Genomic DNA, 72,089 nt, shown 5'->3' with positions numbered 1-72,089 from the left:
TTAGTCCCTCTCACAGCACTGGCAGCTGATGATACTCTCTTCACTTGCACATTACTTACTCTTGATCCATATGAAATTTTTTCACGGCTTAATGCCTGTACTTGTGTTTGAGTTTTGCATTTGAAGGAACAAGAAGATGCCTCCTCCTCGTCATTGTCATCAAGGGTTCCACATGGTTGACATGATGAATCCCTATCGGCAAGAAAAGACATTCTTCTGGTAGAGGATTCATTACAATACTGCACATTATTTTTATCTTCATTAACAAGAGTTATGAGCTTCTCCTTGCTTGAGTTGCTTCTCAAGAGAACAACATCATTTTCATGAGAGGGGATAAATGACTTTGCTTTCTCCAAAGAGGAAGTGAACACAACTTGCTGTCCCTCAACCTCAGGCCTGTAATCAACAGCATCAAGCAAATTACCACAACTTCTGCAATAAGCATGTCCCATCAAAGACTTACCTGTGCTGTCATCATAACCACATTGATATTTCACATCTAATGGCCTAGTTCCTACCCTTTCTGTCACAATGCTATAATTAATGGAAGTGGAAGATGGAAGAGAACATTTGGCTCTGCTTGTGGCCTGCAATCCAGGTTCCAGGATCTTAGTAGCTGCTCCTATAAGCCTAGAGCGCCGAGATGCGCTCTTTCTAGAAGCTATTCTAGGACTCTTCAAAGGAGAAACAAGTTTGTGTTGACGGTGATCGTTATACTTTCTAGCTCGTGACAAAACTTTCTTAATTTGCAATGCCTCAGATCCAAACCTCGTCACTACTATCCTTCTCTCATGCTTTCCCGTTTTCTGAATCTTCCGAGGTCTTGATGAATCATGCTTTTTTGAATTTGCAAAAACTATTTCCAAATCCACCTCTTCATTATTAGGTTCATCACCGCAAGAATCAGAAAATGAAAATTCCAAGGACTTATCTTGCTGTAAAGGTGGCATAGATTCTAGACCCATCAACCTTGCAACCAGACCCGGAACTGTCTTTTCATGCTTCTGTTCTGCCTCCACACCACCATTCCCACCTTTTTTGGCACTCGGGAAACCTCCATTGTTCTCACTAGCAATCTACAATTGAAAAACAATCACAATAAGTCCAAAGAAACAATTTTCAAGCTCAACTTCAAAGAAAACTGAATAACTAAGGGTCTTACTAACTAGTGCCCGAAGGGGCACTGGTTAAGAAATCAACTAATCAGTAAGTTTTCGTTAGAAATCATATTGGGATGCATTAAAAATCATGAAAGTATATTTTACACTTTTAGAGTATTTCTGTTTTTTATTCACTAACTAGTACCGTACTTGTTAGCATTTTCCAATAACTAAAAAGCATTACTCGAGTCCAAAACCAACAACACAACACAACTAGCACAGTCTTACCAAGTGAAGCTTAGAATTTGGCATTTTCTCATCTCCTTTAAACGTGTTTGAAGAAGCTTCTTTTGCATGAGCTGATACAATCAACAAACAAAACCAAACACTTTCATCAGTTTTCCACACACAAGCAATAACTGTCAAATGTGTTACGTTACATGAGAAAACTAACCAGGAGGCAAAAGTTTCTTTGAGAAGAACCTCTTCTTAGTGAGTCTTTTGTTCCAACCAAAGAACTGAAAGAAAATACCAATGCAACCACCAAGACTTTGATTCTTCTTCTTCTCCGTCAACACCAAACAAGAAGAACCCTTTCCACTAGTATCATTCATTTCTACAACACTCACCAACAAAGTAACACTCCAAAAACAAAGTAAAAAAAAAAGATAAACTTTTCACTCCAAACTGAAGCACCCAAAATGTATCTCCATTTATCCAAACCTCATTTTTTTTAAAATCGCATTTTTCAACCTCGCTCCAAATTCAAAACTTTTGGAGCCTCAGCAACATAGAGACAAAAACACACTCCTACAAAAACGACACCCACAAAAGACACAGCATGATCATTGAACAAACACGCAATGGCATGGAGGGTGGAGCAGAAAACGACACTTGAGCTGGAAAAACGACACGCGGGAAAGAGAAGAAGGAGGGAAGAGACAAGAGGAAGGAAACAAGTGAGAGTGTGCACAAAAAGGTGCTGCAAAAGAACGCTACTTTGCATGAAACGACGTGGTTTTCGACAGCTGAAAACAATCAGAAACAGAGCTTTTTCTTGTCTCTCTCTGTGCAGTGCCAGAGATAGAGGCTGGTTGAGAGAAGCGAGTGCCACAGCGCGTGGATAAGACGAAAAAGACACCCACGCGCATGGATCCACACAATCTAGCATCCTGCAGTCAAAACTACAGCAAAAAAGTCAACGACATATATTAAAACAAAGTTAGTATTCCCTCCCATTTTCTTTTTACGGATTTATTAGAATTGAGAATAAATATCCAAACAACTTTGCCATATTTTCTTAAGAAAATTTTATTATTTTATAAGTATTAAATAAAAATATATTTATTTAAGATTTTTATTTAGTAATCATAAATATTTTATAAATTTTACACGTAGGAGGATTAATTATTTATATTAAAAAAATCATTTTTAACAGAAAATATAATATGATAAATTATTTTTTAATAAAAATATAAAACTGTTAGATCGTTAAACTCTTAATAAAATTGTTCTTTATGTTAAATAAATAATTTATTTATTTTTTAACATATATTTAATAACATATAACATGTTTTTTGAAAAATTATAATATTAAATATTATCAATGAATTATATTTTTTAATTAAATTTTACTATTTATAGGTTCTTATTGCACATTATTAATTACACATTGGTAAAATTTATAACTAATTTATACAAATAATAAAAAATATTGTTATATTCATATATTAGTAATATATTTTTAAAATATTTAAAAGAGTTTGCTCAATCGAGTCAACTCTAATTTTTCTAATAAAATATAAGGCTTAGGTACCTTAAATTTTGAGTTTAAATTAAATTTAAATATTTTTAACTTAATAAGTTTGATATAGATTAAACCTGAAAAAAAAAAACTTTCACCTTTATAAGTGCCATTTTTATGAGTATGAATTAAATTTGAATTTTTTTAAATTAATCTTATAAAATTTATTATTTAAATAGGCCGAGTAGCTCATTTTACTATATTTATATTTATATAAATAAAAATTTAGTATCTTGTTAACATAAATCATATAATAAATAAAAGTATAAAAACAGTAGATAATTCATCTAAAAATTATATATTTGTTTCTTATAATTAAAATAAAAAGAGTTAATAATTATTTCTTATGCTCTCTCTGTCATACTAAATACCATCTAAATATTTTTTACTTGTTTTAAATTATTTGTCATTTTTAAATTTTTTAATAATATCATTTTTTATTCAAGATAATTATTTTTAACTAACTATGATATTCTCTCTATTTCTTTTGTTTTATTGTTTTAAGTTTTAAGTTTTGTTGTTTTAGATTTTCAATATTTTGGGTGTATAAGTGTATTTGAAAAAATTAGTGAATAAGTTAATTTAAAAATCAGTTGATTAAATTAAATATGTTTGATAAAATTAGCTATTGACTTGGTCGATAAATAAAAATTAAAAAATATAGACGTCATTAATTTTTATAAAAATTTTGGAATTTAGTAATTACATATTTTTGAATAATTATAAAAATTATTTTATTCTTATTTTAAAATATTTTTATTGAATAAAATGAGATAATATATATTACAATTATTTTAATAAACTTATGCCGTACAAAATAAAATTTAACGATTTAATTATATTTTAATAATGTGAAAAAAGTAAAAATAATAACGTTTTAAGAATTAAATGAATCAAATAAAAAATTAAAAAATAATAAAGACAAAAGTAAAAATATGACTTTTAATTAATAGTTAAAAAAATAGCATTTAAAAAATGTTAGTTAGAACAAGTTTTAAAAAAATTAATAAATACATATTTCAAATACCTTATTAAATAATGCTATTTTTACCAAGCAGATCTTAGGGGAGTCCCTTATTTGAAATAGTTTTTTTTTCTTTGCTTCCTTCTATCAAGAAAATAAAAAAATAAAGTTTTAGTTATTAAATTACCTCAACAAACATACTCTTATTTAGTTGTTGTCACCTTTACCTTATTTAATGATCATCAATGAATTTTAATTCAATTAAGCACTTCATATTTTTAATCTTTTTATTTTCTTTTAACATTTACTTTTAACCAATTTTAAGGGTGTGTTTTAAAAATTTAATGGATAAATTAGTTGAAAAGCTAGCTAAAAGTTGAAGATGAAAGCTAAGAAAAGGTGTTGATTATACTGAAAGTACTTGATACAATTAGCTATTAAATTAACTGATAAATATAAAGTGATAATAGAGATATCGTTAATTTATAGTTTAAATTTAAAATTTATTAATTATTTATTTTTAAATAATTATAAAATTTTAATTTTACTCTTATTTGAAAATCTATTGAATGAATGAGAAAATGCACATGAATTTGTATTATTGTTTTGATATTTTTATATTTATAAAGAATAGTTTTTAATTATTTAGTTATATTGTCCTAAAATTTAATGACATAAATAGTTTTTAAAAGTTTAACGTGAAAAAATAGATTTTAAAAATTGAAGGAATAATAAGAATTATTATTTAAAAAATTGCTTTTAGCAAGTAGTTAAAAAGTAGCATTTTAAAAAATGCTAATAACTATATTTTAGGTATCTTACAAAAGCATAACTATATTTTAGTCACCCTGTAGTATTGAAGATGGTATAAATAATTTAGATATAATTTGAGCTCACAGAAATAGTGATTAAATTCAGTAAAATTTTAATTTTTAATGCTATTTGCAGGTTTTGTAGACCTAACCTGCATTAAGTTTGATTAGATCAAACTAAAAAAGTTTAAATTTAATTTAAAATAAAAATGTTTTAAAATTTATCATGCAAATTCATGCTAATCCATTTGGAAATGCCCATTTTAGTAGCTATAAGCTCAAGTATTGAACTTGTCATTCTTATCTTATTTAAACTTAGTCTCTCTTAAGTTGTGTGTGTGTGTTTTGATTAAGTTACTTTACATTCAGAAGATAAATTTATGTGGGAAACAATTTTTGTGTAGAGGTTTTGCAAAGTATTATTTATCAATTAAAATTAAAACTTTATCACAGTAATATAAAATATAAATATTTTATTAAAATTAAAATTTAATTTTAATTAATAAATAGCATTAGCACCTGAATTTTATTATTATTATTTTATTCTGAGCTAAGTTTTGTCCATTGTGAACTACACTCTCTTTTTTATTAGGACTTTGGTAAATAAGTCCATATTTAAGCCCAACAAATTCCTTCCCAGGCTAATAAACGGGCCCAATAAGTAAATCTCTCTCTGTCGTCCACCTCGAGGCCCCAAGAGGCAAGAACTAGGCCCAATACAACTAAACAAGCATAAGATCATGTTCCTATGTACCTCATATTACTTCCTCCCCAATTTGAAATAAATCCATGCCTACAAGCCCAATTTGACAAAAAAAAAAAAAACATTCAACACATGCATAGAAGCTCATGGGTGTACGATTTACTCATCTTTTATATTATAAATAAAAGACTATTATTTGAAAAATAAAACATTAAGTAAAATTACTCTCTCTTGTAATCAAGTATGTGTGATTAAAATTGAAAAATAATAATGAGTAAATTTCATTTATTTCCCACTCTAATAATTTTATACACCTCTTTATTAATTTAATTTTAAATTTTAGAAATTAAAGTTATTTTTTAACTTTCTCTTTATTACTTTATATAAATATTTAGATTTTTCTTGAATATATTTTTTATATTTATAAAATTTTTCTTATTGTCTTATATAATTTTTTAATTTTTTTATAAATATTTATATTTATATAACTTCCTTATTAACTTTTCGTATAAATATTTATGTTTATGTTTATGTCTGTAAAATTTATATACATAATCTATTATTTTAAATAATTTATTTATAATACTCCTAGTCAAAAGTTTAAGTAATTACACATTTTTAGTTTCATATAAAACATATGTTTTCTCTATTAAAATTTTAGAGTTCATCACTTTTATATATACATATTTTTTAATTCTATATTATTCTCAAATACTATATCTCATACTTCTTTCCTTAATTGATTATAATAAATTTATTTTAATATTAAGATATACATTACTCTTCTCTAGCTAGTTATCACATTATCATATATAAAATATGTGTACTTTTTAACCTATCTTTTTCAAAACAATATATCTGTAAATTATACTTTTGTCGTGATATATATCATATAGTGTATTATACTTGATTAATTTTATAATCATACAAAATTTTTTATAATATTTCATATTTATAAAATTTTATTTTTAATTATTAAATTATATGTATATTTATTTAAAAATAAAATACATGCATTTTGCACATACTATCAAACTAATTAATTTATATTGACATGATCTTATCCTCCTATATATTTATATCATAATAAAAAAAATAGTTAATTAGTGACTGAATTTAGTAACCACATAAATCGGTCCGAAATATTTCCTAGTCTATTGTTAGCATAATAATAATAACAATAATAATAAAAGTCAGTATATAGTATCACGTGAGATTATTTGACAAATCAATAGCGCGGCTTAAGAAAATGTCGAATATTACCATTTTCTTTAATTATTTATTATTAATACTATAAATTTGTTTATTTAAGATCAGAGGTAAATAATTGACAAGAGCAATAAATTCAACGTTACTAGTATTTTAGTCAAGATACGGTTTTAAGGTCACCATTGAAAACTATATATAAAACACTCACCTACATAAGATTTTTAATAAAATTTGCAATATAATAATAACTATTAAATACCAACGCGAAAGGTTGAAATAATTCACTTTTCAGCAAGTGTTATTATTTATCAATATTTTTTTATATAAAATATTTATATAATTTAAATAATTTGAGTAAAAAAATATATTAATTAAAGGTAATTTAGTAAGTTTAATAATATCTTTTAATAAAACAGTTAAATTTTTAGTCTTTATAAATAAAAAGAAAGATAATATTTTAATGTTTTGAGATAATAGGTACTTTATATGTTTTAAAAAATATAATAATAATTACATAATGTAATTAGTGGGGTGTTTAATTTTGTTGAATAAATTGGATATTGATATTCTAACTCCTAAGTTGCTTTTTAAAGTCCCTCCAATTGAAAGAGTTTCAAAGTCCAATTCCCATCATCATAAAGTACATAGCACACCAGAAAACCACGTGGTTGACCAATAATTCTTCTACAATGTTAACGCCCATGGCATCACATGCTATTACAAAACAATTTTTTAAAACTTTTGTTGACTTTAAATATCTTAAAATGATAATAATATTTTATAAAAAAATATAATAATTTTTAATAACTCTTAAGTATTCAAACTCAACTTTAAAAAATGAAATTATTTTGTTTAAAATATATTTACTAAACTATATTGAATATTTTTTAATTATAAAACCAATGGTTGGGTTATTGGTAATCAAAATCAGCCTTCCCCAACTACCATGTTTTCCTTTTCATCTTCACAATAACTTTTTTCCTTCTACAATTAGTAGTATTTGTTAACCCGTTCACTAGTAATCAATACTTTGGTAAGAAAGTGTGTGCATTATTATTTGACTATGGATATAAAATTCAGTGTACCCTTTAAATTTAATTTTTTTTCCCTTCTTTTGACAATTGACTACGAATGATTCAAATCTGTTTATGACTATTGACTTCTAAAATGGCCAAAAGATCCCTCAATTAAGTTGAAGACTACCCATTGGAGTAATTCGGTAGAGTAGAAGAAAATAGAAGAAAGATAAATTTTATAATTTGAAAAAATTTGTTATTTGAAATATTGGAAAAAAATAAATGCAAGATGAAAAATTTACTAACAAAAAGTAAAATGAAAAATGAAATAATGTATTTATAAAAAGTATTGAATTGAAATTTAAATTTACTTCAATTTATACGAAAAATTGAGGTAAAAGAAGTAAAAATGTAAGAGATTTATTTTCACTTAAATGAATCTAGATTTGTTAAAAAAAAATTAGATCATTTAATTTTTGTGTGAATTAAAGTAAATCTATTTTTGATTGAATTGTAAAAATAAATTATAAAAAATGTTAACATACATTTTAGTATTTAATAAATTTATGTGAGATTCATTAAATAAAAATAAAAATAGATAGAACTTGTTAAATGAAGAGTGTAGTCTAGTAGAATTCTTATCATTTAACAAGTGTCATGTGAAAATCCTTCTAATACGTTAATAAGAGTATAAAAAATTGTTGCTTGTATTTCTGAATGAGTAAAAGTTTTTTTTTTTTACTTTTTTTCTGGGTAAACAAACAGTAAAATCTTTGAACTATTAGCACTTTCATTTTTTTTCTTTTTTTTTCTCTGTTTTATTTTTATATCCATTTTACACCTAAAAATGAATGTCAATATCTTACACAGTGCAGGTGACCCACGTCAAGCAATTGTTTGAGAGTCAGAATCAGCTGACAACAGATAACGTAATTATTGACTCAATCGCTGAAAGTTTATCCAAAAAGATGTACGAAAACCATCTTTTTTTCAAGCACATGATATTTTATCTTTTATTATGTGAACATAAGGAAATGTATTAAATATGAATTTTCTTTCCTCATAATATATATATAAAATTATTTAATCTGTATTTCTTTTCTTATTTTTAAGAGAAATTATTGTGTAATCTGTATTTATCACGTGTCCATACAACCTCAGCTAATCATCACACAATTCATGGCCAAAATTTTTAATTCAAATATTTAAAATTTAACCACATTTTTTAATTGAACCATGTAATAATTTTTCTAGAGGAACAACAGAGATTAAACCTTCCAATATTTCTCATAGATAGGCTTTTGTATAAAGTTGACAACTACGTGAAGAAGCAATAATGCTAATGTGATGGATTCAGTAAAAGCTTGCTCAAAGTTGAACAATTTCTTGTAGTTAACGTGCAGTGTTCATTTCAAAGAGTAAAATTACGAGTATTAATTGTGATTGAAATTTTAACATCAGAATATATACAAATTGAGAAATTTTATGAATTTGAAGTTTACCCAAGACCATCATTTAATGAAGTACGACCATACTAAAACATCTTTTCGTAGGCTTTTGAGACATCAATTTCAACCTTCAATTTTACCATTCATCGCCTTCAAAGAGGCCAAAATTGCATCAAAAAATTAAAGGGGCAGTGGAAAAAATTCCATTTCAGACGCCGTATCAATTTGGCAATCTTTGAAGAGAAGGATATGGTTCTTGAAAAATCAGGGGTCACTGATCATAATCATAGTCATGTGGTGTTCAAGTCGATCACCCCAAAAAAATAAGCAATCACTAACCAAAGAGAGGGAAACAAATCAACGAAAAAGTAATATTCAGCCCATTAATGGACTCAGTATAATTATCTAATGTGTTCTGTTCAATATCAATATTCAATTGGTTCTGTTCAAATATATGTCAGGAAACATTTTTATTAACAATAATCAAGGCATCAAGCCATGGAAGACAATAACAACCAAAAGCAGAAGAGAAACACGTTAAGTTCTTCTCACTTACAAATGTACAATCAACTTCAAGTTTAATCTCTTGTTCATGCAGAAGAATTGAAGAGAACCAAAAGAAAAAGAAGAGAGAGAGAGAGAGAGAGGGACATAAAGTAAAATCGATGTATTTACACCTTGTGTGACCAAAGAACAAAGGCAGAGGGAGAAAAAAACACAAGCAAGGGACAGCCATGAAAGCAACATTTTCTTGACATTTTGTGCCCCCAAATCATGTGCCTGAATTATATCATTGCTTGTCCATCCCATTCACACAAATAACTTTTTTAATTTTTTTTTTATCACTTTTTCTTCTTGAAGCAAACCAGTAAATTTAACTTTCAAAACTTCAACCTATAGCCTACACCAAATTTTCCTAATCACATGCTTTAGGGAAGTACACAAAAAGATAAGACCCCACTCAATTTCAAAATAGTAAAACTGAAAATACACCACCCGCGTTTAACTTTGTAAATTACTTCTTCTTGCTCTTATCTCTATTGTTGGAGAAGATTGAACCCAAACCAAAAAGGTTTGCAGAAGGAACATTGAGCACTGGACTAACTCGAATACTATTAGCATAAGACCCATGACTCCTCTTGAGTGGAGGCTTTTGATGATTGTTTGAACCAAAGGATTGAGAAGACCTTGTGATGGAAGAGCGTTTCTGTGAATTTTGCTTGACATTAGGACCTTCCTTTGAAAGTGGCACCCTCTTAACACTTGGTGTAGTAGAACCAGTTGAATTGCTCCTAGATAGAAGAGGCAAAGGGCACAAGCTCCTTCCATATCCACTTCCACAACTACTACTTCTCTTAAAGCGCCAAAATGACTTCGAACTTTGCTTCTCATCAACTTCATCATTCAAGTCCTTGTTATCTTTGAGGCTCTCTTTCTTGGTGCTTTTGCTGGTGGTGGAAGAAGCATTGTCACAAATAGTAGATGAGGGTGGTATTGGTAATGAAGGTTGAGTTTTTGGCTTCAAAGGAGCAATATTGTTCTTCTTCTTCTTGATTTCAGTGGGAAGGATGACACCATCTGAGAAAAGTTCATCTGCTGAAGAAGACTCAAGTTCTAAGCTTTCATGAACACAGAAATCAAAATCAATGCTTGAATTCAAGCCTGATGAGTTTGATCTCAAAGGGTGTTTCTCAACTGGTATAACATCTGATTGAGAGAAGTCATGTGAGAATGAAATCCTTGGACTCATCATGGAAACCACACAATTTTCTGAGGAAAGCTCAACAACCATGTCATTCAATTAAACCTTTTGATGAATCTAGAACAAAAATATAACAAAAAATCACTCACACCCAGAATTCTAAAATGGTAAGCTTCATAAAAACAAAAAATAAAAGAGTGTTTTTTTGGATTAGAAGAACAGAACAATAGAGAGCTTTAATGGGGTGTCAAAGTTCAAAAAGTTAGAAGCAAAATAGAAGAAGTCAATTTAGCTTGTTTATTCAAAGCCAACCCAAGACTGCTACAAAAGAAGAGTCTTTTGTGTGTGTGAGTTCAAAAAATTGAACAGCGTGAAAAGAAGGTTTGAATTGTGAAGAAATAAAATCAAAGTATGCAACTTTGTTTATTTTCAATGGTGCAATCAATCCAAAGTGGGTGATGTGAGAAAGAATATGACATCTGGGTTTGGGAGAAATACAAGATTGAGACTTTGGAAACAAAAATTTTGAGTGGTTTTGGAGAGAGATTCAGAGACTGGTTTTGGTGGAGAGGGTGGCAGGGAGAAGAAGAAAGATCTTGAGGCTGATTCACCAGTCAGCACCTCAAATCCTACGGTAGTTAAGAACCATTTTGAAAAATCAAATTAACTCCAAACAATATATTTAAATGAAATAAATCATTTGTAACTTTTTTTTATATAATTGTTTAGTCAACGTTTTCATCTCATTGAATGTTTTAAATAATATTTTATAGGTTTCATTAATAAGGGTCACAAAAATATTATTTAAAAAATTACTAAAAATATAATATTTTTAATGTGTATTCAGAACCTATAATAAAAATATTCATAATTAGTAATTTTTACTAAAAATCGTGACATTTAATATTATCTGTGTATTAAATTTTATGATATTTAATGATTTTATTTTAAAAATATTTTTATTGTGTATATATTAAAAATTTAATTATTTTTCTAATATAATAAGCCACAATTAAATAACTATTTAAATTAAAATTTTAAAATATATTGAAAATCATAAAAATAATTTTTAATCAATATCCTTAAACAGCTGGTCGGTATCTTTTATATTTTATTTGTGTCTTTGAAAAATATTCCTTTCTTATTTCTCCCCATTTAAAAAGAGCCATTATTTAATAATTTGAAAACGGTAACTTTTCCACTTCTTTGATTAGTTTCTCTTTTATTAAAGAGGAAAGCACAAGCATACGAGACAATCATGTATTTATATTTGGAAAGGACTTTTTCTTGGAATTTTTAGAGTGCATGATTCTCTTATATATATATATATATATATAAGAAATTTTGGTGGGTCATTTTTTTTATTTGGAAGTATTTATATAAATATAATATTCAGTGACTCAATATTATATTTTTTATTTGTTAATTGCGAAATTACTTTTCATGATAGAAAGGAAAAAGAAAGGCATTTTTTAAATGAATATAAAAGAAAGTATAATAGAATGTTATGTAAAAGAAATTAAAACTCTTTGTATCACTAATATTGTGCTTACCTATATTTCACCATTATACATGAGAAAAAAAATAAAATCCTAAACTTGATCTGATAGAGTTTTTTTTTTAAAATAAAGATTTAGCAAGGCAAAAATTTATCGGTGTGAATTTTAGTATGATGTCTAATTGAGAAACTAAATTGACATTTGGTTAATGACAGAAATTAAATTAGTATCAACTTTTTACAACAATAATTTAATGTCAATTTATGTGTTTAGCAGTCTAAATTTATATGAACACCAATTTTAATATATATCTTTTAAAGACTAAAATAAGTTTTTAACTCTTAATAAAATTACATACAATTTATTAATGTTGCTTGTAAGGTTATTTTTTATTGAAAAATCAATGTATTAAAATAATTGTTATCATTTACTTTATTTGTTTTATAAGATTTGTCACATTCTTTAAATTTGGAATTAAGACTAATCCTTAATGAAGCTATTAAATTATCTTTCATCCGCAATGCCTTCTATTTCTTTTGAACTAACATTGTTAAGGTTTTATTACGTAGGTTCAAAGCATAGCATTAAAAATATCTATACTGTTTATCACTTAAGCCACCCATCAAGTGTACATATATCAATACTGTTTTTTCCCCTCTAAAATTGCTATTAAATCTTTTTACACAGTGTTCACCCCTAGATTGTCACATTTTATTTATGAGTTTTTTATCCTTTTTTTTTATTATCATTTTCTTATTTTATTATAATCTATAAATACTAATTTTAGGAAATTTATCTTTTATTCATAAATTTTTGTAACATCTCCTATAATTTATATTTTGTACAGTAAATAAACTACTATTTAATAAGAATGGACGCAAAGTGGAAAGACCACACTCTTTTTTTTTATTATCAAAACTTCAATTTTGAACAGTGGTTAACTCTTCAATTGCCCAATCCTTGCAATTTGGTGGGATATTCTGTTCAATATCGTTTTGACGATCTTTAATGTGTTGTGTTATGAAAAGTGATTTTGAGACATTTTCTTCTTGTTTGTACGACACTTTTTTTTATGTACTTTCTCAAATTCTTAACTTTAGTATTTTGGTTTTGGGTATGTATAAGGAATCATATTTTATGATAAATTGAAATATTTTAATTCCTTTTTGGAGAAAGATAACGTTGCTTGGTGCATGAATCCAATAATAGAAATCAATTGTAAAGTAAAAGACTCTAACTTGCCACATAGCAATCCCATACCATCTTTTAAATGCTACACAAAGGGGAGAAAGGTAAAGACATGTAGCATAGCAAATGATTTGGTCATAATACAAATAATTGTTTGCAAAAGTTTTTTAATTATTGGAAATAATAAGAACACGTATTTTATCATGTTTTACTTGACCTGAAAAAAGACAAGAAACTGTATATGTCTCGGTGCTCAAGATCTTTGTTTCATGATTCTTTGCTTATTATTGCATGTCATTTACTCATATATCTTTGTTAAACCTAAACATACACATTCTTAAAATGGTACTTACTACTTTTGTTTTCATAGGTAGTCACAGTATTTTGATTCTAAAGCCTATAATCAAACGACCAACGTGCAAAAGTACAATAGAACATATAAAATTACTATGCCAGAAATGAGCTTTTAGCATGTAACTATATATTTAGATAGCAGTTTTCTATTAACCGCTCTTAGATCTATAATTCTGAGAGCGGTTCTTTATTAACCGATCTCTAAAGTCACACATTAGAGAGCGATTAACCTCTTTCTAATCTCATTCTTGGAGAACGGTTAATAAAGAACCGCTCTCTAATGTTATTAAAGTCACTTATGAATGAAATATTTTCAGTGCATTTCTTCTTCTTAGTTAACAAAGCTGGTCTCTTTTACTGTAAGTTTTTTTTCTCTGTTATCTTCATCTTCTCTGTTAGCCTGCTCTCTCCGTCTTCTCTCATTAACAAATTGATTTTTTTTCCACATCTGTAGGTACCTCTTCATTCTCTGTTAGTATGCTTTCTTCATCTTTTCTATGCTAACAAATTAGTTTTTTTTCATATCTGTAGGTACTTTTTCATTCTGTTTTTCTTTCTTCTTCTCTTTGTTAACGGTGGATCATCCATTCTTTCTTTCTTTCTCTCTCTATTAATGTTAAAAATCATTCTATTAATTTGTTCTCTTTTTTCTCTGCTTACTTATGTTTGGTTTATGCAGATGTGGATTGTTTGGTCAACACCAAATGTATAAACTCAAGATTCAATTTTGATTTGTAATAAAAATGAAGAAAACTCACAAAGAAATCAATTTCAAAATTTGATTTAAAAGTAATAATAAATTAATTTTAATTTTGCAATAGAAAACTCAAAAAAGAAATCAATTTCAAATTTCAGATTCGCGGTCTATATCTATACTTTAGAGAACGGTTCCACGCAGAACTGCTATCCAATCTTAACATTTGAGAGTAGTTATTTAACCGCTATCTTAAATATAACACATACAAGATTTTAGAGTAATTCTAAACGCTCTCTAATTTAAAATAGAACTGCTCTCAAATTTCCGTTCTGACGTAGTGAATTAATACAATTAATAATATTTAATTTCTTTAGCTTAATGTTGCTAGTAATATTTCTTCTTTCTTTGACTGACACTTTAACGTATTCTGATTTTCTCACTATGTGATTCACTTTCAGATTGTGACCCACCATTAGATCCAATCATACTTCTTCATTGTCAATCTACTCAATCTTTTCCATCTTTTAATTAGTATGGTTTTTCATTGCCTATATCATCTTAATTACCTTGTTTTCTATTTTTATTTGCTTTTGTTATAAATAGACCATGTAGGTAATTCAAGCAAAGGTCAAAGTACTTAGAGAATTTCACTTGGAATATTGCCCTTTCTCCACTCAATACCACACTTATTAGGAGCACATAAATATTTCTTTTTGTCAAGGTACATTCTAATAATTTTTTAAATAATAAAGCTCACTTATAGCTTTTGGTAATAAATAGGAATATAGTGTTAATTATAAGGAGAGGTTTTTCTTCTTCGCATAAATATTTACTATATTTAGAATTATCTTAGATATTACCACTTCTCAATCTTAGACGTTTTATATAACGATTATGAATAATGTTTTTCTCTATAACAAAAGTGCAACACTTGACATATAGCACTTTGCATCAAATGCGAATCATTCCTTATTTAAGTAATTAAGCACATACCACTAATCGAGTTAAACATGATCTACAAACTCAAAATACACCTATCAAAACATGGACATATTGTTTCCTCCCTCTTAGGGAAGTTTTGTCCCCAAACCTTGAAATAATAAAGAACATATAAAACTTGTGATTTAAACATGCCCAATTTTGACATAAGAAATTAATATGTTAGTAAAGGTTATATTATATGTAAGCCTTTCCTATTTAAGCCATTGAGCATAGATTACTAAGTTGAAGTTGATTCATAAACTTAATATGCACTCCTCACAACTTCGATGGGTATATCAAGTGTAGATGGTGATTCCTTCTCCTCTACCTAATTCTTCTCCTTATAATGACTAATGCAATCTTTATATATGCTAAAAGATATTCTTTATGCTTGGTTAAAAAGTTTGGAATATGCTTCTTGACTTTAGCATTTTAGTTTAAATGGATGATATAATCATTATTGAATCATATAATAACTTGATTCCTAAGCTTTGAGAAATGCTTTATGCTACTTTTCACATGAAAGATCTTAGACTTTTTTTTTGGAATTAAAAGTAAATTATCAATCAAATGACAACTTTGAGAATCAATATAAATTTATTTAAAATCTTTTAATTTTAGTTGGTTAAATGAGCTCATTCTAGTAGATACTTCTATACAAGTAATTGTAAAAGTAACTACAATAAAAAAATATATCTTCTATATGTGATCCCACTCTCTATCTATACTTGATTAGAAGTTTTATAAATATGATTGTCACTTTCTCTAATGTTTTATATTGAGTTCATCAAAATAGCTAAAATATGTTCTTTTCTCTAGCTTAGATATTCATTAGATTGACTAAGTAGATACTTAATGATCTACTAAGGATTGGTATATATTTTTGCTCTTCCTTTCTTAGAAATGTACAAAATAAGATTGTCATAAACACACTGATTGTATAGAGGTGGATTTTTTTTTACCAAATTATTCTTACTTAATTAACTGGCATTAATTTCAAAGGAGATATTAATATATATCATATATACTCAATCTATTTTTATTATTTAGTCACATCTTTTATCCTTTTATTATTTTATTAGTATATATAAATCCTAATTTTAGAAATCGATGTTGTAAATTTTGTAACATTTATGATTAATAAATTATTTTTTAATGAAAATTGCAAGGGAATTTTTATTAAAAAAGATATTCTTGATATTATTAACATGATTCTTATTGTTCTTAGTAGGAAAATTCATAAATAGATCCTCATGATACATTTTGTACAATGAAAGATTTCAAGACCCTAGTATCTTTGTTAATAATACAAAGAAAGTTAAAAGAAGTCCAGTTACTAAACTTGCCATCATTTAATCCTTGTTAGAGAAATTAGTTGTTGAATGGATAAGCGGAGTCCTAAAATTATTGACATTGGAAAAGTTACATAAAAATGACAATAGTTGTCACTGAATAATTTTTAGAAATTAAAAGATAAACAAAAGTTCCTTTATAAAGGAACAGAGGCTAAAGACACTTATGGCTTCAGAGTTTGAAAAGAAAAAAGAGAGAGTTGAAACTAACTAATTTAAGTTTAATTTAGTTAAGTAAGATTGATAAATTATATAAAAAAAAAAATGTAATATGCTAATATTTTTTATAATGTAACTAACTTCTGATCTAAATTAGCTTGTAAAATGGATTGTAATCCTTTTTAATGAATCTAATAATCAACTATTAATTCCAATACTGAATTAAATTTTTTAAAATTAAAATTTGAAGTTAATAAAATTTTTAATAATGTATCATTATTAATTTAGGATATTTTATTATTAAAAATTTAAAACATTAAAATTTTGCTAGATTTTCTAATATTTATCTAACATCTTTAAAATGTAATTATCGATTGTTTGAGATAATTGCTTTTTGTCTTTAAGCAATATTTAATCTTTATGCATAATTAAAATAATCATGCATTGAGTAAGACATTGCGGTTTAGATTTTTAAGCACATAATTTTTGAAATATATTTTTTTTAGTATTTAACAACATTTTTCTTTTTAAATACAATTTAACCTTTGGTATACTATCATTATATTTTAAAAAACAATCATTTAATTATGTAATGATACCTCACTAGAAGAGTATGAATGTATCACTAAACTACGTAAATAGTTAAATTCTTTTAATAATGTATTATGATGAGTCACTAACTCATCTAGGAAATTAAAGATTTTTGACATTTTTTATTGGATTTAAATCATAAGATAATGCAATTAATTGAAAAATTCAATGAAAGGTTGCAAGTACTGAAAAATTTATATAGATCATTCATATTTTGATATTGACAATTGAATTTTTGAAGGAAATTAGACAAAAAGTGGCAATTGGACTAAAGAGCGAAAGCTAAGTGCTGCAGGACATACTTTGTGGGGACATGAACTTTCATTTGTGGGGACACGATGCTGACAGAGCCTATAAAAGTAGAAAATTCTGAAAAGACGGCATCTTTTATCTTTTTATTTTTTATGATTCCAGAGCACAGAAACTTAGGTTTTCATACAGTGTATGTAGAATATGGTAGCTATGGTATTTACATCTTTGCTAGAAGATCTTCATAGGAACTTGGATTCCATCTCATTTTCTCTAGTTTATGTAATAGAACAGTAACTTCTCATTTCTTCTTTTTGCTGCAAACGTTTTTGTGAACATGAACTCTATTTCTGCAATATAATTTAGTTTTATATTACTTACTTTCCTCATGTCTAGCTAAATATTTTGGGGTTGAGTGAGGATGAATTTAAACCTTTACCCTTTGCAATGAACTAACATTGGACATAGCTTAAGATATAAACTTTATTCTAACATTTTGATTCTGAACTTAATGTCTCACTGTTCTACGTAAATGGGGTTGATGAAAAAGAGTTCATTGTTGGAAAGTTATGAGCTTTCTTGGACTGGAACCAAAATGTTTATTATAAATTGTCTAGGAATAGAAGTTTATAATGATGTGGTCTGTTAGATTTTAAATCTTAATGCTGAATGTTTTTAGTTGTATCTAAGGAATTAGGACACTAATTTCATTTTAGAACTAATTACCAATGAATTGGGATTGAGTATTTTAGGAAATTTGACCATTAGATGAAGTTGTATTTTGAGTTATGCATATACTTGGAAGCAAAGAGAAATGGATAAGGGATTCCGAACTTAACCTATTTTTAATTGTGTTTCGACTCATCTCCAATAATTTAAACATTTACATTTTGCAATTATTTTAATTATTACTCCATTTTTAGTCTTGTAGTTTTTGTTCATTTATAAATATCAATCCCAACACTTTAATTTCACTTTTACAATTCTGCACTTGTTTAATTTTCGTTCTGTTCAAAACTCTTTTTGGTGACCCAACTAGTGTAATTCTTGTGAGTTAGTACTTAGCGTTAATCCCTGAGGACGATAATCTATTTTGTTACTTCAACGATTTGGTGTACTTACAAAAAAATTTATCATATTATCATATGATAAATGTTGATGCAAAATATTTGAAATTGATAATTCATAAACATAAAACTCTTTAAATATGTATTTGATACTTTATTTCCATATACTATTTTAATTCAGTCATTATATATAAGTGTATTCAAGTTTATTATCAATTATAATATCAAAATCCTCAAATTTTCATGCATATTATATTTAAAGTTCTATAACTAATTTTTTAGTCCTTCAATGTTGCACTCTTTAAGAGACTTTTAACTTTTCTAGCTTCGTTACACATGTTGGGATTATTGTGTGAGGCACGAAAAAACTTCAACCATTTGCATTTTCATGGACAGAATTAATACATGTACAGATAATAACTTTATGATAATTTTAAGGAATAATTAGCGATCATAGTAATAATAATAATGATAATATTTTATTTATAAAAATGATATATTATGATCTTTCAGGAATAACAACACAAGAAATTTGCAAAAGAGGGAGGTGAAATTTTTAAGATAAACTAATATCTGAAAATGATTACTGGTAACTTTAGATGTTTATATAATTATTCTTAATTTTTAATAGTTTAATTTGGATGACTTAAAAAAATGAATTGCTAATTAATTAGAATATTTAGTAAATATGATTTTTAAAATATTATTATAAAAATTAATAATCCTTATTGATACAACAATTTATGATAATGAGTCAATGACACTAAAAAACTAATTTAACAATAAAAAATAATGTGCCTTTTTATTTGTTATATAATTTCTAAAATTAGCACAAAAAAATTATCTAATCATAGAAAGTGACAATATTCATGACTTTATTCCTGTATAATTTTATTTTATTTTTTGAATAAGCACGGTTGAGACTAATTAAGTGGGTAGACAAGAAAGGATTAGACGCTTCTGATATAGATTTTTGTTGCCAAATATATTGTCATACTTTATCATTCCAACTCTTAAATATGCACTAAGGCTTTAATTGATTGGGATCATTAGTTACACATTACTATAATAAATAATAATTATTTTCAGATTTAAAGAATATATGGAGATATCTTTTATATTATTAATAAATCAATTATCTATTGTTAAGGATAATATAATTATCAAGATAAAATTTCCTTTATTACTTGCATAAAAACATTATTATTAATCACATAAATAATAAATACCTATTAAAATAAAATTAAGATAGTTCTATAATCTAACTTAGATATGATAAACTTTATTCATTATTAAAAAAATTAAAACAATTTGTGCAAGATTTAAAGAAAATATTATTGAACACTTACAACCAAGTTCTAGGTGTATAGGCCAAATGACAAGTTGCTATTTGCAAAATCTTTGATATATATATATATATCAAATTATCTATCCATGCTAACGCGTTGACGGGTAGTGTGGTCATATCATGAGTGGATTAACTTAAAGGTTTAATTAGCAGATACAAATTTTTTTAATTATATAAAAATACAATATATTTTGTTCTTTCTCTGGCGAAAAAGAGATATCAGAAACTTGTTATAATCAGATTGTCAATCAAATAATTCTAAATAGAGCCATAAAATAAATCTTCTTCAAGATTTCTTTAGAATAATGAGGTGACATTTGTTATATGTATATTTGTGGTTAACTTTAATCTACAAATAAACATCATCTCACTGTATTAACTGTTTTATAAAAATTTATTTCATAAAATACATGATATATTCAATAATTTATTATTAAAAATAAATATTATCAATTTAATTGTTAAATTTAAAATTTGTATAGAATAAATTAATGTTACAAAATTTCATTTAATTATAAAATTAGTTGATACTTTATTATTGTAACGTATAGGGCTTTATTTAAAATATAATAGCTATTGTTAAATTAGATGTTTATAAATATTTAAATTATGTAAAGTTTCAGGATTGTTTATGAATGATTTTACATTTTAAATTTTAAATCATGATCTTTATTATATTTTCCAAAGTAAAAAAAATAATGTATGTTTAATTTTAACTTATTTTCTTAGTTATATAATTTTCTTTGATTCAAATAGAATTATCTTTCACGAAAAATTCTTATAAATTTTAAAAAATATTTTTGTTAAATAATTGTTTCTCTAAAATAAAATTGGATCAAACATCCCAAATTTCCAATAATTTATGTACACGTGTATGTTCATCTGCCCCCTCTATTTTTAGGGTTTGATATAATTGTTGTACATTGAGTGAACATCATTAGCTATTTGTCAATGGATTCGGATAATTTTATGTAGTTTTTGTTTTATAAACAAAATTAAAACATCTGATCATGTTGCCATCATAGATAATAATTCTGAAATGATATTAATGCATGTTGATGTTAGTACAAAACGAAAGAAACAATTCATAAGAGTCAATTCTTTTGTTGCTGTTGGGAAAACTTTAGCTCATTTTTAAATCAGTTTTAATAGTCACGATGATTTGAAATGTGATTTATCATTTAACTTTTGTTATTGTTCGTATATATTGTATTTTGGTATTAAATAATTTTGTCTTAATTATCAAATGAAAAAAAATATTAACTCTTTATGTTTTTACGGTGTTAAATATATTTATTTTTATTTGACACTTTTTTGTATAAAGTATTAAAAACATTCTTTAAAAATATGACTAAAAAAAAGGAGATAAAATTAAATGATATTAAGTATTAAATTTGATAAAACAATATTTTTCTTTTTCTTTTTCTCTTTTTTTTTTTGTTGTTGTGTGTTCTTTTCTTGTCCCCTTTGTTCAAACAAGATTTAATGTTTTTTTAGAAAAAAAAATTTATCTAATTTTACAAATCCAACTTTATCTAACCCCTTATATCTTTTTTTTTACAAACCTAAAAAATTTAATTTTTTTAACCTTAAAATATCTTTTTTAAATCCAAATAACCTAACTTTTTCTAACCCTAAAACGACATTTTTTTTACAAACCCAAATAAAAATTTAACTTTTTCTAACCTTAAAATGTTCTTCTCTCATATCCTAAAACTTTTTTTCTAACCCTAAAATGTCTTTTTTGCAAACTCTAAAAAAATAATTTTTTTAAACCCCAATTTTTCTTTTTTTACAAACTCTAAAAAGTAATTTTATTAACCCTAACAATTTTGCAAATCTAAGTTTTCCAAACCCCAAAATTCTTTTCTTTTCATAAATCCTAAAAATTTTAATTTTTTTGTAAATCCTAAAAAAAATAATTTCTAAATCAAATAAGAATTATTTTCTTGTTATTTGTGTTTACTCTTGTATTTTTTTTTATTCTATGTATTGCTCGTTTATTTTTTTATTGTATATATAAAAAAAATTAAATATTAATAAGACATTTTAGTTATTTAAAAAAAAGTTTTTTGCAAATCCACGCAACAACTAAACAATTTTGAAAGAGTGATGAATCAATCTTTAAAGTTACTTGAATTGTAAGAGTTTATTGAATAACCATGTGCTAACTTGAATCCTATATAAGAGTAGATTTATAAAAAATAATAATAAAATAAAAATTAATCTTTAAAAAAAAAATCTTTGAAATTGACTTAAAACCCAATCCTTGAAAATCAAGTTTTACTTAAAAAAAATTAAGTTTTCTAAAAAATAAAATTTTTTGAAACTCATCCAAATTCAATTTTCAAAAAAATTACATAACTTTAATTTTTCTGTTGTACATAAAGGATACGTATGAGAAAAACTTGATCTGTTAAGTCCAAAATCTTTATAATTTTTTTTAGGTCTAAAATATTTTTAAAATTTTTTAAACTAAGAGTAATTTCAAACAATTTTTCTTTATTAAAAAAAAATACCATGATAAAATTTTTTAAAATATATTTTTTCATATAAAAAAATAAAATTTTTATAAATAATTCATTCTTTTAATTCAAATAGATTTTTATATGTGTTTCTTCATTTGAAACATATAAAATTAAAATCTCTCAAAATTGTAAAATTAGAAATAAATCTAAATAATAATGATAAATTTTAAAATAGTAAAAAAATATTAATTATTTTCTTGTGGAGTAAAATAAATATTTTTAAAGTTAAAATAATATTTACACAATTAATTAGAAGGTAACTATTAACGCTCATATGATGCTAATACCTTGTTTATACAAAAATGACTCTTGAGTCATGAATCCAAATCTGATTTTGAAAACTTTTTTTTTAATAAATATTTTTTTAATAAATTTTGGTGACGACTTTCTACCATTAATTCTTTTTCAATTGATTATAACTCTTTTTTTTTTTATAATTCTTCTTTTTTCTACATGATCACGGTCTAGTCGAAATCCCGTTTACACACAAGAAAAATTTGTTGCTTAATAAATCGTGAGAGGCTTTTTGGTCACACAAACAAATGCACTCAAAATTTGAAAAGATGTCCACTGCTTTTATTGTTTTCTCATAACTCTTTCCTCAAGTCTCCTCTTCCATCCTTTCTTTTTCTTCCTCGGTCTCCTTGAATTATGCATCAATCACTAAATCGTAGATATAAAAAAACATTGTGTTATCTGACTCATCTATTTTCACTGACAGTTTTATTTATACTATTATTATTAATATCGATGAACGTGTAGATAGCTATGTTTACAGTTTATTTTTGCTCATGATTCATGAAATTAAATTGGTATGTCATTTGTATAGGTTTACAGTGTACCTTGATCATGAAATGAGCCAAATTTCCCTTTTTCTAAAGATTTTTTGCCACTTAAAAATAAAATTTTATTTATTTATTTTAATATTTTGAAGATTTCTTATCCATTTTCACAAGTGCTTTGTCACAAGCCTAAAAATTCTTGACAATGTTGGACTTGTTTGTTCAAAAGTTAATTTTTTATACGTTTAATTTAAATTAATTTATGAACGTAGTTGGATGATATTTAATAGCTTAAAATTAATTTCATCAAGATTATAATTTTTTTATCACTAAACTTGTGCTTGGTTACCACTTGAATAATCCTTGCAACTTTAAACTTCAATTTGATTTAATATTTTAACTAAACACCAAATCAATTTTGAAATATACCAAATTTTTAAGCACTTTTAATTTTTATGACCTAATAAATAACTAAATGAGAATATGCGTTATTGGGATAACGATTGATTTAATTTAGTAATTTTTCCATAATAACGACACAAATATTCAAAGTTTTGAAATATTTCAAAGTATTCAAGCATACTACATTGGATTTTATTTGAGCTAAATTATTGTATATATATTATTGGGCATGGCATTGTTTCTTTTTAATTTGCCGATCCTCTGGCACGAAATTAGCATGTCCAAAACTAAATGGTTTAAGATAGTTATTGAGTAATGTTCTTGTAGTTATCTTTATTGTATAGTTTTTTATTTTTATTTTAAAAAATTAACAATAATTATACATATTAAGTGTCTTATTTAAAGGGAAAAAAAGTACATATTCTAATAGTACTGAAAAATTTTCCTTAATAAATAAAATCTTGAAAACTAATCATTGTTCCATGCAATGTGAAATCTATGCTATGATCCTATCCTATCTATCCCTTCAAAGTCAATGGCCCAGCCATTATATGAAGGATTGAAACGAAAGAACCACCACATAGTTGTCAACTCTTTCCCTCAACTTTTATCTAATAATATTAATATGTTTTCAGTTCTCTCTCAGGCCACTTGCCATGTGAAGAAAAACCAAAAGTAGAAAAACCAATGAAATTTTAGGAATCTTATGGCAGAATCGAGATGAACCAATAATACACAAGAGTGCCCCATCCAAAGATCTTTTCACTGTCCCTTCATATACGTGCCCTTGTGGTTGCTACTTGTGAGTGTCACACACAAAAAAGCAGTGAACAAAACTGGTGGGTACAAGTAAACTCTTGCACCCTCTGATCCCAATCTGAAAACCCTGATTGTCGTGTGTCATGGGAAGGAGAAGAGTTTGGAAGCAAAGGGTGTGGGACCCTTCTTACAGATTGGCAATCATGCATGTTGATGGTTAATATATAGTACACATAATTCAATGCAAAGGGTTTGGAATTGGGTTGGCCTCTAAAAGCATAGTGGACAAGGGGTCTGTAACAAAGAGAGTGTGGTGTGTGTCTACTAGAAAGAATGTTTCAGTGCCTTACACGTAAGATTTGGGGGGCAATCCTAGCCAATTTGGGAACAGCAATGCATGAGCTTGTACTGTAATTGATCAAAAGAATTTTAGGTAATAAAAAGCACCAATAGGGTCATAGTCTCGACAGCTTAGTATGGTTCGTGGTGGCAAGTACTAATGTATTTGATTCCTTGGATCTTGATCATGGATTTGATTTTTAGAGGACATATGATGAATGGATTGTTAGATTTTTCACTAGTATGAAGATCCATGCATGCTTGTCGGATAGAATTATAAATGAACCTTTTCTTTTTTACTATTTGTTATAATTAAAGTAATCTCTTCCAAATTTTCGTTATATATTTTCAACTTGTTCTTTTGGATAAATAAAAGATAAAGTTATGAGATTTTAATCTGTTGTGAAAAACAGGTCATGATATTAGATTTTAGACCTCTTAATTATAGAGATAGTGTATACTAAGGCACATGTGAATCAAGATAATAAAATAACTTATTTATTGATTTTGCCCAAAAAAAAAAAAAAAGTGTACCTGCAAGAATATTTTCTGTTCACCTTACTTGATTAAGGGGCGTATTTTAAAAAGTTTACGAAAAGTATATAAAAATAATTAGTATTTTTATAATTTTTAAATTTATTTTAATAGTTATACATATAAGAAACATATTAGAAAAGAAAATGATAAAAAATAGATATATTTTAAATTTATTTAAATAAAGAAATATAAGAAAAAAATTAGCTTTTTAAACGTTATATTATACAATAAACTAAAGTAAAATTAAAGAATTTTTAGTAATTGAGACTAAAATATTTAAAGCATGTTTGATTTACCTTTTTAAAAACAGTTTTTAGTTTTTAAAAATAAATTGTAATACAAATTAAAAAGTAAATTAAAATGAAGGAAGTGACTTAGGAAAGGGTGTTTTCTTCCTTGCACAATTCTTTCTTAGTAAAATTTTGCAAAGCATGCAAACAATAACATCAAAGTTTTGATTTTTGAACCACACGTGAGATCCAACTCCTAATTTTTATTTTTATTTTTATCTCCTTCTATACTATTTTTATGAGCGTAGTAATATAACATTAAAGTTCATTTGATTTAGAGTTTAGTAGAATTTTTTTTAAATATTAAATATAATTATAATATATGCAACGTGATATCGAGTGTACATGAGATCCATCAACCAAACTTGATGATAATATTTTACATAGATGCGTAGCTAAGACATGTTGGATGAGAGAGAGAAGCGAAAAATATTTACCCCAATAGTAAGTTTTAAATATGTGTTGTTTAATGCTTAATGCCTTTTATAGAGTCTAAATCTACCTACTAAATTATATAATATCATCTTAATTGTCATATATGTTCAAAATAAATAAAATAAGTAATTATTAATATTTATATAATAAATAAGAATATATTTTTTAAAAAGTTAAATATTCAGTAAAATTATTCTTTTTTATAACTAATTATGTTTATTTTTTAACATTAAAATTATTTATGAGAATGATTGTGAATTATACTCTCTTATGTTACAATGCTTTTACTTTTTATCTATTTTTTTGTTAATATTATTCTAAATTTTAAAGATAAATGTTAATTAATTTTTAATTATTATCTTGATATAAACTTTTAATTTTTTTGTTAATATTTAAATTTATTAAGTTCTCTTATTATTTTATATAAAATATTTATATTTATAAAAATTTATTTATTACTTTATGTGAATTTTTAAAAATTTTCATAAATATTTATGTTTATATTTATAAAATTTATTATGTTGAATATGTAGTGTATAAACTTTATATGTTAAATACAATATTAAAATTAAATAAACTTTGATATTTTATTAAAAAAATTATTTAACACATTCTCAAAATTTGTTGACAGGAGAGAATTATCGGAACATATGAGACAAATTTATTTATTTTTGGTACATATATATGAGACACCTTATTAATTATGAATATAATTGACCAAAATATTTAGGTAAGTCTAAACCCAAATAGTTGCAGCAGTGTTGTGATTAAGTGGAGAGAGAGGTGATAGAAACTTTGGAATAGTACTGTGGTGTAGGAGGTGTATCTGCTGGAAGTGGTAGAAACACCTGGGAATGTTGTGATTAAGTTGAAAGAATATTAGAGATAAATGCATTGATAATAATGTAAAATTAGTTAAATTAGTCTATAATTTTATGTGAAACAACGCTGATATTACTCTATAACTTTATATAAAATAAAATAATTTTAATATTTACGTGTCATTTAATCATGAAAGTTAATATTTTTTAACTGAGATTTTGCATGAAGGATTAATTATAATTATTGTGTATAACTAATAATTATTGCTACTAAGTAGTAAAAGACTAATTTACATTATTGCTACTAACAATAAAAGATTATAAATATCTCTTTATATTAACAAAAAATTTAAAAATTATCTTTTATTAACAAAAATCTTAATTTTCTTTGTTTAAATATTTTACATATAATAATTACTTTAATATCTTGACTAATAAAAATATGTATTAAAAACTAAAATATTGTTAAAATAAAAAAATAAAAAAGTAATATATGTATCAATTAGTATGTATACTTGCAAAAATCTTATTTTGTATATTAAGGTATTCTATTTTTTTTTATTTGTTAAATAGGCATGAAATTCTATAATTTTGAGTGGTATCATAACAAATACTTTGCTGTAAAATATTATTAAAAATTATTATGTAATTTTTATTTTTTATTTGTTAACTAGGCATAAAATATTTGGATGTATGTAATATAGATAATTTTAAATTTTACATCAATTTTTATGGTGGCCTTTTCTTTATGAGAGACTTCAATAGCTCTGGTGCTAAAGAAGGAAAGGATAACAAGCCAAAATAAAATCATTCATTTGTTTTCACCAGAGCTTAAGTTTTTTGGATATTTAATTCATGGTATTAATAATTATTATTACATTCAACTTTTTATGTAAATAAATTTCTAGGGATATTGTATCATACACTCTTTTTTGATGGGGTATGTGGATCTGGTGACTTGCAAGAACGTTATTGCATTGTTACTTTTCTTTTGATGAAATTTTCTTACAGCTAGAGTGTACCCAACTGGAAGCTTTTTTGAAATTATGTAAAAATTAAAATGTAATTATTTTTGTCCGAAAAGTAGAGCACTATATTTTTAATTTAACCTTAAATTTATGAACTTCCAACGGCAGCAACAATTATGGAACAGCGCTGGCATCAAATTCCCATTTCACTTTCCTGCCAGTTTTCTATCACTTTCTCGGGAAAATTTTCTCGAATGCATGAAGATTTACCACAACCCTGAAGCACCAGCTCGCTCACATCCAGATCCTTTTGCTCCACGGTTTGCAAACTTATCTTACTTATCATATTACTATAACTAACCTTTCATAACTTCTAGAATTAATGTGTAGTTGGTAGATGCTGATTCAGTGCACGACAAGTCGTTTTAAATTAAAAAAGAAATATAGTTTTAATTAATTCTAGAGCTACTTCAGTTGAAAAAATGATGATTATGTTTGTATATGTTGATATTATTCTTGACAAGGTTTAGTGGAACACTGAAATATGTATGTATAAGATCCGAAACTGCTATACTTCCAGTATTAGTACCAACTTTGTATAGAAATGAATTCAATTTGAGCATGGCCCAAAGGATACTTTGTTATTTAGTTGTTCATATTACCATCAGATAGTAAGTCATGTTATGAATGTTACTCTAGTTTCTGTTAGTTTGCAGAATTAATCTTAAATTGCACACCTGCAAGCATGCCATGTACACATAGTTGAAGAGGTTTCCTTGTTTTTGCTGTTCTTATAGAGTGTGATTTGACGCTGAGGCAAAGAATAAAAGGGTAGATAATAATATGTTTCTCATTGGTAGTACGTAGCAAGTTGATATATTCCTGATCATATTCTCATGCATTATTTTTACTTTATTATTGCACTGGGATATTCTACTTTTTCTTTTCGTTTAAGCATCTGACATGGGGTAAAAATTAATTGAATTGTTCATGAACAGAACAGTTTCTTAAATTAACTGAAGTTTCTGATTGCTTTCATTCTCCCCTTTGGATATAAAAAAGAATAAACAGCATCTTACATGTTGTTTTTTATAAAATATATACTTAATTAATTTTTAAAATTATGGTTATAATATTTGGATATAAAATTTGTTATTAATATTAATAAAATGAATAAAGAATATAATGTAGATATTTATATATATTTAAAAGAAATCATAATTCATTAAATATTCAAGGCTTAATTATGTTTTTAATCCTTTTAAATATAGATCATTTTGTAATTAGTCCCTATATATATTTTTGTTAGGAAGTGGTCATTCTAAAGTATGTAATTAGGAATTGGCCCCTGCCGTTAACCCCCTCTCTGTTAAGTACTGAGTTGACTGACGGAAAGCCAGCTCAACACTCCACATGGTGCCATGTGGCCATCTTGAAGCTCAGTCATAGCCTACGTGGCATACCACATCATTTATTATTTTTTATTTAAAATTAAAATTTACAAATAAATTCCTAAACCTATTTTATATAATTACATAAAAATCCTTGTTCTTTTCTAATCAACTCCTTAAACAATGTGCAACATTCGATTGAAAGAGGAGCTCCAATAATCATGGGACCATGTCCTAAAGCACAAACTCCAAACTTTAAGGTGTCCTTGGGGCATTATCCTTCCGATGAGGGTGGCGATGGTCTAAAGCTGCATGATGGGCTTTGTGGGGGTAGGGATCTTAACGCGGGTGGTGGTGGCCTTCTTGGAGGTGGCAGCCTTAGTGCAGGTGGTGGTGGCCTTAGTTTGGGTGGTGGGGGTCTTCGTAGGGATGGCGGTCTTAGTGCAGGTGGTGGTGGTCTTCTTAGGGTGGTGGTCTTAGTGCAAGGGGTGGCGGTCTTTGTGGGGGTGGGGGTCTTCTTGGGGGAGGTGGTCTTCGTCAGGGTTCACCATAAGCGTGTGTGAATGTTGATTAAGGAAGGAGTGCAAGCAGCAAAATGATGTGGAGGAGTTTAATGAATGCCATTAGGAAAGAAGAAAGTTTTATTTGTAAATATATAAAATTGTTCAGGATCTTATTTGCAAATTTTAATTTTAAATAAAAAATAATAAATAATAAATGACGTGACATGACACGTAAGTTGTGACTAGTTCAAGATAGCCATGTGGCGCCACGTGGAATGCTGAGCTGGCTCTCAGTTAGCCAGCTCATCACTTAACAGAGGGGGGATTAATGGCAGGGACCAATTCCAAAATTATCAACTTTAGAAGGACCACTTCCTAATAAAAATATTTGTAGGGACTAATCATAAAAAAAATCTATATTTATAGGGATAAAAAATATAATTAAGCCAATATTTAATAAAAAATAACACTTAACACAATATTGATAACAACATTCATTAGTAATTTTCACTATCACTATCTCCGTAATGATGTCCAGTTCCATAACGAGGGCGACGTGTTACGTCTACATTTCGTTATTGTGGTTGTGACTATGAAAATTCAAGATGAACTTATGGAGGATTATCAAGGTCTAGTTGTTGGAATGCAACTGAGGAACTACGAGGTTCATTAGCAAAATCCAGTGGGTAAAGAGACTTCATGTAACTCTATGCTGAAGATGGAGTTGTAAAATCAACTCCAAATAAGTTTATAAAAAAAATCCTATGTAATTGTTGCAAATGAATGTCTTCTGTCCATTATGTTTGCATCTGGCGTGATATCCGGTGGAGGAATTGATACAATCTTATGATACGACGGTGTGGAAGTCGTACCGGTGGCAAATGTTGTGGTAGTTGTTAATTGTTGGTGGCTTCTCTTTAGATCTTGTAGTAGTGGTGGCACAAATAGAAAATAGATGGAATTGGTAATGTACCATTCCATGTAATCTCGTGTGTGACACAATGGGCCTAACATTGGATGATCCGTTAATGTCAGGTCACGTATGTTGTTCCACACATCGATCCATCGAGCATGTCTTGTGATCTAATTTTCATCATGTCTTCCTCTCATGTCAATTGTGTGGAGATCATCCAAATTATTGGGTGGAGAAGGGACTTCTTGTAAGAGCCAAAATTGTAATTTGACTCTATCTGATTGGTGTCATTCAACAATCGCAAAACAAATGATGTCGGTATGTGAAATCCACATTTGGACATCTCTATATGCTTCCATAGACATTGATGTTTGCAACTCTTGATATGGCGCCCGTAAAAACTACAAATAAATTTAACTTTGTTAATTAAGATATTATGTAAAACAAAATAAAACAAGAAAAAAATTAAAATTTTAGTTATGAAGATTTACCTGATTAGCTTGAATGTGGTCAAACATTGATCTGTACCCCACAACATTATTGTAAGGTTTATTTTGGAAGTTAAGGACTTTACCCCCGCTCCATCTGCACACCAGAGGGTATGTTGGTGGATTACTGGAAATTGGCGCAATATATGGCATGCGATACCATGCCCATGATATTAACAGTGATGTATAATCACCTATTGTTTTTCTCCTGACTTTTGTGGCCTTGCAAATTTCCTTATACAATATAGCTAAACAAGCAGACCCTCAATTATATCTTCTAGTTCTTCTAAGATTAGTTAATAAAGCTAAATACATAAGATAAACTTTGTTGTCTGTTTTTTCAAGCATCAAAACACCTCCAATCAAACCCAATATATATGCCATAACATAGGCATGAACTTACTCTTCAGATGGTTCATTTGGTAATAGTAACATGTTGTCTCTCAGCCACTTCAGTTTCACTATAGAGCCAATAAGTGTCTCTCTCTTGATTGGCACGATGCTGAGATATATGACATACACATCCTCCCAGTCAAATATTGTTGGACCAATGACTGGTAATCCATCAACTTTTAGCTTGAGTTGAAGTGCAACATTCTCTAGGGTTATGGTGCACTCCCCAGTTAGAAAATGGAATGTGTGAGTTTCAGGTCTCCACCTTTCGACCAAAGCTGTCACTAGTACTTGATCCATTTTAAGATACCTTAGCTTTGTAACCCCAGCAAAACCAAGTTGTTCAAGAATAAGAACAATTATGGGGTTGGGTTCTGGCATTGAATGATAGAAAGATGAGATCATATTTTCAGTTTCCTGCAGTTATTAACAAATTAGTGAGTAACATTATACATAAAAATTGATTTACATTTTAAGCAAATAACGATGATGTCTCAAACCTACCGTTCTACCAATGAAGGCATACCTGTGTTCGTTTTGCTTCGTTAATAATATTTTTGTGATTGATGAGTGAGTCATTACTTCAGAGTAGATAAAGCTTGTTTAAATTTTGTGAATCTTTAAATGAGAGGAAATCTGATTGTGTTATAGAGAAGTCACGATTACTTGTAAAATGTGGATGGCAGAACATTGAGTCAGTATTTGGGAGTAGAGAAAGCTTGTTCAAATTTAGTGAAGCTTTGAATGAGAGGGAATCCAATGGTGTCATAAAGAGGTCATCATCATTCGTAAAACGTGGCAATACCTTATTCGTGTTCATTTTCTTCATTCAACCTTATAAGCTTGTTCTTTTGGTCTTTCGAAACCCTAAACCTTCTAAGCTTGTTCCTTATTCTTGTGAACCTTCTCCTTCTAAGCTTGTTCATCATTCACTTTCTTCAATCTAAAAATGTCTTCAATATATGTCATTGTTCACTCTGATGGTGCCATTAACCAATGTCCTAATGAAGGAGTCACGTTCACCTCACTATCAGCCAAATTGATACATCTAAAGAGAGAAGTGACTCTACAAAGAGCCACGCATATGTGTTTCTCCACTCATTTCATAGGATCATAACAAGTTGGGATCACGAATGATTTCTCAAAACATTCGTGAAATGATACAGACTGATCCATCCACACCCATCGCAACTATCATAGCCCACATAAAGTCCATGATGGGTTACACAATCAGCTACAGAAAGGGATGACTGAGAAAATAACATGTCATTGAAAATATCTTCGAAAATTGGGAGGAGTCATACCACAAGTTACCTAGTATGTTGCAAGCAATGCAACTGTATGTTTTGGGCTTCATCTGAAAATTGAGTACACAATCGGCATACCAGGGTGGCTTGTTGGATGAGGGGAATGTGTTCTTCAAGAGGTTGTTTTGGACCTTCAAGCCATGCCTTGATGATTTTGCCTTTTGTAAACCAATTGTTCAAGTAGATGGAACATTTTTGTATAGCAAATACAAAGGGACTTTATTGGTGGCAGTTGCGCAAGATGGTCGCAACAACATAATTCTCATTGCCTTTGCTGTGGTTGAAGGTGAAACTAGTAATGTATGATTCTTTTTTTTTTTTAGAAACTTAAGGAGGTACGTAAACTTACAAGAGGAGTTGTGCCTCATTTCGGATTGTCACAAGGCCATAAGAAGTGCATACTCCAAAAATGGAAGTGATTAGACAGAAAACAATTCTGTCCGTGTCTATTGCATTAGACACATTGCACAAAACTACATGTGACGATTCAAAAACGCTGCACTTAATAAAGATGTCGTTAATATGGGTAATTTTAATTTTTTACGCACTTTATATTATCATTAATATTTTATACACTTGCTTAGCTGTTATATTAATTTAATTTGTAATCTTTTTTCCAGCATATGAGATTACTAAATCAAGATTCTTTTACTATTACAACATAGTAAAAGATAATAATCCTGAAGCATAATGGTTGGACAACATTCCAAGGAAAAAATGGACGCTGGCATGGGACAATGGACGATGCTGGAGACACATGACAACAAACCTAGCGGAGTCAATTAATTTAGTCTTAAAAAAACTAGAAACGTGCCAATTTGCTCCATAGTCATGGCGACATACACCCGTTGCAACAAGTTCTTCATTGAGAGAGGTAGGGAAGTAGATGCAATGATTAATGCTGGACATGTGTACTCAGAGGTTGCAATTAAAGCAATTCAAGATGCACAGTCAAAGACGAACACTCATAGAGTCATCACATTTGACAGAACAAGCACTAGATTTTTAGTCGAAGAAATGCAACATTGAAGACAAGTTCGACCCGTAGGGAAACTTATAATACGGCTAGATGAAATGTGATGTGGTTGTGGCAAGTTCCAAAAAGTTCACATCCCATACTCGCATGTACTTGCTTCATGCTTACACACATACCACAACTTTGACATCTACATATCTCCCTGTATACCTTACAATAAGTTTCTAAGGTATATGAATGTCAGTTTAGAGAACTCAAACACGAAGACTATTGGCCAACTTACACTGGCCCAACTTTGTTTCCAAATCCAAAACTGAAAAGAACTTCAAAGTGTCGACCCAAGTCTAGCAGAATAAGAACAAAGATGGACATTAAAGAACAACAAAATCATGTAAAAATTGTTCCTATTGTTACACCTCTGATCAGACAAAGAAGACATGTTCAAACATTGGTCATGCATATAGTTCCCGCCATTAAATTTTTTTTTATTGTAACAGGTTATAAAGAAAAAGAAAAATCTAACTTAAGAAGACGTTGCGTTAATATATGTCATAGTTTTACTTCCCACGCTACCGCTCCTTGAATCACTTTTGCATATTAATATTAAAAATTCTCACGTTGCATTTAAAATGAAATACTTATTCAAAATAATATTATCATATTAATATTCTAAATTCATAACACATATTTACATATTAAAAAAAATATATACCCTTATATTCTTTATTATTTTTATTCATTTGATATACAAATTTTATTTTTTTAAAATCAAATACTTATTCAAAATAATATTATCATATTAATATTAAAAATTCATAACACAAATTTACATATTCAATAAAATATATCAACATAATATTCTTTATTATTTTACAAAATATAAATATATAAATATTATTTCACACAAATTAACATAATATAAAAATATAAATATAATTCAAATAATAAAATTTGTTTTATTATTTAAAATTAACTAAATATTTATAATATATTTATTAAATTTTACAATATATAAATATATACACATAAAAAAATACATAAAAAGTATTTTATTATATAAAAACAAAAAACTAAATTTAAAAAAAAAAAATCCTAAATTAGACCCTAAACCCTAAATACAAACAACAGATGTAATTAAATAAATATATTAGAGTTGGGTACATATGTGAAGGTTTTACATAAACAATATAAAAAAATAAAAAATACATAAAAGGACTAGATACATATATATTTACGAAAATAGACTAGATTACTGTAGTTATTTTTGGGGCAGTCTGGATATTGGTTTTATTTTTTTATTTTTTAAAAATATTTTTATATAATAAAATAAATTTTATTATTTAAATTATATTTATATATTTATATTTTGTTATGTGAAAATGAATAAAAATAAAAATAATATTTATTTTAAATGTTTATTAAAATTTATTTTACATAATTACGATAATTATATTTTTAAAAATAATAATAATCATATTTTAAAAAACTAATTAAAATATTTAAATAATAAGTATATTATTTTAGATGATAATGTTAATGTTTAAATTTTTTATGCTTAAAGAATAATATTTATATTTTTAAAAATTAAATAAAAATATTAAATATTATTCTGTTTATTTATTTATTTAAATATGTAATTTTGACTTAATATTTTTAAATACTAGTATGATAAAATGATATTTTGAATAAAAATTTTATTTGAATTAAATTAATTTTCTTAAAAATGACATTATTTAATATTATAATTTTTAATACCCTAAATCCTAAAATTTACTATTATAATTTTTAATAAATTTTATTTGAGAATAAAAAATTTATTTTTAAAAAGTAAATAAAATATTAAATTATAAGTTAATTATTTATATTTGAGACAAATATTTTAAAATTAACGTTTTCATATTACTAAGGTAACATTGATAAAGACCAAGTGCATTAACAATGTTGATAACAAATTCATAACAATATTAATAATTAACTATCTCCATAATGGTGGTCAGTTTCACAACGAGAGTAACGTCTGTGACGTGGTGGATTTCGTCGTTGTGGTTGTAGAGGATTTGGATAATGATGAATGTCTAGTTGTTGGAATGCATTTGATGAATTACCAGGTTCATTAGCAAAATTTAATTGGTAAAGAGACTACACGTAAGTTTATGCTGAAGATGGAGTTGTAAAATCAACACCAAATAAGTTTGTAAAAAAATCCTCCAATGTTGTTGCAAACGAATGTCTTGTGTTAATTATGTTTGCTTCTGGCATAATGTTCGGAGAAATTGATGCAGTTTCGTGATATGACGGTATGAAAGTAGTACCGATTTCAAATGTGTTTATAGTCCTTAGTTATTGGTCGCTCCTCCTTAGATCTTGTAGTAGTGGTAGCACAGATAGGAAATAGATAGAATTAACAATGTACCATTCCATGTATTCTCGTGTGTGACACAATGGGCCTTGCATTGGATGACCCGTTATTGTCAGCTCACGTCTGTTGTTCCATATCTCTATCTATTACGCAAACCCTACCCTTTCAACCTCTTGAAGAAACCCCCATTGAAGAACATGCTGTTGTAGGTCTTCCAAATAAAGTATTTGATCATTTTAGCGAAGACGAAAATGAAATCTTATCTCAACAGCAGGATGATGAAGAAGACACCCTCCCACTTTCAAATATTCCACCATCACAACCATTACCATTATACAACCCACCTCCACATTTTCTAGACTTTTCTAGTCAAATACAAGAACATGACTCTAAGTTTGGTCATGTCCTTGATTGTGAAATGGTAGTGTATCTGCCTGGAACAGTATTTGTTGGTCAAGACTTCCTAACAAAAGAACAAGTGCAAGACGTCATAAATAGATTTCACATTGTCAATCATTGCACTTACAATGTTAAGATGTCAAACACAATTAGGCTTGTCGTGGAATGCATTCACAACGACTGTGCCTAGAGATGTCGCGTAATATTGCCCACCAAAGAGCAACACTGAGAAATAATGAAGCTTGAAGGGTGCCATACATGTGCTTCTCTACTCATTTCATAAGATCATAACAAGTTGAGATTACAAATGATTTCTCAAACCATTCGTGAAATGATACAGACTGATCCATTCACACCCATCGCAACCATCTTAGCCCACATAAAGTTCACAATGGCTTACACAATCAGCTATAGAAAGGGATGGTTGGGAAAACAACATGCCATTGAAAATATCTTCAGAAATTGGGAGGAGTCACACCATAAGTTACCTAAATAATTGCTTGCAATGCAACTTTATGTTCCGGGTTTCATATGAAAATGAGTACACAACCGGCATACAAGAGTGACTTGCTTAACGAGGGGAATATGTTCTTCAAAAGGTTGTTTTGGACCTTCAAGCCATGCATTGATGGTTTTGCCTTCTGCAAACCAATTGTTCAAGTGGATGGAACATTTTTGTATGGCAAATACCAAGGAACTTTATTAGTGACAGTTGTGCAAGACGACTGCAACAACATAATTCTCATTGTCTTTGCTGTAGTTGAAGGTGAAACTAGCGATGCATAGTTTTTTTTTTTTGTTGAAAAACTTAAGGAGGTACGTAACCCTGCAAGAGGGGTTGTGCCTCATTTTGGATCGTCACGAGGCCATAAGAAGTGCATACTCTAGAAATAGAAGTGGTTGGACAGAAAATAATTTTATCCATGTCTATTGCATTAGACACATTGCACAAGAATTCATGCAACGATTCAAAAACGTTGCACTGAAGGGTAATTTTAATTTTTTACGTACTCTATATTATCATTAATATTTTATACAATTGCTTAGCTAGTTATATTAATTTTATTTGTAATCTTGTTTTCAGCATATGAGATGACTGAACCGAGATTCTTTTACTATTACAATATAGTAAAAGATAATAATCTTGAAGTTGCACAATGGTTGGACAACATCCCAAGGGAAAAATAGACACTGACATGGGACAACGGATGACGCTGGGGACACATGACAACAAACCTAGCGGAGTTAATCAATTCGGTCTTGAAGAAAATCAGAAACTTGCCAATTTGCTCCATGGTCATGGCAACATACACTTATTGCAATAAGTTCTGCATTGACAGAGGTTGGAAAGTAGATGCAATGATTAATGCTTGACATATATACTCGGAGGTTGCAACTAAAGCAATTCAAGATGCATAGTCAAAGGCGAACACTCATAGAGTCATCATCTTTGCCAGAATAAGCACTAGATTTTTAGTCGAAGAAACTCAACATCCGACAGAAATTCGCCTCCTAGGAAGATTTACAGTACAATTAGATGAAATATGGTGTGATTGTGGCAAGTTCCAAAAAGTTCACATTCCATGCTTGCATATACTTGCTTCATGCTTACACACATACTATAACTTTGACATCTACATATCTCCGATATATACTTTACAACAAGTTTTTAAGGTACACAAAGGTCAGTTTGGAGAACTCAGACATGAAGATTATTGGCCAACTTAGACGGGTCGACTCAAGTCCACTGGGATAAAGACAAAGATGGACATTAGAGAACAATAAAGTCGGCCAAAAAATTATTCTTATTGTTACACCGCTGGTCACATAAGAAAGACATGTACAAATATCGATCAAGCTTCTACTTTTTGCCACTGATTTATGTTGTTGTTATTACTTTAAAATTTTTTCATATAATTTTTAATTTTTTGAATGTTATTACAACTTATAAATTTTGAGTATTAGTAATTTATATTAAATGTATAATTATATATATCTACATAATATTATTTAATAATGTTTATTAATATTAATAACATATTTTTTAAAATAAATAATTATGTATAAATTTTAATAAAGATTAATATCTCAAATTAAATAAATAAACTTATTATTATTTAATACTTTTATTTATTTTATAAAAATATAAAATTAAATAAATTTTTATTGTAATTTTTATTTTATACAAATTTAATATTAATTCAATTATTATTGTAATTTTTCGTTTTTAAAAAATTTAATATTAAATAACCAAAAATATAATTTCAGAATATAATATTAATATCATTTTATACAAATCAAAATTATATTAAATAATATAATAAGAAAAATAAAAATATAATTTATTATCATAATTATGTAAAATAAATTTTAATAAACATGTAAAATAAATATTATTATTATTTTTATTTATTTTCACATAACAAAATATAAATATATAAATATAATTTAAGTAATAAAATTTATTTTATTATATAAAATATTAAAAAAAATAAAAAATAAAACTAAAGTCCAGAATTCGGTTCCCCAAGCTGTCCTAAAAACAACTACAGTAATCGGTCTCCTTTCCGTAAATATATATGTATTTTTTTACTATTATTTCAGTAAGAACTTCTACATTTGTATATTTATTTATTTGTTTAATATTTTTTCTGCAAAAAATTCTCCAAAGCTTAAACCCAAAAAAGTATACAGCTTATGATAATAAGGCTGCAAAATTGTTTAACTATTCCTGTTCCCAGATGGAAGTTCAGTTTAGTTTGTAGCGACAAGACAGGACAAGAACTCCGATATTTGGCTTGCTTTGAGGTCAATTGTAGTAGCATCTTCTTCCTTTCTATCATCATGCGGCTTCGTCCTTTTGCTTTGATTCTTCCCTTCAAAAGCAAACACAAAACCAGACGGGGCTTAACCATTGCAACCAGTGCACTTGCCCACTTTCGTTCCGATTCCGATTCCGATTCCGATGCCGATTCACCCTCTTCCTCTAACACCCATTTCGCCAAACTTCAGCAATGTTCATCTTTCACACACCTAAATACCTTCAACGTCCTCCAAACTCTTTACTGTTTGCACAACCGCCCTTCTCTTGCACTCTCCTTCTTCACCCAACTCCACCAGCGTGGCTTCGTTCACACCATCTCCACCTACGCTGCAATCATCAGAATCCTCTGTTTCTGGGGGTTGGATAGAAGGTTGGATTCTCTCTTCCTTCAACTTATTTCTCTCTCCAAACAACACCCTTCTTTCCAAGTTCATGACTTGTTTGAAGAACTCTTGGTGGGTCTTAATGGGAATAACCGTCAAAGTCAACAGTACTTGCTTAGAGGTTTTGATAGGTTTGTTAAAACTTGTGTTAGTCTTAACATGTTTGATGAGGCTATGGATATCTTGTTCCAAACTAGGAGGCGTGGAATTGTGCCAGATGTCTTTACTTGTAACTTCCTCTTCAACCGTTTGGTTGAGCACGGTGAGGTAGATAAGGCATTGGCCATTTATGAGCAACTCAAGAGGTTTGGTTTGAGCCCCAATGATTACACCTATGCCATTCTCATTAAGGCTCTCTGTAGGAAGGGTGATTTGGAACAGCCACTTTGTGTGTTTGAGGAAATGGAGAAAGTTGGAGTCACCCCTAATTCCTATTGCTATGCTGCTTATATTGAAGGGCTATGCAATAATCATAAGTCTGATTTGGGATATAAGGTGCTTCAAGCATTCAAAAAGGCGAATGCTCCTATTGAGGTTTATGCCTACACGGCTGTTATTCGTGGGTTTTGTAATGAACTGAAAATAGATGAGGCGCAGAGTGTATTCGACGATATGGAAAGGAAAAGGATGGTTCCTGATGTGTATGTTTATTCTGCATTGATCCACGGGTACTGTAAGACACATAATCTACTTAAAGCTGTGGCTTTGCACGACAACATGATTTCGAGGGGTATAAAAACAAATTGTGTGATTGTTAGCTGCATCCTTCATTGTTTGGGAGAGATGGGCATGACTTTGGAAGTGGTAGATCAGTTTAAAGAATTGAAGGAATCGGGCATGTTTCTTGATGGGGTAGCCTACAATATTGTGTTTGATGCGTTATGCAAGTTGGGTAAAGTGGATGAAGCAATAGAAATGGTGGAAGACATGAAAGGTAGGCGTATAGTTTTAGATAGTAAACATTACACGACCTTTATCAGTGGGTACTGCCTTCAGGGTAGATTCCTTGATGCCTTCAGTGTATTTAAAGAAATGAAGGAAAAGGGTTCTAAACCTGATATTGTCACCTATAATGTAATGGCTGCTGGGATGGCTAGAAATGGTCATGCTTGTGAGGCAATTAAGCTTTTGAATTGTATGGAGAATCAAGGTGTGAAGCCAAACACTACTACACACAAGAAGATCATTGAAGGTTTATGTTCAGGAGGAAAGGTTTTAGAAGCTGAGGCATATTTTGACAGACTGGAAGATAAGAGTGTTGAAATCTATTCTGCCATGATGAATGGCTATTGTGAAGCAGACCTTATTGATAAATCCTACCAACTTTTCCTTAAGCTGTCAAACCAAGGAGATATTGCAAAGGAAAGTTCCTGTTTTAAGTTACTTAGCAAACTCTGCATGGCAAAAGAAACTAACAAAGCCTTTGTGTTACTTGAGAAAATGTTGTTGTTGAATGTGGAACCTAGCAATATAATGTATTCTAAAGTATTAGCTGCTGTGTGCCAGGCTGGGAATATGAACACTGCTCGCTCTTTGTTTGATTTTTTCATTCAGAGAGGATTCACCCCTAATGTTGTAACTTACACAATTATGATAAATAGTTATTGTAGGATGAATTACTTGAAAGAGGCTCATGACCTATTCCAAGACATGCAGAGGAGAGGGATCAAACCTGATGTCATTACTTACACAGTTTTACTTGATCACAACTTAAAAGCAAATTTAAGAAGACATTTTTCTCGTTCACATGGAAAAGTAAAGACAACACCATTTGGTATTTCCACCATTTGGAGAGATATGAAGCAAATGGAAATAAGTCCCGATGTTGTTAGTTACACTGTGTTGATTGATAATCACATGAAGACAGATAACTTTCAAGAAGCAATTAACCTCTTTGATGAAATGATTAACAGAGGACTAGAACCAGATACTGTAACATACACTGCCATGGTCTCTGGCTTCTGTAACAGAGGGCACATAGAGAAAGCTGTTATGCTGCTTAATGAAATGTCTTCTAAGGGAATTACACCAGACTTGCATATCATCTCAGCTTTAAAACGTGGTATTATAAAAGCTAGAAAGGTGCAATTTCATAAGTAGTTAATCAGTTTAAACTGTTTGCACTTGGATTGATTCCAATTTCTTAGTACCTAAAGGTAAAGTAGAATCACACATGCTATTGACTTATTTGTTAAGAGTTATGGCTGAAACATAGTTATTTAATTATTGCATTGAAAGAATGTATTTCCTTCTACAGGTTGGAATGAGAGGAGCTTTGCGAATTGCAGATTCATTAATTGTACATAGGTATGGTTCTGCATTATACTGAATTAAAATGATATGTAATTATGAAAGCATAAGTAATGTAATTGAGCAGAGTTCAAGAAAATTTTTCTTGTTTCTACTTGTTTGGTTTAGATTACAATGAATGGTGTGTTTGAAGTTCGGTAGTTTGAATCTTGCAATTTTAATTTAGTTTGAGGTCTTTCTTCTATATTTATTATTTAATGAGGTCTTTCTTTCATATTATCTAGAAACAATATGCAACTTTTCTGTATTTTGTTGCCTCCTGTTGTGAAAAATGACATTTCAACCGTTTGATACCTAATTTTGAGATTGATTGAAGTGATTCAATCTTCATTTCTGGATGCTCATGTTTCTTGGATTGGCACCCTGTTTGTGACACTGACACCTATTGCTAATATGCCTAGGATAGACATCAGCTGATCAACGAGAAAGATTAATGACATCAGAAATGCAATGTAACCACAAAAGGGTGGGGTTTTGAAAAAAGTTTGCACTACAAGTCTAGACTCCAGAAATATATAAAACCTAACTTTCACAGACCATTAGGATGAAATGGTTAATGGAATTCAATGACTGTATAGTCTAAGGAGAAGGTCCTTATATGTTGAAAAGCCTAAATGTATATTGAATGGGATGGATCATGGAAGTCAATGACTGATAGTGACCATGACTATATGTTAAAAGGCTAGGATTTCCTGTTGTTATTTAATGGTAGTAAACTGCCAGCTGTACAATTAACATGCTGGAGATTCACAATCTCATTTGGTTTTTCCTTCTAACCTGTGTTATGTGTAGATCTAGTTCAGAATCAGGTAGGGGTAGACTGCAAGCATCTTGTAGTTTATGCAGTTCTCTGGTGTATTTAGTTGGTTTGATGAGTGTCCCTTTACTCAGGTTTGTTATGAGCCAGAAATGTATTTATTTTTGGTTTCAATTTAGTGCTACGCTCATGTTTTTTTTCAAACTTTCAATTGAACTCTTGATTATTGACATGCAAATAGACTGGACTGGTCTGTTGCAACATTTTCTTTGTTTCAGCCACTTTTGCGTAAGAGTGGTTTTTATCTTTGGCACACACCATCACACAAAAGCCAAATTTGCTTGAAGTGTTAAAGGCTAGAACCGCCATACTTTGCTGAAATTTATTTTAATTAAGAAGCATGGGTGTGGCAATGGTCTAACTCTTGACTGCTTGGTTGAAGGGGCTTTGATGCCTTTTCAGAAACCAACTTTTTAAAGCCATTATGTGGAGGACAGCTGACTTTTTCTCTTGACAGTTTTAGCCGTGTCGCACAGTATAGGTGTTGGAGCTGAACACTCCACTGCATAGAGGTGTCGGTGCTTCACAAGTTTTAGGTGCATGTATTACATTTAACTTGAAATTCCATATTAGGGATATGTGGATGTGGTTTGAAGTTCATCAATGGAGATTATGATTGACTGTTGTTGTGATAGTGGTGTCCAAAAACATGATGCATTATTGGAATGATCAATTTAGTGAGCAGGGTTGCAAGGAATCAAGACTGCGTTATTTGAGGCAGAAGAAATTATATAGTGTAGAATCTAATTTGCTTCTAAAAATATTTCTGCTCTTCTCATACTTGTTTTCTTTTAATTGTCCTTGCATATTAGATTGGTAAGGAACTTATAGAATGTATATAAAGATAAAGATACATTGATGGGTAAGATTGTTGCACTGAAGAAAGTTCAATCCGACAATTTGGAACCTGAGAGTGTAAAATTCATGGCTAGAGAGATTATTATTTTGCAAAGATTGGATCATCCCAATGTTGTAAAGCTAGAAGGTTTAGTTACATCAATTGTACCTGGTGTTTGATTACATGGTGCATGATTTTGCCGGAGTTGCTGCAAGCCCTGACATCAAGTTCATAGAGCCTCAGGTTAGACAAGGTTTGCCTTAATAATCTAAGAAATAAAAGATATCCTGTGGTACACTTTTATTTTTTCAATTGGCAGTATTTGATGTCTCCAAATATTATGTTTCTCCTACTGCAGGTTAAATGTTACATGCATCAACTACTATCAGGATTTGAGCACTGTCATAATCGACCTGTACTTCATCCTGATATTAAAGGATCAAATCTTCTTATTGACAATGAAGGAGTACTTAAAATTGCTGACTTTGGACTTGCATCTTTCTTTGATCCAACCCACAGACATTCCATGACTAATCGTGTAGGTACCCTTTGGTACCAACCTCCTGAGTTGCTTCTTGGTGCGACAGAATATGGTGTGGGTGTGAACCTTTTGAAGTGTTGGTTGCAGTCTAGGAGAGTTTTTGGCTGGGAAACCTATTATGCCTGGTCGTACAGAGGTGAAAACTTAAATGTCTTGTTTTGGCTAATAGGATTTTTCATTTCCCTCAAATCTCTGCATAACAGAGGGTGGTACTTCAACATGTTTTCTGCTTTGAAAGAGTTAAAAAGAAGTCACATGTCCTAACAGAGGAGTTTGCTTTCTAGACATGCATGTTTGAACCTTTTAGTTAATGCATTGCCACCCCTCCCCTCTCCCTAACCCTTTCTTCTCACGAGGGTAAGCCTATGTACATTATTTAACCCATGTTCTGTGGGCTGTACTTCCATTTAGAAGGTTGGCATTGTGCATATCTGCAATGAATATGTAGACATGCAATCAATGAGAAATCAACTAAGAAAAGCTGAAAAAGCATGGCATTGCACATGCAGAAGCTGTGGACCTATTACTAATTCACTATGCTATTTCCTAAAACATTTTTCTTTGTTGAATGTTAGAAAGTCATAGTTTCCCCACTATTATTTAGTTGTGTTAAATGGTAAACCAAGTAATGCACCCTCAAAAGTAGAAGGATAATTAAGACATGCATTTCTAAGGATTTAGTGGTACTTATGAGTTGTGATTATGAAGAGAGTATTAATAATTTTGCTTCGCTTTATCTAGTTATGCAATGTGGACTGATAACTAAGAAACTACATGAGAACTTGCATTTTATTTGCTACTTATTTGAAATCTCCATTGGATATTTTCTTACCCTTTTCTTGAATACTTACATAGGTGACAACTGCATAAGAAATACAAACTTTGTGGTTCACCTTCCGATAAGTATTGGAAAAGGTCAAAATTGCCTAATGCTACCTTGTTTAATTCTTGAGAATCATACAAGAAATGCATAAGAGAAACATTTATAGATTTTCCACCTTCTGCACTGCCCCTTATTGATACTCTTCTTGCAATTGATCCAGCAGAACAGAAGACTGCCTTGGATGCTCTAAGAAGTGAGGTGGGCTTATGAAAATTCCTGATCTTTCTGTCATTAAAATGCTGACATGGTGTTCTTAACTTTTATATTGCCTTGTTATTGATATTCTGATTTCATGCCATTTAGACTGTTGTAATCTATTGGATCCTGATTTATTCTTAGTCTGTGTAGATTGCCTAAAGCACATGCTTAAAGCTCTCTTGTGAAACATACAATAAGGCGCATATTGAACTTCTTAAAGGCCTTAGGCCTGTGACTTATTTGTGTAACTAACTTTATTAGGCAGTATGATCCTTAACTATAATAATTTCTGGTGGTTGCTTCTAATTTTTACAACAATCTTCAGGAAGTATGATTCTTCAGCTACTTGTCGTGGATTTCTTAGACAAAAAAATCATGCTTGAATGTTATAAACTGCTGCTTTAGGGGAATAGTCCATCAAATCTTGAATGTTGTCTGAGGAAAACCATTGTAATTATGTTTCAGCCTGATGATGTGCCTCTCTCTTAAGCTTTGTTTATTTTAGAATATGTATCCCTTCTTGGAATAGGATGAACAAGTTTGATTTGATGTATAATCAAATGGTGGTGTCTGGGTAACATTGGAAGTCAATTCACTGTGGCTTGTGTTCTTTGGAATAATGAGTAATAAATGTTCTAAATGATGGAATGTATGGTATATTTTAAATGATCATGATAAGATATGTGGATATTCCAATATTAATGTTAATAATTTGAAACTTCTATTGAATCTGATGTAGATGTTATCTTTGCTGAATTTAGATGCTCTTTTTCAAAAATCCCATATACGTTTAGTGTGCTTGACTTTCCTATCATTTTGCAGTTTTTTCCCACCGAACCTTATGCTTGTGATCCTTCTAGTCTCCCAAAATATCCCCCAACCGAGAAAATGGATGCTAAACGCAGGATGATGAAACAAGGAAGTAGCTTTCCTCTTTTAAGTTTGCTTTCTACATGCTAGAAGTTTGATGCACACTAAATGTGAATATTCAGGGAAAGAAAAACCAATGAGATATTATTTAAAAGAAAAAGGATTTGGAGTTGAAAGTGGGAGGAGGAATTGGATAACAAGGGCAAAAGTGTAAGATGTTGTTAACAAATATATTTTTTACTATTTGAATTATTCAATGTTATTTATAACCTTATATCTTTTTCAGTAACTTACAAATATGCATTATGCAGATAATAAGGATTGCTCTTTTGGAACTTTTGGGACAAAAAGTGGAGACTGAAAATGTTTACATATTCTCTTTATTAACAATAGTGATATAGGTGGCAAACTATATTTTTCCTTGAAGCATGCTTTAATCTTATGAGTTATGACTGTACATCCCTTAAAGATGATGAGCAGATAAAAGGGAGTCTGTTTCAACTTACACCACCCAAACACACTGACATACACACTGTTTATAGAGATCACTAAAGTGAAAAGTTTTCCTTTGGTTAACCTCCACAAATTTTAATCTAGCCATACTATTATATTTGACCAACTCCGAGATACTCTTTGAATATGAACATTCAGATTAAGAGCTGCAGGCAAAGCTCATGATGGTGCAAAGAAGCATCAAACACATGATCGTGCTGTAAAAGCTGTTCCTGCTCCTGAAGCCAATGCTGAGCTTCAATCCAATATTGATGGATGTTAAAGAAAATTACTTCTGTAGATAATCATGTATTTTTGATGCATTGGTTTATGAAGTCACTGAATAAATGTGCTTTGAGATTATTATATCTTCCAAGAATGTATAATTAATTGAAATGATTGAAAGAGCAAGTAGAAAGAACGGTTGGGATATGGCTACTGAACTTTATTGATTGTTCTCATCCTGACACAGATATCTGGGAATCATGATTTCCAGTAGATTAGTAAGATTCTGGCAGTAAACTAGATGATGATTAAAGCTATTGATTTGCTTCTTTTATGTGTGTTTGTGGCATTGTCTCATTTTATTCTTGCTTGTCTTTGTACTTCTGCTTTTCTTCTAAAAGAATTATTTTTCATTTATTATAATTGAAAATCTGTACGATTATGATTGAAAGTAAAAAGTAACAGTGATTAAAATTTGCTATGATTTAACATGTAACAGAGAAGGCGTTTAATCACTCATGCAAATGCAAATGCAAAGAGCAAGAGTGAAGAGTTCCCTCCACCGCATGAAGATGGACAACTTGGGTTTCCTTTGGGTTCTTCAAATCATATTGATCCAGATATTGTTCCTCCTGATGTCTCTGTGGGTTCAACTTCATATACCTTTTCAAAGGAACCATTCCAAGCTTGATCAGGTCCCATTGGTAATTCTGCTAGCATTGGTGTCACAAAGCGCATGAAACATACTGCTACCAAGCATTGGATTTATCAAAACCATATAAGGGTGCCCCCAGGGATAAGGTTAAAGGAAAGAAAATCATATCTTAGATAGTATACATTCTTATAGAGTTAAATTCAGAAAGATTCTGTCCCTGGTGCCTCATTTTTTAGTGTTGGAGTCCAATCACTACTCGATTTTAAATTTTTTCATAGTTTTTATCTATTGATTTTTCATTTAAACAGAGGTTTTCTTTTTAGTTTGTGGGGTTGTTAACTCTGTTGGTATGATAGATAATTACTATGATGTACACCGTGATTTTTTGTTTTTATACTTGTGTTAATATCTGAATTCTCTTCAATTTGTTGAGAATTCACTTTTATATATAATTTGAGTTCTAATTTTTAAACGCGAGTATCTTTAAAAGTTATTTTAAACAAGAGTATTTTTAAGTTTTTTGTTTTCTTCATTTTATTGTGGTTTTTCATGCATTGAGTCTTTAATTTTTGTAATTTATCTTAATTTAAAAAATTTAAATTTTTGTAATATATTTTTGTATTTTTTAATTTTATTTCTTTAATTAATTTTATTGAATTTGATATTTTTTTTAATATTTAATATTTATAAAATTTAAAATAGTTATAAAATACAATTTCAATTTAATAAAATTCGTGCAATTCATGATAAATTCACTTGTGCAATAAATTTTTGAATTGTTTTTGTATCCTCTAATGATTGGGCCAACCATATTAACTTCTTTCCATTCAACCATGTTACCTTACCTCTCTAAACCACTTCAAAGATAAATGAAATACAATAAAGACACTTACAATTGATACACATCATATGATGATTTATGGAAACAAGAGTTATGTACTCTAAAGGGGTGGTTGAGTGGAGCAGGTCGTGTGCAGAAGGATATAGGCCCACTCTTAGTTTTTACAATTTTATATTAATTTATTGTTTATCATATTATATAATATTAAAAATATTATTCAATGATTACCAATTTATTCCTAATTTAACCATGATTGAATTATTAAATGGTGAATTAATATATCTACCGATTTAATCGCTGGTTGAATTTTAAATCATTGAACTGCATAGTCTCTAAGGAGACAACAGTTCCTGTTTTTATGGGTACAAAATAAACACAAAGACAACCCTGAAGCCCAAAAAGTAACATCGATGGTGTGCTTTGTTCATTGACATGCTCTAATGTTCTGGAATTTCTTTTTTGCACCACCCTTTTCTTTTACATTGCATGTCCTTTTTCTTTTTCTTTTTGTAAAAACTGCTCTTTCAAAATTTTAATTTTAAAAATGATGCATAAATTCTTTAAAATTTTAATTTTTAGAAGAATGTTTAATATACACTAAAAATGCTTGAAAACTAATATCCCACATCAGTAAAAAGTATTGCTTTCAAATCTGATTCATCAAGGAAAAGAGTAGCAACTTTAAGAAAAACAACCTTTACAAATGAATTTCACTCATCACCATCAATATTCTACATTTTGGTCTCACCCTAATAATAATTCTTACTCTTTCTTTAGAGCAATTAAAGATTTGTGTGTATAAAAACTAAATCTTCAGCCATTTTAGGGTTGAGCCTATTTCTTTTTATGGAATGAGGAATAGGTGCTCTAATTTTGCTCACAATAAGAAGAAGAGGATACTTGTGAAAGGACCTTTAAAACAATGATTTGAAGTTTAGGAAGTGCAGTACCACAAATGACCAAAATAATATCGTTTTAATTGGTACGCATACCCAAAATGTATCCACTTTTTTTTTATAAATATTCTCAAGTAGGAATTCGGTGTGTACCCAACACGTATCCAATACATACTCGTACTAGATATGTACCCGATATTGTTACGCTCAATTTTTTCACATACCCGTGCTTTAAAGATGAGCAAATAACTCACCACAAATTTAAAGTTGGGACTTTTAAATGAAACAACTATCACAAAGAAAAGGAAACAAGAAATACTTTCATGTTTGAAGCATGTATTTGTTGCTCTCACAAAGTTGTTAACCACTTATATGTACAAATAAACTACTCAATGACAATGTAGTTCCCATTATATGTATCTCATGGCATGTGCAAGTTGTTAGATATTTGGCTCTTATCCTATGTGAAGAAAATATTTAATTACTTATAAAAGTAAAGATAAATTTTTAAGATTGTATGAAAGAAGAAAAGAGAGAGGTCATGTTCATATTTTCTATCTTATAATGAGAGCAAAGAGAAACATCATTAGTTAGAGTGAGAGAAAATAAGAGAAAGTTATTCTTATACAAACTTAGAGCAATCTTAGTTAATTTATGTTTACAAAGTTGTTTAAAGTTGGATTAAATTGAAAATATGTAACAATTTCAAAACATTTATTTTAATCATTTAAAAAATTATATTTAAATTTATGAATTTTTTTATTTAACATAAAAATATTTATTATTAGTAGTTATAATATCTACTCTTTTTTAGACTTATAAAATTTAAAAATAGTCATAAAATATGTTTTAATTATTTATTTATATTTTTGATTTAATCATTTTATAAAGAACCTAGGATAATTTTCTCTTATTCAGAAATATTTGTTTGAAATTTATGTTTAAAGTATCTAACCAAGCAGCGGTAAGACAATACATTATAAGTTGAATAATCTGGAAGTTGAAAATGAACTAAGACACATACACACGCAATAACTTATGTCTAAGTCAAGGTTTGTTTAAAAATTGCTTACCTGGTGATACCTTGCCTATATGTGAAAAACAATTTATTGAGGAATAATCATGAATATCAAATTGATGTAATGAGGTGTGACCTTTAAGATGAGTGTCAAAAGTGGGAAGAGGAGTTGCATCTTTAGAACTTTAGAAATCCAAAGTATAGAATACCTGATATAATAATTAATTTGATAACAAATATTATTATTATTTTTGGAATATATTGCAGGAAGACAGACAAAGGGCTTTGTTGCAGTTGCAGTGGAAAGTGATGAATAACAAGCCAATAGAGGACCACGAAGTGAATTCAAAATAGGGTTGACTCATGTTTTCAATCTCTTTTCCTGTGTGTCTGTCACCAAACTCAGATGTCATTTTGGTTAATTTGCATGTTGAGATACCTTGCTTTTGACATATTACATTTGTTTTTTCCAAGGCACACAAGTATAAACTGGTTACTGATAGCATTATTATTTAATGACTATTTAGAGACAGGTTATTAGATAGAATTAAATAACTTATGATATTTGGCAATCGCCTTAGCTCCTTTAATGGGTAGGTACCTCACCACAAATTTGAAGCTGAGACTTCTAAATGAAACAACTATCACAAAGAAAAAGAAATAAGAAGTACTCTCATATTTGAAGCATGTACTTGTTTCTCTCACAAAGTTGTTAACCACTTATATGTACAGATAAACTATACAATTGCAGTGTAGTTTCCATTATATGTACCTCATGACCTGTGCAAATTGTTAGATATTTGGCTCTCATCCTATGTGAAGAAAATATTCAAAATGAGCAAGTTTACTATGTTTTAGTTATAAAAGTGAAGACGAATGTTTGAAATTGTACGTGGAAAGAAAAAAGAGGTCATATTCATATTTTCTACTTTATAACTCACTAGCTAGAGTGAGAAAAAAATGAGAGAAAGTCATTTAAATATAAATTTAGAACAGTCTTAGTTAATTTGCATTTACAAATTCGTTTAAAGTTAGATCATACTGAAAATATGTAATAATTTTAAATTATGTAATTTTTTATTTTGAATAGTTAGATTATTAAAACAAAATTTGAAGTACCGTTAACATCGATGTAATAATAATTATTTTTATGTATATAACACTTATTTTTTTTCAGAAAGATGGACATGGAACATTCATTATATTCATTTTATTAACTATGACCTTAGTAGTCCATATGTAGCAGATAAACCATGGATTTGTGAATAATTGAATCTGCTTCTAGGTGATGCAAGAGAAATGCAGGACTGACATAATTTCATTACTCCTTAAAACAATTCTTCAGTGACTATACAATAGCCTTAAAATATTTGATACATTCAATACTTTTACATTAACATAGGACAAGTTAATGCTCTTAATAATTATATATATACACATAATTAACTTTTTATGACACGAGAGCTTATAATTGTATCATATATTGAAAATAATTTCTTAAAAATAAATTTAAAAAGATTCTAATAAATTATTTTGAATTAAAACATTTTAAGAAAACTATAAACAATTTTCATTAACTCTATCAAGCTGTGTCCAAAATTTTATTAAATGCGTGCCTAATTAAAATGATATTCAAAGATATCCTAAAATCAAAACGACTTTGTATGTTATGACGTTTTATCATCATCTCTCTGACTTACTCTGGTCGGGTGTACGGGCACGTGGAGCAGTGGCTAAGGCACGCGTGTATGACCGTGTCACAGAGGCAGTGCAGTTCAAAGGTGATTTTCGCCTCCAACATACACCCTCGTTTCTTTCTTCTTGTTCCTGTTATGCTATGTTGATGTTAACAAGAGAAACGAATGACAACGTTGGAAAGATAGAAATTTGTCTCCAACCCACAACCCAATTTTCACTTGGCTTATTTAACTTAGAATATTTTTCTCACCTTTCTACTATACTCTAATTTCCTCAAATGTAGAGTAGTCTTTTTTTCATTTTTATTTTTTTAAGTTCAAGGTGTCCAAATGTTATTAAATTAAATTTTCAACTCATTTGTTATGTGAGTGTGTCTATGTTAGTTCCTTATCTAAATGCTTGTGATGATATATCCTTTTATTATTATCATTCTCTTATGTTTTATTCAATTTTCATTGGTTGATTGCTCTTTCAACTTGCAGTTTCAGTCTTGGGAAATTGATGGGTCACCTTCTGAATCTTCTCCATGGAACTGTCTTCTTAAACAGTTTGTGTTTTAATGACTGCCCCAAGTTGGTTAGACAAAAAACATGTTCTTATACTGAAAATTTTTCCAAATTTCAGAGATATAACGGTGCCCCATATGCGTTGCAAGGTTGTTTTAATTGAAGTATTTTTTTTTAATTTAATTTTCTTTTTGTTTTTATTACTGTGCTTTAATTTGATGTTATTTTTGACAGGCAATGGGGAGTTAGCAACTCATGTTGCAAGCTCATTTAACCGTAAGGTAGTATACTTTCTAGGTCCCTTTTGTAATAAATGCATGAACTTGAGTACATTGTTTTCTGAAATTTAGTAAAATAAATATGCTTGTGGAGGATTGCCAGTGATTTGCTTGGTCTGATAAGTGATAACATGTAAGAAGGGAAACGAGGGAGAGAGGGTGAAAGTCATAAAGAAAGAGAGAAAGCAAATGTATAAATTCTGGAGGCACCCGCTAATAGTCATCATTAAGTCTTTGGTGCTTTGCTCATTCTTGTTGAAATTACATTCAATTATGCAGGGCAAGGGTGGCTAGGATCTATCTCATGACAGTTTTGATGCTGTGTCAAGGACTAAAAATTCCTCAAAGCTATTAGTAATTGTTCTGTAAAAATTAAGAAGTATTGAAAGAGAAGGACAACGCTTACACATTTTTCATCAACAGTATTACAATTTAAAACTTCAAAAACATAACTACCCACTAACCCATGTTCCTATGACTAAGCCACATAAAACTTAACTGCTTCCTAAAACTGGGCCAACACTTTGACAATATAAACAACAATAATAAAACACACGTGGAGTCCTAAAGCAATTTCCTAACACTCCTCTTGCTTTAGAGGCTACAAACACCAAGCTTTTCTTTGATAAGCTCAAACTTGCTGACTGACAAGGGTTTTGTAAATATGTCACTCAGCTGTTCTTCTGTCCTGCAGTAGGCAAGAGTTATTTCTCCATCCTTTTGCATCTCTCTCAAGAAGAAAAGCTTGATATTGAAATGCTTGATATTTCCATGAAACATAGGGTTGTGAGAAATTGCAATTGCAGCTTGATTATCCACAAATACTTATGTACCTCTAGTCTGTTGCATATGCAAATCAACCAAAATTTTCCTCAACTACAACTTGATTTACTGCTGCTGTTGTAGTCACAAATTCAGCTTCGGCAGTTGATTGAGCCACAATATCCTATTTTTTTTTTTTAACACTTAGAAAGCTCCTACGCCAAAAGTAAAACAATATCCTAAAGTACTCTTCATATCATCCAAAGAAACACCCCAATCATTGTCAGAGTACCCAAACAACCTCATATTCGGACTTCTCTGAAACTTGACTCCATAGTTGATGGTTCCTTTGATATACTTGACAACTCATGTCTAGTTTAAACTCATCAATAAGCTTTACACTGCTACCAGTAATTAAAAGGTCATCCACATAAAAAGAAACAAGAAGAATCTCCTTGCTATTGTATTTAACATAAAGTGTAGATTCTGAAATACTTCTTTTAAAGCCAAGGCTAAGCAAAAAATCATCTATTCGACTATACTAAGTTCTTGGGGCTTGTTTTAGGCCATAAAGAGCTTTATATAATCGATAGACTTTTTCTTCTTTACCTTCCACCACAAAACCTCCAGGCTGGTTAACAAAATTTCTTCTTCAAATATCCCATTAAGGAATGCTGATTTGACATCCATCTGATAAATTTTCCAGCCAAGTTAAGCAGAAATAACAAGTAATATAATCATATCAAAGCTAGCAACTGGTGCAAATGTATCATAGTAATCAACACTGAAAATTTGTGCATACCCTTTAACTACAAGCCTCGCTTTATGCTTGTTAATTGAACCATCAACAAATAATTTGGTTCTAAATAACTATTTCTCCCCAATTACCTTTTTGTCTTGTAGTTTATTAACAACCCCCCAAGTTTTGTTCTTTTCAATTATAAACAACTCCTACTTCATCACATTCTCTCATTTGGAGTCTTTGAAAGCTACTTCATGATCAACTGGTTCACATATTGCAACATTACATCTCTCATATGTTTCAGAAAGCAATTGAGTGCCTCTAATTGGTGGACCATCCTCCCTTTCATCTAGCCATTAGCTTGTCTTTGGTGATAGTATCTTTGAGTCTTTCCAATCCCACTCTTCATTTTCCATGAAATGCATATCTCTGCTAATTGTTATAGTTTCAGTTTCAGGCTGGAAAACTTTATAAGCTTTTGAAACTGTATTGAGGCGTTCGGAACCTATCCTAGTAGAGGAACCAACCCCAAGAAAACCTGACCAAAAGATAGCCTGGTCCTTCCCTTACTAATGCTTATGCAGGATCAGTAACCAATGAAAATTCTAGCAATAGCCTTTTTGTCTAGTTTATCTCATTTAACTTGTGGGACATAAGTAAAACAAAGATAACCAAACACTTTAAGAAAATGCATTTTAGGTTTGTATCCATGTCATGCTTCAAAAAGAGTTTTATTGTTCACTGCCTTTGTGGGAAGTCTATTTTGTAAGAACATGACTGTATTTGTTGCCTCTGCCCAAAACTTCTTTAGCAAATTCTTTTCATACAACATGCATCTGGCCATCTCCATAACAAATTTGTTTCTTCTCTTATTGACTCCATTTTGTTGTAGAGTACAAGGAACTGTAAGTTTATGTTCAATTGTTAGTAATTGTTCTGTAAAAATTAAGAAGTATTGCAGCAAAAGAGAAAGGAAATATGACATGTATTGAAAGAGAAGAACAATGATTACACATTTTTCATCAACAGCATTACACTTGAAAACTTAAAAAACATAACTACCCACTAACCCATGTTCCTATGACTAAGCCACATAAACCTTAACTGCTTCCTAAAACTGGGACAGCACTTTGACAATTTAAACAACAATAAAAAAACACATGTGGAGTCCTAAAGCAATTTCCTTACAAAAGCTTAAGCCATTTGATGTATACCTAACAAACACCTGGGCATGAAGTGTGAACAAGGCACAGCCTATCATACCTTATGCTGAAACTCACTTTAATTATGAAGTACGAGAAATGGATTCCTAAGTCCTGACCACTTGGTCACAAAGGTTTTGATGCCACAAGGAGTTCTGAAAGTGTGGGCATTTGCCTGCCCAAGATTGATTTTATATTCATAAAAGATCTTGCTTAATGGTCCTTAACATTAATGTCGAGCTAAATATGCTTGGTTGTTTGGATCTCAAAATTTCCAATTCTGTGTGTATGATTTTTATAATTTTGTCTCGATTCTGGAAATCAATGGCATAAAATCATATTGATGTCATATAGCGTAACCAGTTAGAATAAATTTTATGTCAAAGATTGTTGTTGTAGGCTAAGCATAATTGTTGTATTCTTTCTTGAAAGGTGTTATTGTTGTTGCTCTAAATTTTATGATTTTACTGTTAGATTTACATTAGTAATGGAGGAGAGTTGAATGGTATTCCTCATATACAAACTCTTAGAGAATTTCCTAGGGAGGAGCTTTTTGGAAAAGTTATCATGGTCAGATTTGATTCTAGCATATTGCTCAAGCAAGAGTGCATTGAGGAGACTCAACCAGCTTTTAATGCAGTATATACTGTTAAATATTTACATGAAGCCGGAGCAAAGGTCATTCTGGTCAGTGATTGGAATATGAATACTCCAGAACTTCACATAAATTCAGTCGCAGGTACATTCTTAAAGGCTTTTGCGATCTGTGTTACCAGTTGCACCAAGGGAGTTTGGCTTTTTCTCATTTTATGAACTGTTTATAGTAATTCTAGTTTATTTATTTATTTAATATTGAAGCGCAAACATGTAATCAATATGAGCAATGAAATTAACAAATTGCTTCTTTTATATGAGGGATCTTAGATATATGATTATTGATTGTGGCTATACTATAGATTTCTTATCAGCAGTTCTTCAAATACAAGTTGTTCCACTGCAAGGAATTTCTTGTAACAAGCTATCAAAGATGAATGGCATTGAGAAGGAGAATATCCATCTTCTCCAGAATCTCTCTAATATTAAAGAGGAAGTTGCTAATTGTTTCCAGTTTTCCAGAGTATTATCATCAGGAGTTGATATCTTTGTCAATGACTCATTCTCCAACTCTCATAAAGTTCTAGCATCTACTGTTGGTGTTACCCGTTTCTGCTATGCCTGTATATCTGGTTTTCACTTTGAGGAGAGGCTTTATGTACTGAAGAAACTTGCAGAAGCCAGCAGGAAGCCATATGTAGCAATTGTATGACTCTGCTGTTGCTATAGCATTAATTATGAGAAATAACTATTGCATACAAGACGGTTTCAAGTTCTTTATTTTTTTATTGTGATGGTGAATAGCCTCAAGTTCTTTTGTTGATAAATTTATTCCCTTTTTGTTTCTCATACAATCCAGATTGGAGGGGGTAATCTATATGATAAAGCAGCTTCCTTTCAGTTTTTAGCTTCCAGATGCCAAGGGTTTGTTTTTGTTGGAATGATGTCATTTCAAATAATGCATGCATTAGGAGTATCAGTCCCTCGTAATTTGGTGGACCATAAGGTATTTAATGAAGCTCTAGATATAGTGAGACTTGCTCGAGATAGAAATGTGCAGATTCTGTATCCAAAAGATTTTTGGTGCAGGAATAAATGTGATCCAATGCGATTGCAAGTATTTCCTTCTCATGGAATTTTGGATGGTGAGCTTTTCTTCAAATTGATAATGGGGTTGTTGATACATAGTTATTCAGTCAGACATTGTTTTATTTGGTAAATAAAATTAATCCAAATTTGATTTTGATCTAGGTTGGGTACCTGTTGACCTTGGACCAGTATCATTGGATGAAATGGGTTCTATGCTTAGAAATTGTAAGGTACAGTAGCAATATTTTATTCATTTTAAGCATAAACAACTGTTGGTTTAATTTCTTAATATATATTAAAGCATCTTTAGATGACTATCAACATTGGGGTTGATTTATCATTTCATTCATTTGTGTTCTAGGAAATCTTTTAAGATGGGGATTTTATGTCTGCATCTTACTGCTAATTTTAGTTCAAATTTGTGCACTTGATCAATATCATGCAATGGCTCTGGTTATTGGTAATGGATAATGGTGTTTCAGTTTACGTTGATGGATTATCCATCCATTTTAAAATTTAATGAGGCATCACCTAACATTTTTCTTTGAATCCATTACAGAAAATAATTTGGATTGGTCCAGTAAAATTTGTTGATTCAAGTAAATACACAAATGCAGCATCTAAAATAGCAAAAATCCTTTATCAACTAAGCCAAAGCAACTGTGAAATAACTGTTGTTGGGACTATGGCATGCAAAATGGTGAGACAGGAAAAAAGTTCGTTGTCCTTCATAAATATGATTGAGAATGCTTCAGTTGTATGGGAATTTCTCAAAGGAAGAAATCTCCCTGGTGTTATGGCTGTCGACAGGGTATGTCTTAATAAAGCTCTATTTCCTTATAGCATTATTCAGCTCTATATTTCAGGAGATTAATGCAGTATATTCTCAAAACATTTTATTCTTCAAAACAATCTTGTATGCTTCTTGTGCTTGAATTGTATGGATTTTGCCACTGAAATTTGTGGAGATCTCACTTTCTTGATATTCATGTCTGATGTGAGTTTTCTCTAGTAAAATAACATGGTCACCAAGTCCATCATTTTAGATGCTATGAGTTGGATCAAACCAAAGTATGTAAATGATGTTCCTTAAAAGAAAATAATATCTCTGTTTCTATTTATTTGTTAAGATAGAGATGGAATTTGTTCCTACTTATCTGTCATGTAGAAGTTCAAGACAATATTAATTACTATTCTTATACTAATGCCCTTTTGTCCATATAAATATTTATACTATTTGAGTAGTCCAAGAGTAATAAAGAGACCCATTAATAGAGGGAAAATTATTAAGTTTAACAATTAATTCAACAAAATGATTGAATCTCTTAGTTTGTGTGATTTCTTCTCTCTCTAGACAGATAAATAGGAACGAAGGCAATATATTTTTGCTGTTTAACCAGCATAATCCTAAATTGGACAAAATTTAGATCAGAAAATCTTTTAAATGCATATTAAGTAATAAATGAAGCATTAAAAACATTGGCTTTTCCCATAATATTTTGAAATAGTAGCAATTTTTCTCGTAGATGAATGTAACTAACAATTTAGGAATATAAGGTCAATATTGGTATTTTTGCTTGAAAGTAGTGTAATAATAAAACATTTCATTTAATCATTCTCATGAATCTGATATTGCTTTATGCAACTCAAAATAATAAAACTTTCAGCGTGAATGATATTATGGTAGTTACCTTTTGCAGGGATACCCTTTTGAAATCAACTGGAACAGCATTTATTCTAACCCAGCTCAATCTCTGGTTGTTGATATAGGAAGTGGTATCTATATATTTATTAAATTAATTGTTCCCTATGTCGTATCTAATAAAACTATGTAACTCTAAACGTATCTGTAAATTCTCTAGCACTATGAAATATATTAACAGTCTCAAGTTCTGTAATAAAGGGGACTCAGAAAGATAAATATAAATAGAACTTATGTTAATGACTTTTTTATATTGACACATGTGATCTAAATACAGGCAACGGGCTGTTTCTTTTTGAAATGGCTAGAAGGAGGAAAGATTTAAACTTCCTTGGTTTGGAGATCAATGAAAAGGTTCCATACTTGTTATCTCCTCTCCCTTTTACCTAAACTTTTTTGCTACATGCTATGCTTCTTTATTTATTATATTCTTTTATTTTTGGCCATTAACAACATTTTTCAGCTTGTTTTGCGCTGTCTGGACTCTATTCATCAGTCTGGCATAAAAAATGGGTAATGCTATTGCTTTCATATTACAGATAGATGGAGCATCTTTTTGGTTTTTTATTGGATTCGATGAAATGGAATTTTATCTTAGTTGAATGTCAAGTAACAAGGGCACATTCAATTGTGATCATATCTCACTAATTTTTCCAGTTCCTTCATGGTATAAATTTTACTGTGTAACTTTCTAAGCTTTGGTTTCCTGGTTTCTCCGTTTTAGGTACTTTTTTGCTACAAATGCAACATCAACATTTCGTTCTATTGTTTCTACTTACCCAGGAGAGTTAGTTCTTGTCTCTATACAGGTCAAGCGCTTGGATTTAATTCTGTTTTGAATTATAACATCACATTTTTACCATGGTGGGTCTTTTCTGTGCTATTATTGCCCCCATGTGTACACCTTTATTAATGCCACTGCCATAATTGCACCAATGAATGTATTTCAACATGCGAACCCTGCTGTTAGTGACCAAACTTTTTGGGCATCATTCATCTTCCAGTATTTCATTATACACACTACTATCACCAACAAACAATTACTTAGGCACAACTAGCTTATTAGCATAGTGCAGGCTCCTGCAATGCTGTTGCTGCTGCTTCCATTGCTTTATGGAAGATTTTATCATTCTCTGTATATTAGACTGAAATCTTATGTTTTCTGAGGGTAATATAAGCACTAACTTGAAAATAGTGAAATAACTACATTAAATTTAAATCCACTGTTTGGGGATAGAGATCCAGTCAAAGGATCTGCCGATCATTCTACTCACAATATTGTTAAAGTCAATTTATAGAAACAACTATTTTAATGTAAATGAGTCAGTTTGGTTTTAATGTAAATGAGTAATCACATTTTTTTCTATGTAATTCTCTTCTCCTCTCCATCAACTGCTAAGCCTTAAGATCTGTTTTGGCTTTATTTTTCTAGTGTCCGAACCCTGATTTCAATAAACCTGAGCATAGATGGAGGATGTTGCAGAGATCTTTAATTGAAGCAGTGGTGGATCTTCTAGCATCTAATGGAAAGGTAATTTTCCTCAATCAATGTGAAGTTTATGGTCAATTCTCTCCCTCATTAATCTTATAAATCACAATTACTTGTCACATATGAGTGGAAAGCAATGACTTTACAATACAGGAACTTAGTTGTTTTCAGTATTATATTTATTGTGCCTTTTCCTGTTTAGTCACAGTTGGTTATGCTGTGCAGTGGCTTACTCCATTACTATTCTTTGAATAGTTAAGAGTTTATTAATACTGAGGCTTATTTAGATTGTTGACTTCGACCAGGTCTTCTTGCAATCTGATGTAGAAGCTGTAGCAATAAGAATGAAAGAACTATTTTTGAGATATGGAAAAGGTAAGCTTGATTTGGTGCATGGCCAAAGTGATTGGCTTGAGGAAAACCCATTTGGAGTTAGGTCAGATTGGGAAAAACATGTTTTAGAGCGTGGGGCCCCTATGTACCGGATGATGTTTTCTAAATCACCTGATGTTTAGGGAAGTTTTGAGTTGCTAATGATGTGATCCAGAAATCTGGCTAATGCATGTTGTTAATGGATCAACCCTCCAAAGGGTTACTCTTTTTGCAGAATCTATATCACACACCCAATGATTTCTCCATGCTGGTGCTATTATAGGTAATAAGCAGTAGTCATTTCTTTGTGAATTTTATCTCTTATGACATGGATTAATTAACCATTTTGTTAAAGACAAAACTTAGTTGCAGTTTCTTAAGTATCTTTGGTACTATTTTTTCAATTAAAATTAGAATTTTTTTTTACAGTAATCCACAGAATAAAGGTCGGCATTTAAGGTTGGCATGAGATACCTAGGTGAAATTTCATTTTTAATTAGAAAACAACACTAAAAGCACCTAAGAATTTGCACTCAAGTCTTGTTCTTTTGTTAATGTGTCTTTAAAGTTGGTTTTTAACATCTAAAACATAATAATTTTTTTAATAAAAAAGAAAATATTAATTAAAATTTTATATTCTCGATGTAATAATTTTTTTTTTCTCAGTTTGTTTTTAGTTACTTAAAATCTGTTCCAAGCCAAGCAATGATGTTAACATTTTCTATTAATTATTTCATCTTAAAGTATTCAGGCGCATTGCAGGGTTGTACATCCTCATGGTGAGGGAGATGCAATGAATTGTTGATGAGCAAAGTTGAATATTCATTAAGGGAATACAACGTTATTACGCAATATGCATTTCATTTCTGCAAGAAAGATGTCAAAGTTAGCATTGTGTCTATTTTTAATGCAGTGATGATAGTTCAAGAACGTAAATTTTGTGTTCATTTAGATAAAAATTCGTGTAGGGAATCTTAAAACTAACGTTTTAAGTTAGAGAAAAAGATTTTTTTAAAATGTAATTCAAATTTAAAGGGAGGAAATCAAGAGAAATATTTTGTGGAGAAAGCCAGGCATGTCATTGGAAATCTAAAAGATGAGAAATAAAGTTTGAGTTTTTTTTTCAATAAAAAAAAGATAGAATGAACGAAAGAAAAGTGCTAAAATTAGGGAGGTTTTGTAACTGAGTAAGGCTATATTAAAGTTAGATAAAATATTTTTTTAATAATAGGAACATGTTTAAATTTTAAAGTAATCCAAAATTTTACTAAAAAGTTTACTGAGGTTGTGTCACACATTTAGTTGAACAGGCAACTTTTAGGTCTAGTTGAAAGACCTATATATATATAACTTATTAAAATAAGTTGTTTATTTTAATTAGCATTTGACTAATTTATGTATCCAAAATCATCTTTAATATAACAAGTCATGGTTTTTTTTTCTTTTGTATTTAATGAACTAATCTTTTTAAGTTAAATTATTTTGTGTTTAGGAATAACAAAATGATTCTCCTCATAAACAGAGTGCCAGTGGGGCTGATAAAGAACAATATATTCAGGAAAGAGAAAAATATGGATAAGAAGGAAAATAATGAAAACAAGTTGGTCACTTAAACCTATCCCAAGTGGTCAGAATATATATGGTGGAATATAATTATAGATTCCTAGTGCATTAGGGGAAAAGGGGTTAAAAAATGTGCCTTTGAAAAAGAAAAAGGAAGTTAGCATTGATCACGATACTTATCCTTCAGATTAAATAACATCAAATTTAATTAAATAATTTTTTTTAAATTAATTAAAAGTGAACTTAGTCAATCTAATTGTTTAATTTAAACATTTTACAAGTAGTACAAATTTTACATAATTTAAATATTAATTGATACTTTATCGTTTGTTATATTTTAACAGATGATATATTATTTAAAATACAACTAAATAGTTATTATTGAATGTTTAAATTGTAAAAAAAATTATATACTTTCAATGAAAGATATTGGATTTATATATATTTGTGTGTGTTGTGTTTGGTTGACTTATTCCAGCAATCAGATGATTATCTCCCATAATAATGGCATTAATTTTTGTGGTTTTACTTTGGGTGGAATTAGTGGCATATTAAGCATAGAGTAATGTAGCATTGTTTAGTGTAGTGGATCCCTTTACTCCAATGATAAAGAGAAATCAAATTGTTAATGGAAAACCGAATATGAAAAAAGAAGGAAATAGTTACATATTACAACTGTACCAATTGTTTAGGGAATTTGATTCGCTTGTGCTGATAATCTCTATATAAACTCAGGGAACCTTGGTTTTTCTTAAGCAAAGATCTTAATCAAAGACAATTTGTTCCATGTGTAAGGGGCAAGTTTTCAACCTCCCTCAAAATCTTCCAATGCTCCATTTGTAAATTTTACAGTGTGAATGTTGGAAGATTTAGAGGGAGTTTGTGAGCTTGACCCCAGAAAAAGGACCCTTCTTCTTTGCCTGAAATTGAAGCTTATAAGGTGGGAAAGCTATTTAACTCAAATTGTGGTGTGCTTGTATTATAGGTAAAAGTATATTATCAGGAGTTATATTTATGAGAATATTACTTTTTAAATATTGTGAAGGATTGCCTTTTATGGGATGCTTGAATCGGTGTTAAATTGTAAATTTATTCTAACACTTTAAGTTATAACTTTCAAACTTAAATGTGGGTTACCACAATTATCAAGAATTTTCAAGCACACACCTAGTCCTTTGTTAGGCCAGCCAACTTTACTTGTGATATAAGACTTTTCTTTCTCATCAAAATTTTTAGTATTGTGACTTTTTTTTAATTGTGTTAGAGCAAATTTAATGTTAAAACTTTTCAGCATATTTATAAATGGCGTAATGATATGACACATAAACCTCACAGTTGTGCCTAATGACATTACCCACAAACGAGGCACTGCCGCACTTGGATAGGAGAAATTTTTCCCCCTTAGTTAGGGATGATTGATTATAATACAAAGAGCAAGAATGATCACAAACCAATTCAATTTAATGTAAAAGGTCAAGGAAAATTTAAAATAAAAAATCGCCAAAACTAACATTTGTTATTGGATTGATCTTTAAATCTAATTTTAAAAATTTATTCCAATTTAAACCATAATTTATAACTAATGCTTATTTAATTATATATTTATAAATTTATAATTATTATTTTTAATAAGTTTACTCTCAAAGATACATTTAATTATTATTTTTTAAGGATACATCTTCTTATTTTAGTATGTTAATAAATTTATTAATTTTAATTTAATTTAAAGCTTTTTGTATCTCATTTATTACATAAATTTTATGTTTTATATAAAAAAATTAATTAAAAATTATATATATATATATATATATGAAATAGTAAAATAATATCTATTTATCATCTAAATAAATAAAATATATAAACATAAATATAAAAACTAAATCATTTAGTTCAGTACTATACAAAACACCTAAATAGGTCAAATTGGATTTATAATTGTATTGATACCAATCCAAAATAAATCACAATAATTTTATGATCAGATTAGATAATTTTTTGCTTAAAAATTAATCAAAACCAAACTAAAAACACCTCTAACAAAGATCAAGGATACTTTTATACCCTTAGTTGTTACTCCTTTTGTTCTTTTTTATTTGTTACATTTCTAAGATTTTCTTTTTTATTTATGTCACTTCTTTAAAAATTCAAGACAGCATTAATTATATTTTATCAAATATACTCTAAACTTAAAATCAAGAATAATTAATTAATAAAAAGGATAAAAGAGGAAAATTAATTTTAATAAAAGAAAAAACATTAAATTTATTTCTTTATTTGCATCAATCCTTTTAAAGTTACAAATAAAAAGAAACTGGAGTACATTTTTACATCCTCTAAAATTATGAAATCTGTAAAATGTAAAAGTATAAACTATTCTAACCTCGTGGCAATTAATTTGCATTTACCAATATTCCAAACCATTATCATATAAAATGATACAATGAAATTAATATCAAGAAGACGACGGTCCATTACCAGACAGCATTAAGTACAACACAACTTTACAGGTGCCAAGATACCCTGTGTTTGCCATGATGTTTAAAATAAATTGGTTAAGCATGTAGAGCAAGAAATGGTCAAAGCAAGCTGGAAACTCCCGCTGACCTTCCTCCTAAATTATGCACCTCTTAAAGCTGGACATAAATTAACAGTCTACCTTCTTTAGATGAGCTTGGTTTTGGAGCGGATGCATAACAATTACCAAGTTGACCAGTGCACAACGAAAATTCAAAGGCCGAGTGTTGCTTCCATTAGAAATGTACACAGTATGAAAGAAGCTACTGTACACCAACCTTAATATTTTTGCGGTCCAAAACAACATTCAAGATCTTGCCCGGAACATAAATTCTTTTTTTGACAGATTGACCCTGCAAAAACTTGGATAGCTTTTCATCCCTAGATGCTAATACAAAAGCATCCTCCTCTGTACAAGTTTCTTCAACCTGAATGGTACCTCTTGTCTTGCCATTAATCTGAACTGGAAGGACTATCCTGGAATCCTTCAGGTAAGCAGGATTTGCCTGCAATTACAACATATCACAAGCATAATACAGTTTAGTGTATAATACCTGTAAAACATCTACTTGTGAGAATCCAAAGTTTTTGTTCCAGTTAAGTATTAAAGTCATGGATCTTCGTCTGACTACAGTCCAGGTATTTAAATAGTAGTCGGTGTAAATGACTTAGATTTCACCATTTTAGTTCTATGAAACAAATCTAAAGTAAACTTGGGACTAAAGAGCATTAGTTTATCATGAAATGTTGAGAACATTATAAAGGAATGAAGTACTGGCTTTTCTACCATACAAATGTTAAAGTGGGAAAATATTTCCCACTTTTGTGTAATTTTTTAATTATTATTTTCCCACTTTTGTGTAATTTTTTAATTATTTACTGCACAAGTACAAGCTTGGAAGTTAGTAGGAGTAAATCTAGCTTGATGGCACTGCTTGTAGTAAGTCCGAGCACACAATCAACTCTAATAGCAAGTTATTCAATCAGATCAGGATCCTCTCATTGAAATCCATCCTTTCCTTTCATAATTAATAAATAGAAGAATCTATACCCCAACTATATTTTTGAAAATTTTTGGCAGATAAATGTTTTATATTTATTCCATTTCCTTAATTTTAACTAATATCAACTATAACTAAAAATTTAAAGCATTTTTTTTAATAAAATAAGCTTAATATTTTCCTAAAATTATAAGCTAGAAGTTTCAAAATGTTATATACAATGCCATTAAAGTTATTCCTTAGAGAAATGATTGATGCAAATCATATATTTCATTACTTTAAATATCATTAAAAAACCAAAAAGATAAAATAAAAATCACTTGTTATGAGTAGGGGCTGTGTTATGATTTGCTGAAAGTTGTGCCACTAAAACTAAGCCATAATTTGTTCTTTGTTAATGTAAACCTGTACCACTGAGGTAAATAATTTAAAAGTTATACTCTTGTAAGGTATAAAAGCCCAAAATTTATACTTCAAGTAATCATCGAAAGTAAACTACAGAACATTACAAGAGTGTGAAATGTCTGCTTCAGGTTATTGGAGATAGTATGTTATCAACAAAAGAAATTGAAAATTAGTGAACACAGAACTTGATAAGCCATGAGACTACGAATGATTTGATATTGACCCAAATTCCTACCTTAGGAAAAGGCTCGTATGCTAATGATTTTGTGTGCCCCAGCCGAGACCATAGCTCCTCAGCCATGTGTGGTGCGTATGGTGAAAGCAGCAAAACAAATGCCTCAATAACTGACCTTGGATGTTTATCCCACTGAAAATACATGCAAGAAAATTATAGAGATCAAACTGATTGTCTGTAACAGGAAGTGGGGAATTCACTGCTTATTAATAAGAAACGGAAAATGAGAAACAGAGGGACAAAGCAAAAGGAACATTTTGGCATTTTCTTTACTAAGAACAACATACACTTCATAAAGGCATGTCGTGTACAATAAAAACGGCACTGATATGCAGAAGCTTGTCTTCATTTTGCTTATTACTCCAGGCAGCCAAACATATCAATAAGATCCAAAGTTTTTACTTCATCATAATCTACAAAATGACTTAGCCCCCAGACTAGACCTTCTAGGCACTAGCTTCCCTGTTTCAGGAACCTATGTAAAAGCCAAAATTAAGACCCTAATGGATACTACTGCCTGGGAACACTTGTTTTTTTTTATAAACAGACCTAGAAAAACTAAGCACAAAAAAATACCTTATATGCAGCATTAAGGAACTCCATCATTGCAGAAATTCCAGTGTTGAACCGCGTGCCCTCAATTTCCTCTGTTACCTGAATACTGAAATTAAATTCTTAGCTCAATTTTCTCAAATCTCCAAATTAAATAAAACCACAAAAAGGTAAAACTTCAAAAAACTCTTATTAAAATTTGAAATATTGACCTTAGCAATGCATTTATGAAGACAACGAAGTTGTTCTATAGTAGGCTCCTCATCCACTGATACAGTTCTATCCTTAAATGTGCCATCTGACAAAGGTGAACCAACAATCAGCCTCCAAGTTCTTCCTAAAAACCGATGTACACCTTCAATGCCACTAGTACTCCATGATTTTGAGTCTCTGGACGCATTTTAGAAGGAAATCAAGGAATGAAGTGAGCTGAGGTTGAAGTCCACATTAGAACAAGATTCACAACATCACAGTCCCACCTCTCCCCACCCCACCCAAAGAAATGAAAAGATAAAAAGGAAAAAAACAAAAACAGAAAGTAGTTTGATTGAGGACCAATCGCTGCAATACAACATATAATATAAGTTTTGTGGCTCAAAACTACCTCAATGGTCCCATGAACATTTCATATAATCGAAGAGAATCCGCACCATACTCAGAAACAACATCATCTGGATTAACAACATTGCCCCTACTTTTACTCATTTTGTGAGCACGGGCAAATAAACGTATGTCAGGATTTTCTTTCAGGACAAAAGAATCCCCAGATTTCATGACCTACACTCATGGAAAAAGAAAATGAATTTGTATCGAGAGAAAAGAAAACATAGGTCCAATACCTTATCTCTAATAATTAACTAATGCATTAAGTGGAAAAATAATTGAGAAACCTTTTCCTGGGGAATTTTTTCAAGGTTATGTTCATTCAACATTTCAGTGGAATTAGCAGAAATCAGATTTCCATCTTGATCCCTACAAGCCATATATTGAACCTGCCACTCAAGCAATTAGAAACTTGTGACGATCAGTTTGTTTCCCCCCTCAATTTTTCAAGCAGAAAGAAATGAATTACCTCTCCAAGAATAATCCCCTGGTTTATCACACATTGGAAGGGCTCTTTGGTGGACACAACACCAATGTCGAAGAGGACCTGAAATAGAAAACTAAAATTAAATCTGCACAAATAATGCAGCAACACTGACAATATGTTAAAGGTTAAAGGATATCCAAAGCCTTATTGAACTCATTTCAATCCCGAATTGATTGATTCCTTAATCCTTCTGCCAACATTCAACCAGGTCATCAATTATTTATTTACCTTCTAGAAGGATTATTTGATTTCCTTTTACAAGTATTAATTACAACAAGGAGTTCCTTCTTTCCATACACAGGACAGGCAAGTATTAAAAAATGGTCAAATGATGGTCCTCTTTTATTTTACAAGCACCAGTAATTTGCCATTCTACAACAATTTTGAAAAGCAAATTACAGTTTTAAAAATCAAATTAACAAAGCCAGCATTTTGTGCTACATTGGCAGCATTTTGTGCTACATTGGCATATCAAACACTAAAACAAAGGGACTAATATATGTTGCATCAAGAATGCTAACTTTATGATAACCATAAGCACACAAGTGCCTTTGCATTTCAAGCCTCATCAAACAACATTTGTACTATTAATAATAGATATGATTGAATAAGACAGACAAGAACATAGCTATTCCGCTTGAAGTTTTATTCAAATGGGTTAGAGGAGTGAAACAAATCACAAATCAACATGTCCTAGCGAATGATGACATAAAATACAGACCTTGTGCCAGAATCTAGCATAGAGTAAATGGAGAACTGCATGCTCCGCACCGCCAACATACACATCAACAGGGCCCCAATACCTGCAGGAGAAGAACAATTTTAAAGCCAGAACATTAAATCATTTAGAAATAGTAAACGCAAAATAAAAACAAGCAGAAAATGGATAATAAATGCAAAACAAAGACAAAATTAATTGAACCTACACCTTTCTTTTGTCTTATCAACCAATTCTTTGGAATTATGTGGGTCCATAAATCTCAAATAGTACCTGTGCAGGGTAAAGAAAATGTGACATATTATGCTTTACAAACATAATTTTCATTAATGCATAGAAGTCCTGAACAGAGACTACTAAGTTTGGCCACCAAAGCACTGCTTGGTGCTTACTTATAAATCTAATACCATTTAAGATCCTCCCCAATGCCTTACCACTTACCAGCATGAACCAGCCCACTGGGGCATGGTATTTGTTTCCCGAGTAGCTGGTCTTCCAGATAAGTTATCTGTGGTCTTCACCTAAAACAGGGAGACCACCCAAGAAATAAATAATAATAATAATAATAATAATAATAATAAAATGGGAGCAAATGACAAGCTAAGATAGCAAAAACAGAACACTCAGAATTATCTAAGTAGAGAAATGTTAATAACACATTCTTTACCATCGGTTCAAATTTATTAGAAATCACAAAATTATGCAGATCTCACTCCATATTTAATGAGTTTCATTAATGATTCTTTGATTCTAATAAATTTCAACCAATGACAAATACTGTGTTAGAGAGTGTTGCAAGTGCTCCTCAATCCAAGTAAAATAACTTGGCCCTATTACTACAGGCCTTTCTGTTTCTTTTAAATTTAGCACAACTTCATTTTTTGATATATAGGCTTGTGCATTAAGAAAATATGAAAAGACATAAGCAGAATATTCCTACACAAAAAAAATATATATATTCTTCAAATAAGAAGACAAGTATATTTACAAAGTGACTCATGGAGACATTGAAAATTACTATTGGTGGGACCATAAGTTTCTTTTTCTATGACAAAAGATTTTAGGGAAAGTACAGAAACATCAAAGCTTTTTAAAACTAACAAAATTGATTTCTCCTTATAATGGCATTTCCATCAAAACAATTGTACTCAGATAAGGCAATGATTCAATCTTACCGACCATTGTCTTGAATCTCTTGATACGCAAGGAAAAAATGAATTTATAAATCACTATGTCAGACTGTTATCTGATGGTCTCAAGATCAGTAACTACATTTTTATCCGTGGAAAATTTGAAGTTCAAGATTTTTTATAAACCATGATATCTTGATAACAAGGTAAGAAGATGAAGGAAAAGCATTTATTGGTATAAACATACCCAAGAAACTGCCTTAGACAGAGGAGGCTCCCCTGTTCCAGTGGGAGAAAAATCATCCAAGTCAGGTAGAATAAGGGGCAGTTCAGTCTCATGCAGTGGGACAGTCTCACCACTGTCATCCAACAAGATGACAGGGATAGGTTCACCCCAGTAACGTTGCCGAGCAAAAAGCCAGTCCCTTAGCTTGTAGTTCACCTAAAGGATGAACAATGTAGTTTATATTATACAAACCATAAGGAACAAAATTCCAATAAATTTAACAAGCTTATTTTGAGATATGAACCTTTCTCTTTCCATTCCCACTTTTCTCTGCCCACTCAATGACTTTTAGAGCAGCTTCTTTGCTAGACAAGCCATTAATGTCAAGCCCCACCAGTGTATTTGATGAATTTAAAATAATGCCTTCACCTGGAAAAGCCTTTCCAGACCCAATACTTTTATCGTCTGGCATCACAACCCAGTGAACTGGAACATCATATTTCAAAGCAAATTCATAATCACGAGAATCATGTGCAGGCACGGCCATGATTGCTCCTGTTCCATGACTGCACCAATAACAACAATTATATTCTGGTGTTATATAAACTTTTTAAATATCATTCTAGACCCCATAGATTCTTATGCCCATAGCATATAAATAAATGCAATTGGCTTTCTAAGTGATACTTATGTTAACCCACCTCCCCAAAACATAATCTGCTACCCATATTGGAATGGATTCCCCATTTGCAGGATTTTTTGCATAACAGCCAGTGAAGACCCCAGTCTTTTCCTTCTGAAGTTCAGTTCTCTCAAGGTCACTCTTCCTTGAGGCAAGGTCTACATAATCCTCCACCTGGGATTAAAACCCATAAGAATAACCATCTCCCTATCACCGTTGATTAAAATCATTCCAATAAATTAGGCAATGAAACATAATAACTTACATGTTTGCTCTGGGCTGTGGAAACCAATGATGGCAGCAAGTAATGCTCCGGTGCCACAACTAAGTAGCTGAACACAAACAAAGCAAAAAGTAAAACGATAAAGATATCTTTCGAGAGTGGTTGGTCTAATTCATTAAATTTAAAAAATATATTAGGAATTGAATAGATAAATACGTTGCACCAAAGATTGTATCGGGCCTTGTAGTATACACAACAATTTTTATGTCTCTCTCCTTCCCATCATTATCGAGAATGCAAAATTCCATCTCAGCCCCTTCTGACCTCCCTATCCAATTTCTCTGCATTTCTTTTACACTTTCAGGCCAGTCAAGGTCATTTAAATCCTCAAGAAGACGGTCAGCATATGCAGTAATCTTGAGCATCCATTGCCTCATTGGCTGCTTGGTAATAAACAATGACACTGTAAAGATTATAAAACCATTCAAAAAATATAAGAGGAAAACCACCTTTTTAAACTGTAAAAGAAATAAATATACAAACCAGTATACCTTCCTTATTACAAGATGACCACCCCGTTCACTGACACCATCAATCACCTCCTCATTAGCCAACACAGTGCCAAGGGCAGGGCACCAATTAACTGGAACTTCAGCCTGAAATTTTTATATGAATACCTATGATCTTCAATA

General features: G+C 29.8%; 5 protein-coding genes and 1 pseudogene across 19 annotated transcripts in view; 3 read left to right on the top strand and 3 right to left on the bottom strand.

Moving 5' to 3' along the window:
- The window catches only part of LOC113867115, a 5,504-nt gene extending 3,225 nt beyond the window's left edge, over window positions 1–2,279 (bottom strand). Inside the window, exons 1-3 of one of the 2 annotated variants that reach the window (XM_027502144.1) lie at window positions 1,555–2,279; window positions 1,389–1,459; window positions 1–1,076 (exon numbers count right to left, since the gene is read on the bottom strand). The exon at window positions 1–1,076 is cut by the window's left edge and continues 640 nt beyond it. In XM_027502144.1, coding sequence (XP_027357945.1) covers window positions 1–1,076; window positions 1,389–1,459; window positions 1,555–1,714 — 1,307 coding nt within the window. In that variant the 5' untranslated portion in view covers window positions 1,715–2,279. The remainder of the gene's footprint in view (window positions 1,077–1,388; window positions 1,460–1,554) is intronic. The other variant, XM_027502145.1, reaches the window with a different exon arrangement.
- A 7,508-nt stretch (window positions 2,280–9,787) lies between these two features.
- Window positions 9,788–11,377, bottom strand: LOC113867804. The gene has a single exon (XM_027503288.1). The coding sequence runs from the start codon at window positions 10,846–10,848 to the stop codon at window positions 10,072–10,074; it is 777 nt and encodes a 258-aa protein (XP_027359089.1). The 5' UTR covers window positions 10,849–11,377; the 3' UTR covers window positions 9,788–10,071.
- Window positions 11,378–36,516: 25,139 nt separating this feature from the next.
- On the top strand, window positions 36,517–43,677 carry LOC113866534 (pentatricopeptide repeat-containing protein At2g26790, mitochondrial-like). The gene is made up of 6 exons (XM_027501362.1): window positions 36,517–36,860; window positions 39,575–42,122; window positions 42,298–42,347; window positions 43,143–43,241; window positions 43,349–43,404; window positions 43,625–43,677. Exons 1-6 carry the CDS (start codon window positions 36,517–36,519, stop codon window positions 43,675–43,677), a joined length of 3,150 nt encoding a protein of 1,049 aa, XP_027357163.1.
- A 327-nt stretch (window positions 43,678–44,004) lies between these two features.
- LOC113867210 lies at window positions 44,005–48,117 on the top strand (annotated as a pseudogene).
- Window positions 48,118–52,293: 4,176 nt separating this feature from the next.
- Window positions 52,294–61,321, top strand: LOC113867126 (phosphoglycerate kinase-like). 12 transcript variants are annotated; one of them, XM_027502166.1, is made up of 14 exons: window positions 52,294–52,405; window positions 52,805–52,977; window positions 53,063–53,109; window positions 56,287–56,551; window positions 56,769–57,112; window positions 57,266–57,551; window positions 57,658–57,725; window positions 58,055–58,306; window positions 59,196–59,271; window positions 59,475–59,551; window positions 59,661–59,710; window positions 59,922–60,006; window positions 60,630–60,728; window positions 60,992–61,321. In XM_027502166.1, the coding sequence occupies exons 2-14, from the start codon at window positions 52,824–52,826 to the stop codon at window positions 61,199–61,201; spliced, it is 2,013 nt and encodes a 670-aa protein (XP_027357967.1). In that variant the 5' UTR covers window positions 52,294–52,405; window positions 52,805–52,823; the 3' UTR covers window positions 61,202–61,321. The 12 variants fall into 12 exon arrangements, with proteins under 12 accessions (XP_027357967.1, XP_027357972.1, XP_027357971.1 ...); XM_027502171.1 differs by having other exon boundaries at window positions 56,784–57,112; window positions 60,992–61,305; XM_027502170.1 differs by having other exon boundaries at window positions 56,781–57,112; window positions 60,992–61,305.
- A 3,541-nt stretch (window positions 61,322–64,862) lies between these two features.
- Window positions 64,863–72,089, bottom strand: part of LOC113867357 (leucine--tRNA ligase, chloroplastic/mitochondrial) — an 8,828-nt gene continuing 1,601 nt past the window's right edge. The window contains exons 5-20 of one of the 3 annotated variants that reach the window (XM_027502635.1): window positions 71,949–72,053; window positions 71,614–71,837; window positions 71,440–71,506; window positions 71,194–71,348; window positions 70,797–71,058; window positions 70,514–70,708; window positions 69,578–69,657; window positions 69,347–69,409; window positions 69,140–69,221; window positions 68,401–68,478; window positions 68,219–68,320; window positions 67,933–68,105; window positions 67,541–67,718; window positions 67,353–67,430; window positions 66,777–66,908; window positions 64,863–65,641 (exon numbers count right to left, since the gene is read on the bottom strand). In XM_027502635.1, coding sequence (XP_027358436.1) covers window positions 65,399–65,641; window positions 66,777–66,908; window positions 67,353–67,430; window positions 67,541–67,718; window positions 67,933–68,105; window positions 68,219–68,320; window positions 68,401–68,478; window positions 69,140–69,221; window positions 69,347–69,409; window positions 69,578–69,657; window positions 70,514–70,708; window positions 70,797–71,058; window positions 71,194–71,348; window positions 71,440–71,506; window positions 71,614–71,837; window positions 71,949–72,053 — 2,217 coding nt within the window. In that variant the 3' untranslated portion in view covers window positions 64,863–65,398. Of the gene's footprint in view, window positions 67,438–67,540; window positions 67,719–67,932; window positions 68,106–68,218; window positions 68,321–68,400; window positions 68,479–69,139; window positions 69,222–69,346; window positions 69,410–69,577; window positions 69,658–70,513; window positions 70,709–70,796; window positions 71,059–71,193; window positions 71,349–71,439; window positions 71,507–71,613; window positions 71,838–71,948; window positions 72,054–72,089 lie in introns of all 3 variants that reach the window. The other 2 variants (XR_003505163.1, XM_027502636.1) reach the window with 2 other exon arrangements.

Source organism: Abrus precatorius, unplaced genomic scaffold, assembly GCF_003935025.1.
Source record: "Abrus precatorius isolate BTA unplaced genomic scaffold, Abrus_2018 Scaffold5, whole genome shotgun sequence".
NCBI lineage: Eukaryota > Viridiplantae > Streptophyta > Magnoliopsida > Fabales > Fabaceae > Abrus > Abrus precatorius.
Note: the sequence above shows the minus strand (reverse complement) of the source record. Positions and strands in the feature narration are given on the sequence as shown.

Excerpts from the sequence above, each read along its gene's own strand:
- LOC113867804 (XM_027503288.1), bottom strand. The coding sequence starts at position 10,848 with ATGGTTGTTGAGCTTTCCTCAGAAAATTGTGTGGTTTCCATGATGAGT.
- LOC113866534 (XM_027501362.1), top strand. The coding sequence starts at position 36,517 with ATGGGCCTTGCATTGGATGACCCGTTATTGTCAGCTCACGTCTGTTGT. Across the intron at positions 36,861-39,574 it reads CTTGATTGTGAAATGGTAGT|ATGGAAGTTCAGTTTAGTTT; the intron begins GTATCTGCCTGG and ends TCCTGTTCCCAG. Across the intron at positions 43,405-43,624 it reads GCCACTTTTGCGTAAGAGTG|TTTTAGCCGTGTCGCACAGT; the intron begins GTTTTTATCTTT and ends TTCTCTTGACAG.
- LOC113867126 (XM_027502166.1), top strand. The coding sequence starts at position 52,824 with ATGGGTCACCTTCTGAATCTTCTCCATGGAACTGTCTTCTTAAACAGT. Across the intron at positions 53,110-56,286 it reads CAAGCTCATTTAACCGTAAG|ATTTACATTAGTAATGGAGG; the intron begins GTAGTATACTTT and ends TTTTACTGTTAG. Across the intron at positions 60,729-60,991 it reads TTCTAGCATCTAATGGAAAG|GTCTTCTTGCAATCTGATGT; the intron begins GTAATTTTCCTC and ends GACTTCGACCAG.